The sequence below is a fragment of the Lepisosteus platostomus genome, chromosome 1, assembly GCF_059453375.1.
Source record: "Lepisosteus platostomus isolate fLepPlt1 chromosome 1, fLepPlt1.hap1, whole genome shotgun sequence".
Lineage (NCBI taxonomy): Eukaryota > Metazoa > Chordata > Actinopteri > Semionotiformes > Lepisosteidae > Lepisosteus > Lepisosteus platostomus.
Window position 1 is genome coordinate 24,680,871 of NC_142611.1, and position 60,096 is coordinate 24,740,966.

The 60,096-nt window shown below is 37.0% G+C and overlaps 1 protein-coding gene across 4 annotated transcripts; it reads left to right on the forward strand.

Annotated features, from left to right (window-relative positions):
- Positions 1-6,939: 6,939 nt before the first annotated feature.
- guf1 (GTP binding elongation factor GUF1) lies at positions 6,940-49,748 on the forward strand. 4 transcript variants are annotated; one of them, XM_088627481.1, is made up of 17 exons: positions 6,940-7,302; positions 7,517-7,628; positions 8,446-8,594; positions 10,003-10,083; positions 11,501-11,578; positions 12,073-12,156; positions 12,638-12,702; positions 13,815-14,018; positions 14,719-14,858; positions 16,007-16,130; positions 21,769-21,901; positions 23,065-23,208; positions 23,476-23,609; positions 38,860-38,961; positions 40,914-41,033; positions 47,606-47,642; positions 47,739-49,748. In XM_088627481.1, the coding sequence occupies exons 1-17, from the start codon at positions 7,108-7,110 to the stop codon at positions 47,871-47,873; spliced, it is 2,037 nt and encodes a 678-aa protein (XP_088483607.1). In that variant the 5' UTR covers positions 6,940-7,107; the 3' UTR covers positions 47,874-49,748. The 4 variants fall into 4 exon arrangements, with proteins under 4 accessions (XP_088483607.1, XP_088483618.1, XP_088483629.1 ...); XM_088627492.1 differs by lacking the exon at positions 40,914-41,033; XM_088627503.1 differs by lacking the exons at positions 38,860-38,961; positions 40,914-41,033.
- Positions 49,749-60,096: the final 10,348 nt, after the last annotated feature.

Genomic DNA, 60,096 nt, shown 5'->3' on the forward strand with positions numbered 1-60,096 from the left:
TTTATTTTTTGAACCAATAGCTATTAGTGGAGAACACCCAGAGTCTTTAAACCACTGACATTTTAAAGATTGTGATTTGTGAAAAATTTCACATTTTTTATTTAAACAATATCTATCACCTAATTGTATGCACAATTATACATGGGCTAGAATACAGCAGAGCTGTGGCATAAATGAGTTGACATTGCAAGAATTACTTTTCAATAGGTATGCAAAATACTTGCATATGACATGATACTATATAAACCAAAATATGTCTAGCTCAAAACAATTTATAATTATGTATCTTGTGTATTGGGATCAACATTTCTTTCATTTGTGAAATTTTCATTTTTTCTTTTCATTCAGATGAGGATCAACTAAAAATGCAATACTTTTGACAGAAGGAAATATATTCTGTACTAAGTACCTTTTTAACCATATCACCCATGTTGTTCAAACCAAGTGTTTGACCCAGTACACAGACCCTTTACCTTTCTCTTCTTTGCTTTGTAAACCTAGTCTTTCATATTATATGCATTTTTGACATGCAGTACTCTGGGATATGGAGAGGCTCTTCCACAGTCACAAGATTTTTCACCACAGCAGCCAAGATACTCATACACAGTACAGTTTTACACAGTACACAGGGCCCCCAATCTTTTTACCTTTCACAACTTTGCTTTGATTTGGGAAACTTTTCTATCATTTTTAATGATTTTTCACATAACAGTTTGTAATGCAAAGTTTTCCTTTGCCATTCTGAAAAACAGCATCTTTGAATGTAGCCAAAGAAATTTCAAATTCTCAACCTGGAGGTTCAAAGATAAAGTCAAAGCCAGCATCAACTCCTGTATTAATGAAGGGCAAACATTTTCTTCAGAGAAAATATAGTGTTTATATTAACAAAATTATAAGGAGACATACTGTATATGCGTTCAACACATTGGACAACATGGTCCTGAATTTAGAAAATATCTTTACACTTACTAATGAGGTTTCTGAAGTAGAACACATGCTGTGTCAACTACAGATTTGTATTAATTTTGTTAATTGTATCATTACAAGATCAACTTAGAAGGTTACAATGGTGCAGTAATTGGCTTTTTTAACACTGGTGTTCATTGAAAATTTTTGGTAAGTGTGGCACTGCAATCCATAACACAGCAGTTGTTCAAACATGATTGGATCTTTTGTCCCTGGCATGTTGATGGAGGGTTTATCTCTACTGCATCTATGACCAATACAAGTCATAATAAAAGGGTTGACATTTTTTATAAACCTGACATGAATTTTGGGGAGCCAAGCAATATTGATTTCCTATTAAATTATGTATGCATACAACATTGCAACAAATTGATAGATTATTAATTTAAATAAATTAATACTTTTGTCATGTTTATCAAAGTTCTTCTCTAGGATATGTGCTTCATGTGTGGAGAAGTGTCAGTGGGTCAGATAAACTGGATAGGTATATATATATATGTGTGTGTATGTAATATAAAGGACTTCACACATTTTTTTTGTTCTGCTTACACTAACAATCTTTTTCTCCAGTTAGTGAAACATACAGTATGCTATAAGTACTTGAATCTCCCATTAAAATGAAATAGCTTTACTTATATTATTAAGCCTTTATTGTCTAGATTCAGTGTGTTACTGCCTGTCATACATAGCTAGTGCCTGAAGCGGAGGTCAACCTTGGACAACCAGTGGTTTATTTTGTTTTCTTTGGATTTGTTTCATTTTTTTCCCCTTCATGCCAGATGTTTAAACAGTCACGATATTAATACAGCACACAACACTACATGCAGTTTACTTGTGTCTCAATATTTGTAAAGGTGATCTGTGATCAAGCTATGCATAAAAAATAAACACATACTAATAAATTGAATTAACTGAATTGAATTTAAACATTTCAAAAATCAAAGAATGGCTGTAAAGGTTCAGAGGTACTATGTTTTCTGTAAAACACTTGGTTTGAACATCTTGGGTGCTATGGTGAAAAAATTGAATGACTGTGGAATAGACTCCCCATATCCCAGAATACTGCATGACTAAGAGTGTCATATTCAAAGATTCTAAAAAAATGAAAGAAAAGTATCACAAATGAAAGCTAAGTTGTGAAAGATCAGGGGTACTGTGTATTCTATAAATCACTTGCTTTGTACATCACAGGTGCTGAGTTGAAAAAGCTATTGAATAGGATTCCCCATCCCAGAGTATTGCATGATGTAAAAGGTCAGGAGTATTGTGCACGTGTAAAACACTTGGTATGAGCATCTTGGGTGGTATGGTGAGAAAGCTATTGGCTGTGGAAGAGCCTCCCCCATCCCAAAATATTGCATGTCTAATAGTCTCATATTCAAAAATCATAAAAATGAAAGTTTTACAAATCAAAACAAAGTTATGAACAGTCAAAGGGTACATTCATAGTGTACTTTGCAAAAAAACTCTTGGTTTGAACATCATGTGCAGTCTAGTTAAAAAACTACAGTCTTTAGTAAAGAATATATTTAGTCTTGTCAAAAGTATACTGTAACATTTTCATTGATCCTTATCTGAAAATAAAAAAAATAGTTTAAGAAATTAAAGAAAGTTTTAACCTAGTACTCGCAAAAAGATGCATACTGTTGCTTTATATGGTAATAAGCAGAAGTTACAACTATTGTAAGTGACTATTGAAGTGTCTTTAAGAATTTAGATATAATGGTTAACACCTGGCTATGGTACACATTTGAATTTCTCAGAGCTTCAAAAGGAAAGAGCTATCATGTTTACTTAGTTGTGCTGGATGTGAGATACAGTACATTGATCAATGGAATAGTTGACCTTAATAAAGTCTAGGTTAATGATTAGGTGTCCAGGAACACAGCATAAAAGGGGCAGGTTGAAAGAGAAAGCAAGAGAAAATTTGAGTCAAATATTTGAGACTTGTTAAGACAGCTTACCATTCTAAAACTCTAATTTCCTATGTAAAGAATCCCTCCATTCCAAATGGCCTCTCCTGTTTAGTGAATTCTCAGAATAGGCAGATAGGTTCCCAATCATTTTGTAGTATATGGGAACCTACACTACAAAATGAATGGGAACCTATCTCCCTATGTTGAGAATTGGGTTTACTCTCTGGCTTTATAAAAAGAAAAAATTAACTGTATGTCATATCATGTTATTTAGAATCCAGCTTTACCTTATTTTGGCTTTTCTAGGTGTTACATAAGAGTTGAGTACTTGATAGGACTCTGGGGTTTTTGTAAATGGTCAGCACATAGGCCTCTGGAATGCCTTGTTTATAAGTGTGTACATAGCCCAGCTTGTGTGTTGTATGTTTATGTTGCATGATGTTTAGTGAATTATTATTAGTCTTGTCATTAGTAATACATATTTGTTTAACCCAGTGTGCTGGACATATTACTCTTTTCACCAAAACTGTACCAGAGAACAAAGAACTCAGAGCCTCCAATTATGACAACCATCCAGGTACATTCCTGGCAAAATTATTTACAAATTGGGATTATGATTATTTATTTTAATTATTGATTAATCCGCTTGGTCATTACTGATTTTCACTATGTCCGTAACCCTATTTGAAACAGTATCTATTGAACAGTAATTCTCTCAGTTTGAACTAATGTACATGGCTGTTCCACCACATTCTAGTCCATCTGTAATTGTTCATACACAAAAAGTAAGGTTTCTAAAAATGCAATTAGGTGATATTGTTTAAATAAAAGTTGTAAATTGTTTCACAGATTGTGATCTTAAAAACACTACTGAATCAATGACTGTGTGTTTTCCTATGTTTGATAGGCATATAAATTCTAAAGTAAAGGTTGTAAAAAAAATTACAAACCACTCTAATCAAAATGCAATATGTAAGACATCTCTCAGTGGTTCTGTTAAAATATTTATTATTTTTTGGTATTTATTCCAAAAAATAAAAATCTAGTGAATATCAAACTTTGAGCCTTTGTAGCACTTGCAGTTTAAACACTTTATTGCAGTGTTTATGCTGTATGCTTGTTTATGCTTGTAGGTACATAAGTGCAAAGGTTCATTTTTTTAGTTTTTAAGTGTTAGAATTGCCAATTGTAGTTAAGTGTGAGCCATTAAAAGAGAAAATAGTTAAACTTCACCTCTTTCCCATGCTTCCATTAAATGATGCAAAGAAAAGGTTCAGTATTACAATATTAGAATAATTAGTACCAGAGTTGTAAAATGATGGTGAATCAGGTGTAAATATGTACTTGAAATTATGTTCCAAAAATACTGTACATCTATAGTTATAACTAATTCATATTATAATAATAGAATAAACTAATTCCACTGCTCACTTTAAAACAGATATTGGCATGTATTTCAATTCAGAACCAAATTATATTGTATTGTATTTGCTTCAGATCAACAGATTGCTGTAACAATGGGCAGGTAGGAGGTATGGATCCTGTGCAGGAGAGAGAGCAAGAGAGAGAACACCAATCCAAATCACTAAGCAAAAAGTAGACGCAAGGAGGTCGGGAAACGAGAAAGACAACCAGAGAGCAACAACCCAAAACGCAAGGCAAAGTCGAAAACGAGGGGCAGACTAGAAGATCCAAAACCAAAAGTAAACTAGGAATGATATAACGCACACTTGGCAGCTCTAGGAGAATTCGCAATAGTGAGTGGGGAAGTGAGGAAAGAGGGGAACTAGTACATAGTGATGGGAGTAACGGTGATAAGTGTATTATTTGCGGCGTGAGTGTTTGTTAAACACGGTGCGCTTGGGAATGCGGGATGGGACAGAGACGTGTGAATTGAAGAATTTGATAGGATGAAGCCCAATCTTCAGAAGAACAGCAACATTAATTAGGATGAAGATGAGCAACTAGCTCAGAAGGTCAAAAATCTGTTTGCAGCATAGTTCAATGAAAGGGAAGCAAAGGTTATGCAAAGCTTTATCTTCGAGCAAAACTTCTAAAATAGCTTCAGGTTTGTGATGATAATGGTCTAGATGGATCTAATGGATGGTTAGAGTTTTGGCTACAGCACCAGGTTTTCCCTCAGTTATTTCAACTTTCCCTTGGTTATTTAAAAGGTGCTTGGCATTCCTGCAACAAGTGTACCACCTGCAAGGGTGTTTAGCTTTGGGGGTCTTATAATGCTACCTCACAGAAGCGCTGCACTCACCAAAATGTTAAAATGATGTCCAATTTTATTTTTTTTATACTTCCCACAGGTTCTCTTCATCTCCCAGAATCATCAGTGCATCCACAGAACAGATAAGACAGTTATTATATGCATCATCCCATTTATTTAAGCAGTCTTCCTTTTACAAAGGAGAATTCCCTGTATCACAGGCTTCTTATGACTGCTAACATAATACACAGATTACAAGATGAGGCTTACTCATAGAGTTGTCCAAAAGTATGAGGTCCAGCAGTTGTGTACTGAACAATGTGTCCCTGGTGTTTTCCACCTGCTACCCTGATTGTCACAGATTCCAGTTTTGGTAGAGGGGAGTGCTCTTTCTCTGTTGCTCCCAGTCCCTGGTGTCCGGGGCGAGTCTTCCCAGGTCCAACTGCTGCAGTTTCTTCCACTAACTTTACTTTCTCCAAAGAGGATTTTCTTTTGTTATGTCTGAGCTAAGGCTTTTTAAGCGTTCTAAACATAGGCTTCCAAGGACAAAGGCGTGATGATGCATTGTTAATAATAATTTCTAGAATATATAGGGATTTTCTGGACACTCCACTCAAAGCACTTTACAGGTAATGAGGACTCCTCTCCACCACCAATGTGCAGCATCCACCTGTATGATGTAACAGCAGCCATAGTGTGCCAGTACGCTAACCACACATCAACTATGAGTGGGGAGGAGAACACTGGATCCCAATTCATAGATGGAAATTATTAGGAGGCCATGAATGGAAAAGGTCAAGGGGAAATTTGGCCAGGATGCCGGGGTAACACCCCTATGAGAAATGCCCTTGGATTTTTAATGACTGCACAGAGTCAAGACCTCAGTTTTACATCTCATCCGAAGGATGGGGCCTTTTTACACTATAGTATCCCCGTCACTATGCTGTGTTGAAACTGCATCAACACAAGTGTATTATAGGCATATCATTTTAGTTAACATCCATACAGCCCTCCACACTTGGTGCCCAATACTTATTCTTTTCACTCTGTGACAAAATGTCCCTTGCAGTAGAGTGTATGCAAGTATTATTTTTTAATGCCTAAAATCTGATTGCATTTAGATTTATTGACTAAAAACAATGATTAAACAGCATTTAAGTATTTTAAGTATAGTACTTTAAGTATTTTGTAAAACATTTCTGACTTGGTCATTCTGACTAAAGAGTACTACTTTGTTCTACCTAAAGTAGAAAAACTAAAATCTGTGAAGCAGTTTAAAAATTGTTTAATTAAAAACCATTTTGATAATCTGAACAACTTCTGTTAATTACTGAATTAAGCTTCTGATTATTATTAGATTACAACAGTAGTCAAGATACTTACACTTTGAGATTTGAGACTTGACTTAGACTCCAAAAAAGAGATGTGTTTGCCTATATACAGTACTGTATGTATTTCAGTTTACAGTTGAGTTAATTGCTGTTAATTTGCTGTTAATTTGCAATAGCGCAAAGCAAGCCTTATTTCTTTTTTTTTTTCGAAGTTTGATTATTAAGTTTTTTTTATACAAATGAGTCTATAACGTCTTGGTAGCTTACCAAGATAAATATATTAATTACAGTTGCCTTTTTTGGTCGTTCCGAGATAAAACTATATTTCCCATGATGCATGGTGTTCCTGTAGCCCATTGTTTTTTAGAACAATTATTCACTTTAAGGTGACAAATAAGTTATTCATCTTAAATAATATTTGGTTTCCATTTAAAATATTAAATGTTTTAATAATATACGTTTGTTTACCTTTTTACAAGAATAACCTTTCACCTCAAAATGTCTGCGCCCGTTGATTCTCGTGCTACCCTCGTTAGCAAGGAGACATGAAATACTGGTGCAGAAATATTTTAGCTGATTTTATATTGGTCCTGATAGGCTGAAATTAAATCTAAATCTCTTTTTGAAATATTTGACAAGAAGTGGTATTTGTGCGCTTACGTTTAAAAGTTTTTGCAATATGCAAATGTCTATAAATAACCTTAAAGTATGTGTACTTTTTTCTATTCGTCGATTCCTGGATTTCAGAACCTTCAAAGTAATACAAAGAAAACAAGGCTACAGCACATATACTGTCGTTAGACACCGATGGATGAAAAATGTTTCATTTTTCAATATTTACTGCTCGAAAGACTTCAGTTCTCAGTCAGAAAAGGTAGTATTTGAACATCAAATCTTAAAAAAACGTACATGATATTATGTAAAAAATCGTTGTTGTCTTATTAGTAGCATTGTAACTGATACGATTTATGTTAAAATCACAGGTTCTATTGAATTTTAGAGAGGATTAAATCAAGTGATGAAGTAAGTCTTTTCTTAACAATAAATTATTAAATAATTTAATTTGAGGAAATGTGTTTTGCTTGTAGGTCAATATCGACATGTCGAAATATCCCGTGGAAAACGTCAGAAATTTCAGCATTATTGCCCATATCGATCACGGAAAAAGCACCCTTGCAGACAGACTACTTGAATTAACAGGTACAGTCAATAAACTGTATATTAGAACAAGTATTCGAACACCACGTGCTGTTTTCATTTTTTAACTGGATTGAAAAAACTATAGAAAAAAAGTGCAAATAAAGTAGGCAGAATACTAATAAAAAAGGTAAAAATAATAAAAACAGGATTCATTTGTTTGCACTGCTGATTAAAGTATTACATTTTTATCGCTTTTACCTTTGTACAGAGCATGTTCATATCTATAAATAGTACAGTTTTAGATACCTATGTAATATTACAGATAACCTATAATGTTAAAAATGAGAAGTCTCAGTATAGATATGATACACCTATACCATTGAATCCAGCAGAAAATGGAACATACACGCATTCAAATCTGGTAACATGGCTTTTGTTATCATATAGACCTCATATATACAAAGACTTGTCTTGCAGGCATTGAAATACTGTGGGGAAAATTAGATGGTTCCTACTTATGCAGGATTTTGTATACCAAAATCTAATACAAAAACTATATGCTTTTCCTATCATGGTCTTATAAGTGGTCATGAGTGCATTTCTTCTAGTTAAACTTACCATTAATTATTAATCTTTTAATAATTTAAAGTGTCTTTTTAAAAGGCACATTCTAAAGCTTCACTAAATTCGGCACTTATGATTTGTTTGCCTGGACACATCTGGAACATTAGTATATGTATGTTTTTGTATACACTTAGTAGTCTTGAGAAACATCATTGTTTGAAAATAGAGGTTTAATAACCAATCCAGATAATTTTGCATACAGTAAATTGGTATCTGCAGCTTCCTCATATTTACTAATACATTTGTTTTGTAGGAGCGATTTCCAAAACCGAATGCAATAAGCAAGTCCTGGATAAACTACAGGTGGAGCGCGAGAGAGGAATCACTGTGAAAGCACAGACTGCCTCCTTGTTTTATACACATGAAGGACAGACTTATTTACTCAATCTTATAGATACACCGGTAAGTAATAAATGTAAAGTTTTTGGTCTAAATTTGTTGGGAGACTTTTAAAAACCTAGCAATTATTTAATCATATTTTAAGTTTAATTGCATCGTACAGGTAGAGAGCACAAAAATGGAAATATCTGGGTAAAAGATGGATACCAATATTTTGAAAAAGGGTTTCCACACAGGTGTTTCAGGTATCAATTTGGCAAATAACAACCCAACATGCTTAGTGTCCTGTATAGAAATACTGGACATGTGTATTTGTCTGTAATTATGGTCAGGTTGGCTGAAAGTGGATGTGATTGAGGGGTAAAAAGTGGTTGTAATTAATAGCAGATTGAGATTATTCTGGATAGTTAATTGTAGGTTTTCTTTTTGGTGTGGTAAAGTTGTTTCCTTGTGTTAAGAGACTTCTAATTGTTTGGTTTAGTAAAGGTTTTTTAACTCTTCACCCCTCTGAAGAGGGTAGGAAATGATTATTGTTAGGTAATAGGTTAATTAATTAAAGATGAAAGCTTAATTAGGTGTAAGGACTAGAAGACAACTGGAAGAACTCTACAGTAGCCTGGTGATTCCTGTAGAGTTCCGTTCTTCATCTGGGCAGGAGTAAATAATGAGTGTTGATACGGAGCTTCCTGGTAAAGCATATGGTGGAATGGGGATAAAAGGAGGAAGGACCCCATGTGATTTGGTACCTGAAGTTGGGAACCAGTTCATTACTGGAGACCCTAGAGAAGGGGCAAGAAGTGAGTGAAAGGGAGAAATAGTTCTTTAGAAGGAAATTGGGTAGTAGTGAAGTATGTGGAGTCCTTTTTTTAAAAATAGAAAATGGCTGCTCTTGTTAGTGTCTCTTACTGTTGATAATGCTAAATATGAGAGGGGGTCTGTCATTATGGAGAGTTAGAGGAGTGTTGGCTTGTTTGGAAGAAATAAATGCAGGTTATTGCTTCTAAACAAATCATACTATGTGATGATAGCATAAAACAGAATACAAGCTTCTTCCCATGGCTGAATCATCTGATTTGCAATTCAAAAGAGTCAATAATAAGACATAAAATAAAAAAAATAACCAAATCTGTGTAGTATCAAGTTTATTCTCTGTTATTTCTGAAGCTAAGACATTTGCTGACAATTTTTTTGCCATGTATGTTTCTTGTTGTGATAGGGTGAGCAATCATACTGTTAATTATATAGATGACAGTCATGCGTATAACAATAAGATCTAAAGTCTGTTTATTATTTTTTTCATCTTATTGAGTTAGGTATTGTATTTACATGTAAGTAATTTTGAAACCATTAACTTTGCAGTATGAGAAGCATGCCCTTTAACTTACAAAAAACATACAGAGATATATATTCATTACTGTTTGGATAGTCCAATGTTAATCACTTGTTATTATTATTTTTGTCATTCTTTTAGGGCCATGTTGACTTTAGCTATGAGGTTTCAAGGTCAATTTCTGCTTGTCAGGGCGTGCTTCTAGTAGTTGATGCTAATCAGGTAAAATTTGTTTTGTTCTTCTCTTCTTTTCTTCAAAGTGGAATTCACCATGGATGGGCCAGCAGTACATCGCTAGGCACACATACACAAAAACCCCCTTGCCATCCTGCTTGTTTTTTGAACCAAGCACCTTTTGCGTGTTAGGCGAGTTTGATAACTACATTACAGAATTGTTTTTCTCTTTGTCACATCACATCACTTTCAATAACCACTTATCCAATTCAGTGTCACAGTGGCCCAGATCCTCAAGAAGCATTGGGCACATGGCAGGATACACCCTGGATGAGATATCAGTCCGTTGCTGGGATCACACAGACACAGACATGCACACACTCACACCAGAAGCCAGTTAACCTACCAGTTTTGGACTGTGGGAAGAAACCGGAGTACATGCAGAAAACTCAAGCTAACATGGGGAGAACATGCAAACATCACTCAGATAGCACACCAGCAATTGAACCGAGAGACACACAGCTGTGAGGAGGCAACTCAAACCACTGTACCACCCTTCTCTTTGTGTTATCATTCAATATAAAATAGAAGAAATATAAAATTATAAGAAACAAATCTCTAAAACATTCTTACCTTTTCTCTCCTGTTGTACTTAAAATGTATCAGTTGGTTTATACACTTACTCAATTAATTAATTACTCTCTTTGAGTTATTGCTTTTAAATCCAATAATAAGATAGTCAGTCAAAGTTTTATGGTATTCCATAAAATATTCCCAAAACACTTCCATAAAAAGTGTATAATGGAAGTGTAAACAACCTTCAGTGAAACACACAATCATTTAACTTTACATTGATGGAGCTCTCATTAATTAATAAAATGATGACATTGTACTTAATTGGTCTCAACTTAACACCTGTGTATCCACAGATGTTTTCAAGAGTCTGTAAGACACTTTTCAGGAAACCACTCAACTAGTAATTCAAGCTGGTGATTTATTTATTGCAGTAAAGAAAGAAAGACAGATGGAGTTGCAGCCTCTTGCTCACTTTTCTATGGTCAAAAACAGGCTTTTATTTTTGAAGATGAGTACAATTTTCAGGCAGAAATATACATTTATGATTGGATAGTAACAGTTTGTTACCATATAAAGTGCAAACAAGGTCACAGAGGTAGCCAGTTAGATCAACCTTAACTCATAACAGGCAAAGGTTCCTTCAAGTCCCAGAAATTTTTACAGTCTCTTGCATTTATGATTGTTACAGTCAGAAAGGCTAAGCATCTGACAGAAATAGATATTATATTTTCATGTTGCAAATACATCTAGCTTTATTCATTATGAACAACTATAATTTTCATATTGCTTATTTTTTTGTTGATGAAGAGCTCAACCAGTTGAGATGCTTAATCTATGTGTGATCATGAATTTTGAGTGAAAATCTTTTTTTTATCCTGTTGTTTTTAAGGGAATTCAGGCACAGACAATTGCAAACTTCTTTCTGGCTTTTGAGGCACAACTAACAATTATTCCAGTCATAAACAAGGTAAAAAAAAAGTTCATAGGTGTTATAAATTCACTTTTTTATATGGGCTCTTACATTAGTATTTTTTGTTTATAGGGTTACGTTAAACACTTATATTTTAAATTGTAAATACATATGACAGTATTTTAGAAGCCTAGCAGTAGAAAATGGTTCCTCTCCTAGTTTCAGTAAAAGTTTAATCTGCAAATTGCAGTTTGCCAACATAACCATTGATTGATTTCAAATTATGAAGAGCCTTCTTCCTAATGTTAATCTTTGACCTTCTCTGAATAAACAAGTCAAAATGTTTTTAGATTGGACCTTGAAGTATTACAAACTAGGTTTATACAAATTATTGTACATTCTTTCTTTTTTACTCATTCTTAGCACTCAAATTATAGATGGCAATTTTTAGATGAAGTCTAAATCTAAATTTAGAGTTAAAAGACATAAAATGTCATAAATGGGTTATATAATTACTGCAGAAATTCATACATATCTCATGTTTATTTTAGATTGATTTGAAAAATGCAGACCCTGAAAGGGTTGAAACACAGATTGAAAAGGTATTTGATATTCCAAAAGAAGAATGTATAAAGGTAAATAATAAAAGTTTGCTTTAATTGAACTCAGTTATTTTTTTTGTTTTACTTTTAAGATTTTTTAATTTTTTGTGACATACTGAAATTTTCCTTTTCATTTTAAGATCTTTCTACTCATGTTAATGAATAAAGTAATGCATTTTTACAGACTGACAAATCATTTCACTTAATTCATTGTTACAGTGCTAATTTGTATTATTTCATTTATTGATTTTAATAATGTGCAAAAAGCTGCTCTTTAGGGAAAATATTGTAGTTCTTTGGTGATGGCATGTCATTGTTCCCTGTGTCCCAATGTTATGTCATACTAACTTGAACAATATGAGGAAAAGGCTGGTTTACTTCTAACTGACTTCTAACTGCATTTGTGACAAATGATACCAATGTTACTTCATGACATTTTTAACTTTTTGTATTAAAGGTTGAATTTAAGAAATGATCAATTCCTATTAACTGAAACAACATATTCTGATTTCAGATATCTGCTAAATTGGGAACTAATGTTGATAAAGTTCTCCAGGAAGTAGTCAGGAGAATCCCACCGTAAGTTTTTGGTGATTTCAGGGCATCCACATACTGTAGTGGAATAATTGATAGGCTTACCTGTGGTGCTAAATGTAAGATTTGATGAAAAGACTTTTCACATTTTCTAATTTAAAATAGAGTATTGTCTTTAACAGACAAGGCATTTTTACTGTATTTCAAGATATTTATGTTAGAGCTGATATTATTTTAAAGTACCATACATTACACAGAATCTTATATGGAAAGAACAGTATAATTAATTCTTCACATAATATTTTTTCTATAATATGTTCTAAAGCTTGAGTGTCCCTTGATCTGAATTCCACACTTTTTGTAACTTTTTGTTAATTCTTTATGTAGTAGTGATGTGAAAATTGAAGACCCATTTCATGTACATATGAAATTGTGCATTCAGCAACTCAAAGTCATTAACTTTTTGTTTTTTAAACCCATGTTCACTATCTCTTCAATACCACTTTTTCTAAGTATCATTATGATTTACACTATTTTGTTCACAAAACTCTCGAGCAGTAACAGAAGTATGACGGACTTGTACTAATATTCTGCAGTCTTAGTAAAGCCTAGGTGTGAGATCAGCCTCCTATGCCCTCTTTTTACAGTGAAAGCTTCAGTATATTACTTATTGCAAGCTTGTAATGCTGTCTTCTCAAGTATTTAAAGTATCAAAATGAATATCTAATCTTGTATGATTTATTAACCATACACATCATCCCCAGTTTTACAGCATTCATTATATCAGAAAGGATAATTTGTATATTTATGTAATACATTTTTAAGAGGAGGCATTTTTCTGTTCTTAGGTGTAAATTTATCCGTAATCCAGAGAAAGAACGATGAAGAACCAACAATATTGTCCCCAGTCTCTGCACAATTCTGTATGAAAGAGTATAACAACTCTGTATAACAGTTGAACAGTGATGTACTGAATATATTTGATTTTACATGTCTAGGTGTGCCCAGTCATTTTTTCTAAAAGTGTTATTGACTAAATCTGTCTTTGTGCAGTTTCTTTATAGTTACTGCATTAAAAATGTGAAACCTTTATTAACCTGTGTATATTTTGGTGTTCAGATATCAGAAAACTTTCTTCTCTTTTTTTTCTTTTGAAGGCCAAATGTTAATGTAGAGGACCCATTTAAAGCCCTGGTATTTGATTCTACTTTTGACCATTATAGAGGAGTCATTGCCAATATTGCCCTGTTTGGAGGACAGGTTCATAAAGGAGACAGAATAGTCTCAGCACACTTGGGAAAAACATATGACGTCAATGAAATTGGAATCCTCAGGCCTGAAGAACATCCAACAGAGAACTTGTAAGGAATATCTATTTTTACTTTGATATTTGAAGTCTTTGTGATTTTGGATAGTCGTTCAACAGTGAAACAAGTAAAGGTCAATTCTGTGCTAAAAAGTAGAAAGATATCCTACTACTTTAATATTATGATATCTTCTACCCTTTGAATAGTTTATTCAGCTTACCCTTTATGACTCTTGTTCCAACCTAAGAGGGGTGTGAATTCTGAACATTTTCTTCCAAAGCAACCTCAGAGACATCTGTGAGATGTAAACATCTCTGTGAATACCCCGGCTGACTACAGCCCAGACAATTGTGTGCTTATGTAGCTTAGTCCAAGACAGCTGATGTCAGAGCACAGAAAGGGATCCTTAACAGGAGACACACAGGTGCCTTTGAAATGTACTAATTTCAAATAATTCAGAAATATTAAGTTGCTGGTAATGAGGATGGATGACATGAAATACTTTATTTTTAAAGGGATACGTACAGAAAATATGTACTGATCAGTAGATTTATCTACATACACAAAGATAAATTTGTGGTTTACAGTTGTGATACAGATTGTGGTTCTGTTTGAAATTTTAAACACTTCTTTCTTCACACATCTTAGAAACTGAATATTTTAAGTAAATAATGAATCCTATGAAGAAAAATGCTTTATTATTATTATTATTATTATTATTATTATTATTATTATTATTATTATTATTATTCAGGTATGCAGGACAGGTGGGGTATATCATAGCTGGGATGAAAGAAGTTAAGGAGGCGCAGATTGGAGACACACTTTTCTTACAGAAACATCCAGTTGAGCCCATGCCAGGATTCAGATCTGCTAAGCCAATGGTTTTTGCTGGTAATAATAAAGACCTTTTTTATATATTTATAAATATTATGAAATATTGTGATTTTTCATAAAACAATATGTATACCAATTTGTTTAGTAGATGCCAATATTTATTTACAGTATTTGGCAGTTCAAATTCAATTTGAATCCCACTACTAATTAATCATATCAGTATATGTTACGTCTATAATTACATTAAGCAATGATATATGGAAACTTAGTACTACTGCGACCCATTCTTGATTGATGTAAAGCTGTAATGAATTGGTTATGAATCCATTTTATGTAAAAAAAAATTGCAATATTATTTCTAAGGGAACTGAAGAGCACTCATTCAGAAAATAAATAAAAAATCCTATATTAAGTGGTAGTATTTTTAGTTGTGATTATGCAGGAAAATGCTGCAGATGTAATATCCCAATAAAATGTATAATTATATTATTATATTAAATTTGGTGGGTTATCCTTGTCATTGTAAGTGAATTTGTTTTGGAACTATATTTCTATAACTAAAAACACTATATTAGAATGAAGTGCAAAACAGACTAAAGCAGTTTCATTAGTATGGAGACACTCTGTGTTTTTAATCAGATAAAAATTAGTCTTTAACTGTTATCTGTGATACAAATACGTAAAAGGAAAATGTTTAGCTGACCTACTGATTTGCTATTGGAACTTAATCTTTTCTTCACTCTACATTGTAGGACATTTAGGTAGAAGTATACAAGAACTAAAAGCTAAGCTCTGCATCCACTGTTTTTTATCTGGATTTTATATAACAGGCTTAATTTTAATTTCTATGTGAGATTTTATTGTAGAGGTTGTTCATTCTAGATTTGGATGTGTCACGTTTTTGAAGGCCCGTAATGGTCTCTTTTCTCGGATTATTAAATTTTAATAATCTGCCTAGTTAGATATGTTACCAATTTCTTTCTTCCTTTCATTACTTTTTTCAAGAGAAAAGTTTTGACAAGTTACTGTGCTTAAAGATATCTCTTCTAATAAGCCCCAATAAGCTATTGAGCATAGTCATATTTCCTGTACAGCATGCTGTGCATTCTCAGTTAAGTAAAAGGCAACATGTAGTAATCGAGTATATGAGAAAAAAAAAGATTTCTCCTGAATACGTACTTTTAATATGAGGTTGGTCTTTACAGGGATGTATCCAGTAGACCAATCGGAGTACAGCAGTCTAAAGAGTGCAGTGGAGAAGCTGACATTGAATGACTCTAGTGTGACTGTGCACAGGGACAGCAGTCCAGCCTTAGGGGCTGGCTGGAGGTGAGGTTTGGAAAAGACATGTGTTTCATTTTAACACTGTTTTGATATTCCCAGTGTATAAATCACCTGTTGAGATTATAACAAAGTCCTTCTGTCAGCAAATAGTGCATTGCTTTTATAACAGGTTTATATTTGACCAAATGACCTTCTGTCATTTTTAACTGCAAATGTGTTATGTTCTCAGATTTCAATTCAAATTGTATTGTCCCCTAGGGGAATTTTTTTTACGGCACAGTCAAACACAACACAATGACAATGCATGTTATCAAAAGGGAAGAGAATACAGAAGTGTTACAGGAGAAAAGAAACAAGAAACAAGAGACGATGTAGTTACTTTGCATTGTTTAAGAGTGTAACTGTAGTGGGAATGAATCACTTTAATGCTGTGTTGATGTATTTTCAGTAATAGCTTCTTTCTTCCCCTCCTGCCATTCAGGCCAGATCTTTTGAGTGTTTGGTCTATTGTTGTCACATGCACACTTTCCCTAGTTTTGGCCATAAAAGCCTGTAGGGCTTACTAACTTGTCATTGTCCTCTTGGTGGCCTTTCTGATCAGTCTTTTTCTTGCTTGATCATACAGTTTGGATCATGATCATGAGTAGGCAGAGTCTTGCTGGTGCTATATTCCTTCCACATCTTTTTATATCTATGACTCTATACTTTGAAATGCCCAACCCAGCAGAGGAGACCTACAGGAAAAGCATATTTTATTGTGAAGATAATCGGAATCACTATAGTTGAACACAGGTGGAGGGTACTTAGGTTGTTGTGTGATTTGGAAAGCAATTGGTTACACCACAGATAATTTAAATTTGCCATTACTAAGGGGTGTGTATACTTTAGAATGTTTGAGTATTTGATTTTTCTCTTGGAGGTTGTCTGTTAAAATGTGTAAATAGAGGTAAAATAACTTCTGATTTAATGTGTCTTGATTTCAGTCTGCAAGGCCATAGAATGTGTTACTTTGGAAAGGGTGTATAGACTTTCTATAAGCACTGTATATCAACACAGTAGGTGTCGCTCCTCACTAGTAATCTGTGAAAGTCACTTATATTTGTTTTCACTTCCTTTGTATGTTTCTGTACTGAGTTTTGAGATCCATCGTATTGTAGTGTGCTCTCACAAGGCACCAATTCTGTAGGGGTTTGGGCATTTACTGGGACAATTATTAATTGTAGCAGTAAGTCACAAAATGATTCTTTTAATGGCCTTAGAATCCAACCATGCGGTATAACTCAAACAACGCACAGACACAGGTACTAATACACTAAAATACATTTATTAATACATAAAATATGCACATTAACCTAATAGATCTTATCGTGAGGGTTATCAGAATACAAAATGTATATATTCATTCAGTTACGAAGAGTTACACATACTGTACCAAGAGGACATACGTTTGGTATATCATTCATTTAGACCGTTTCATAATTGAACTTGGTTACAACTTCTACATTAGATACTCACAACAAGTACATAACTCTTAGGAATTAAATTGATATCAACTGGTTGGGATAACAATTTAATTCTCGAGCTGTAATGCAGTGAATACTCATCCAATCTTTGGGGATTCAGATCTCCTGCGGGCACAAAGAAACAGTTGCAGGCTTGTTCCTGTCCAATCCGTGCTCTCTGGCTCGGTGCCAAGCTGTGCTGTGCGGCTTGAGAGAAGTTCCTGCGATTCGCTGCTCTCTGAAGACTGGCTAGTTAGTGTTGGCTTTAACTAACAAAGTTGTGCACAGGAGAAAAGTGACTGTGGGTCCCAGCAGGTCAGGAAGAGGACCGGTTCGTTACTGATGAAGCGCTAGTTCTTAATACTGATTCAGCTGTCCACAGTTCCGACCTGTTCACGAGGCTTGCTGCTGATGCTAACCTCGTGTGGATCCTTTGGTTACTCGTGGCAACCTCCACTCTCGACTCTTAGAACACAGGAAAGTTCTGGCATTTGGACACACTGGCCGTTACGTGTTGGTCCGGGCTGAGTCTCAGGATGGTCAGGAGACGCGCTGCGAGAATGTCCTGCGCTTCCCAACTGTTCTGGCCTGTGGGCCGTCCTGCCCTGGAATTGTCTCGCACCCTTGGAATTCTTCTTTTTGGAATAGTTCTCTGGGAGCTCTGTGTTGCCTGTTTTTACCTGGAGGAACTTCAGCTCGTTCATTGGCTGAAAGTTTCATGGGCATCAGAGACCCACGTGGGTTACTCGGCCCTACCAGTTCCTGATTGGCTGATGATGAGTAACCATGCCCTCTGACCTTGGGGTTGTAAACCACTTGGATGAGGCTCTCCCTTGGAATCTTGCAGACTTTTAGGTGCCAATGGATGACCATTGATCATGATAGCCAGGCTAAGCTAAGTGCATCGCCATTTGGGAGCTGTCCCTTATCAAAAGAAAACATCTTTAAATCAGCCTGCATGAATAGCTTCTCTGTGTCTGCACCACAGAGATGAAGAGAGAAATGGGGCCTTTCTGGCAAGGGAGCAGAAAACTTAATTCCTGTATTTTAATAAGCCTTGCCGCTACATATCCCCCCTTTTTGAAGGTCACGAGGTCCTGAGACGTTGTTGCCTTCAAACCAAAACAGAGTTAAGTGATGTCCCTTGTCATTAGAACATTAACCTTAAATGTCCACATTACTCCTCGAGAATTCATACAGGAACAAACATGATGAATAACATCCGGAGTATGTATAAACAAGGTAGGAGACATCATCTCAGTCTAGGAATTACACATCAGGAAGTTCACTGTCAATATCTGATACCTCTGTAGTAGGCAGATATTTGGGAAGAAGTAACTTCCTTTCTTTTGACATCCTACCTTTGACTCATTCGTGCTACCCGGAGTATTTAAGAGTACAGCATTCAGAGTGCACTGTCAGTCATGATCCAGCTACCCAGCAGCAATGTTACAATAACACCGGTTCCTGTTCCCAGCCCCCCTGATGAACCACAACATCTGTGTTGGGCACCTGCCAGGGTGGTTTGGAGGTTTGTTCCATTAAAGCAAACTAACTACCTGTACCCCTTCAGGGCTTACTGTTTCTTGGATTTCTATCCAATTCAATAGTGTGGCACCTGAAGGCACCCACGACCTCAAGTTTGGTCTTGTATTGTCTGGTTCCAGACCGTACAGTGTTAAGTCACCAAGCTGTACTATGGCCTCCTCGGGAACTTACGGGAAAACTGATTGGTTAGGTAGCTGCATTGTGGTACCTGTATCATGCCTGTAACAAATGACATGGTGACAGTTAAATGTGATGTGCTGACCAGCCATTTACTTCCCACCTGCTCTTCATGGGGTTTATTAACCTCCCTCTGCTCGTTAGTAGCTTTACACCCTTCATTGGTGGATCGTTTAGACACAGCCAATGGATAGCTTTGGTAACCATACCCATCTCAAGATTTGGAACCAAATTCAATCTTGGATTGCCTTCTGGGTGAGCTATGAGCGATGGGGTTGTTAATGTCACATACTCCTCTACTGAGAAGAGTGGAATCAAGTTGGTTGGGAATTGTGCCATGGGTAGACTGGCTACAGTGGCACTAAGCTCCCTTAACAGGTCTTGTGTCAACATTCTGGCCTGTTGCATACAAGCATAAACCCACTGTATAACACCAACAATCATGTCCACTGGTTGGGGAATAAGGTTTAACCCTGTTGCATAGGAAGTTGCCTGTAGGGTTTTCCCTAAACTTTCCAACTTTTGCTGCTGTTGATACAGTCTGTCACTACCCTCTGGCATCTTTGACACCTGCCTTCTTAGGGCAGTCAGGGTAAGAGTGCCAGTAGCAAACAAACCTACCAAAAATAGCAAATGCACAACAGTGGCGGCAGCAACCAGTCCTCCCAAAAGTCTTTTAGGGTGGCTGATCCCAGTCATCTCCTTCTGAGTGACTGTTGCCTTTCTAAGCTGGCGCAGCATGTACATGGTGTCTTTCTCAGTATGCCATGTGGTATCTTGGGCACCAACATCCTGGAAATCTGGGGAGATCTGACGCAGCTGCTGATGCTCCTCCTCCGTTTCCAGGGCATCTGATTTTTCTATTTGTTCATGCCTGTGCTCTAGGAACCCTGCAGGGGGTGGTGCAGCGGTGGAGGATGCCTGACCCTCGGCTGAGTGGTCATCTGGAGAACCTGAGTGATCTGGGATTGTTACCCCATTCTCACTGTTCAGGTCCACGCTGCACACTTCCTGATTGAGGAATCCCTCTATCGGCATGTTTACAATCTTTGGCTGGGGGTAGGTGTAGGACACCTGCTCGCTCCCCCCTTCCCTCTCTAGGGGCTCTGGGAGCTGCCCCAGCACTGGGATAGCTAGTTCACTGTCTTTGAACTCACTATCACCCACCAGGCTCATGTCAGTGCGGGCGGTGATTCTGACACCCCCCTTTGCCGTGTTCTGCACTAACAGGCGGGTGGCTTGACCAAGCTTCATTCTTTTATTGCTCTTGGCACTGTACACTATCCATATAAATGAATAAAAGTATAGTGCCTCTGAACAGAATTTAACTTGGGAACCCTGAGCTGTGAAGCAGCGATACTTGCCTCCATACCATTGCCCCTTCTCCTACTATGGTGAATATCTGCAGCTAGCTACAGTAGTGTTGCCAGTACTTACTGATGCTTTCAGCATCATTTGAAACCAGTCTTTGCAAAACATCTACTTTAAGTACCTAGTAGTGTGAGCATCTAAAACATTAGATTTTTATAATAATACATTTGCATTAATTCATAAAAAATTTGTTGGTGATATATATATTTTTTATAGTTTCCACAGTTTACTATTATTTCTGAGGAGGAACACACTGTTGCATATACACAATCTGTTTGCATTGTCACAGTGTATGTGTTAAGTCACAAAATACATTAATATTTGGTACAGAAAATTAAGTATGTGCCACCAAATTAATATTAAATGCAAAAAATAAGCATTTTGTGAACGAATCATATTGTTCTTAAAATTGAAAAGAAAACTTTGCTTTTAGTGGGAGAAATCTTATTTTTGGCCACAAAATAACTAAGAGTAGAGTTAGAAGTGTTCTTCATATGGTGAAAAAGACTGAATTTAGTCCCTTGGATGGATGAATGATAAAGGTATTAATATTTTTGTAGACAAATGAAAACTGTTATTCCTTAATGAAATTAATAAATAGATATAGCTAGTTTTTATGCTGAACATTATTATATTACATTTCAAATAGCAAACACTGTGTATATTTCTCAAACTTTTTTCAAATAATTTTACCGGTTGTCATTTTGTGGACAAAAAAATCATGAAATAAGTGACACCCTGTTTTTCATATTTTATTTCCAAGTTTTGTACAAAAATTGTTCTATGTAATAAGATTTTATTTTTGTTAAAAGAAGGAATGTACTATGGCCTTTGAAAACTGTACCAAGTACCACTTAATGCTGTTTATTATAAAACAATACCATGTTTTGTTTGTTTCATTTCTCCTAAAGTATATTAAGAATAACTCCATTCTAGAATAACTCCAATCCTAAATAGAATATAGAGGGTATGTAATACAAAAGGTCATGTAAGTTCTACACATTGTACTCAAGGAACTATAAAGTCTTCAAATATACTGTAATGTTTATGTATGAAATTAAATTATACATCAATTTTCACTTCAGGCTTGGATTTTTGGGTCTTCTCCACTTGGATGTCTTTAACCAGCGGCTAGAGCAAGAGTACGATGCCTCTGTAATTGTAACAGCCCCAACTGTGCCTTACAAGGCTCTTCTTTCGTCAACAAAATCTATAAAGGTGGGTTACCTTTTTAGCTGCTTTGAATTTATTTAGTTTTAAAATACATGTTATCACTAATTCAATTGCTAAGAATGTATGTGTATATTTTTACAAATTTAGAGGCCTTCTGTGGGAGTATTGCATTCGGTTGTCTTTTATAATAAATAGGTGATGGAACCGAATTAAAACCAATGTTAAAAATTCATTTAATGTAAAAGCCATACTGCAGACAAAAAAAAAACACTCTAAGCTGATGCTAAACTGGATGGAAAAATACCAAATAAGTGCATCATAATAAAACAAAGAGATAATTATCTTGTCTGGTGGTCAAACAAAAAACTAAACAAAATTCCAATATGTATATGGATATATCCTAATTTTCCTGAGTTTTAATTTGATGTCTTTAAATCTCAATTACTTGGTAAGTTTCTGTCTTTCAAGGAACAGGAAATCCACTCTGTAAATCATGGCTCCTACTCACATAGATGCTGCTTTTATTGTCTGAGGTAGAAAGAGGGAAAATTATAATGGCTTACCCTCTTACAAACAGAGCTGGTTTCCTAGACCTAACATTTAACAATTGTATTCCTATATTTGCACATCTTTTACACATGTCCCTGCTTTTTTGTACCCATTTAAAAGAAGACTTAGACTTAGTATAGGTTGGATAACTATTATATTACTAGTATAAAATTATAAATCAACTATAATATAATATTGGTTGACCTAATTATTATGTTATAATTATGTCTAAATTTAATTTACTGGTGCTTTAGTGTCTATACAGTAATCCAAAAATACCCTTTAATACACTTGTGATGTGTAACGGAATATATGTTATCAGGTGACGTGCACACTCACTCTTAGATTTTGAAGTACAGGTTTAGATTGTAAAAATATCTGATACATCAACAAACACATTGGCTTTGTAAAAGGTGTTTCTTTCACTTCTTATTGTTAATCTGTGAACTGAAGCGGTATTCACTTTGATACATTTCCTGTCTGTGTCCTGAAGAAACTAATTTGTAGCACTTAAAACCAGATCTGTTAACATAACAAACCTACTTCCCTAGTATATTCTCTCCATCAGCTGATGAATCTTTGAATTTGTATAAATTCTGTAATGCCTCTTTTTATGTGGAGAAATAATGTACAGTGTTTCATAATTATTTGTTTTGCAGGAGTATGGTTCAGAGGATATTACCATTGTCAATCCATCTCACTTCCCTGATAGGTCCCAAGTTTTAAATTATTTTGAACCTGTGGTTATTGGTACCATAATTACACCAGATGACTACATTGGCACGATTATAACTTTGTGTCTGGTATGTTTTTTTTGTAATATGATAAAATATTTGCATTGAATTACTCATGATGTAACATATTATAATATACTTATCATTCATATTAATCACATAATTGTAAATTTAAATGTTTTGACTCTAAGGGAAAAATATAAGTTTTGGGGGGAACTGTCGTTCTCTGATGTCTTATTATTTGTTTTAAATTTGATTTTCTAAACATCTTGTTCTTGACCCTAGATATATTTAGTGGAATTAAAAAGGAGCATATTTAATCTCTTCCTTGTACAGAATCGTAGAGCTGTACAAAAGAACTTGGTTTACATTGATGACCACCGTGTTATGATGAAATACCTCTTTCCTCTGAATGAAATTGTGGTTGACTTCTATGACCAATTAAAATCTTTGTCATCTGGATATGCCAGGTAGGACCTGATTTTACAATAACTGTCAAAATTATCATATTTACATTGAGAAAGTAAAATGCTTCATGCTACAGATGCAGCCATTCAAAATGGGAGGGGTATTTCGCGGTATACCCCGGTGGGCGTGTCGCATCAAAACGCAGCATCATGCAGTGTATCACGCAGTCTATCGCGTCATTTGACGTCATACCGGAAAGTATCCAGAATCACCTTGTAAAACCGCCAGGAGGAGCCAATAAAGCTTAACCTCTCATGTACAGCATTTGAGCTTTTAAATTTAAACTGTGTATTGCAGCATGTTAATCATCAGTCATTAAAAAGTTGGTATATTTTATGAAAGCAAGATTGCTCAGTTGGGCAAAAGTACACAACCTACCTTTATCATAAATATTTTAATTATGCAGAAATATTTTATTTCCGAAGATATTACTCATATTATTAATAATGAATGACCTTGGACAAGCTGTAAACTCAGTATTACGCTGGTCCACATTATTTCTAACCGTCATTGTAAATTAAAATACTTTATTTTTTCATCGACAAAAAGTAACAACACAGCATTCCACTGATCTAACTAACAAGGACGGGACATTAGCTAGCCAATATGATAAAGGAATAAATTACTTTTTTGTTTATTTCTTTAACATATTTATTTGAACATTTCCATCGATTGTACAAGCACTGAAAAACTGTCTAATCCCTAGTTCGTCGGGCATTTTCTTTTAGTATAACAGACACAAAAACTCCCTTGCTTTTAACAGAGCTTTCATAATTTCTTTGTAAACACGTTTTGTTAACACCGGAATCGCAGGTGGATTCTGTTTTTTGGTCTGTTATGGTCTGTAGCTCAAATCCTGTTTAACTAAAAATTAGACGCGAGAAGAGTATTATTGGACAATGTTGTGAGGCTCTGGTGGAATTTCTATGTAAACTGAACAGTTATAGAGGAGACAGGTTGTGTATCGCTTCTTTTGACACTTGTAAAAAAAACATTCCAATGTTAATGCGACACAGAAGATAATGTGGTGTATTGATCGTTAGTGAAAAGATTTAATCATTTAATCTCTTTACTGTGCACATTTTAATCCGCTTAGTATTGAATATTTATATGGAATTTTACCACTAAAGGGAAATTTTAGTGGCTAAGCATAAAACGCAGAGGAGCATAACGAAGGTCATAAAGGTCATATTCGATATTAATTTAGGAACATAAACATATTATGTTAACTGTATGTTGCTGTTATTGGTATTTTAAAGAGAAAATACACACCAATACTCAATTTCTCCTAAAGTATATTGACATTTTTATTTATATTTCAAAATAACACGTTCGTACTGTATGTACAGTACACAGCGGTACCGCAGGTTGAACTGTAGGGCGCAAATCCACCCGAACCCAAAAGCCCAACATATTAATGTGCATTTGCCTGACGCTACGCGGTTTTCATAACTCTCTGCGGGAGTAGTTTTTAATTCAGTTTGAATTATAACTTTATGTACTGTCTTCGTATTTGGCCAGGGCTTTAAAGAGAGGGCACGCCAAAATGTTTCGGTGCTGTCGTCTGCGCTTTAAAGGTACCCCTGTCACGGAAGACTTTGACCTCGGAACGTTCACCCAGCGTAATTATTGTTTCATTGCACTTTGACATATTGTCTTTAAATCAGTTGTTGTCAGAATATCCCCACCTCCAAACAAGAACAAAATTGCAACGATTTTATTAACTGGCTGTTTCAGTAACCTAAAGTATATATCTAAAGTAATAATTTAACAATATATGTAAATGTTTTAAGATATGTTTATGTTGTGAATGTCTGTAGATTGCATCTTAATTTTAGTTTTTGTTTTGTTTCAAATGGCCTTGCAGATCAGATACTGTATCAAGGAACAAAACAATTATCGCGCCTGGCTCCTCAAGGGAATCGCTTTAACATGCTAATGCATTGGTGTAACACTCTGTGTCTACAGTACATTGTGAACAAACCGGTTTCACAGGTATTTTCAACCCCCAACCAATGTTGTTTCATCGGTTGTTATCCTGTAAAGCGCTTTGAGAAGCCACCTTTAAAGGCGCTTTATAAAATAAAGTTTATTATTATTATTAATATTGATCGTATTTTTCCTCCCAGAACTTGTAAATTGCTGTTGTTATTGTTGTTGTTATCCTGTAAAGCGCTTTGAGAAGTATACTGTCCAGCTTGTCAGGTGCATTCTTTTGTAAAATAATAAGTAGAGCTTTGGGCTTATTAGTGCTCCACTTACAGCAACCCAATGTTAAAACATTTTGTCTCCAAATCCACCACCACTTGTATGAATCATAGCCCTTCCAAATGATGCAAATTCCGCTGCAATGGTTGTGTGCAGGAATTATTCAGTTTGGCATCTCCATGTTCAAGTATACACTGCTCTGTGTGCAAATGCAAATGCATTTAAAAAAAGATTTTTTTCTAAAAAGCCACCTTTAAAGGCGTAATATAAAATAACGTTTATTATTATTATTAATATTGATGATATATTCTTCCTCCCAGGACTTGTTGTTGTTATTGCTGTTATCCTGTAGAGCACTTTGAGAAGCATACTGTCCAGCATATTAGTGGCTGTGTTTCTGCGTTGGGTAGCAACGGGTGACTACAGTATGTTCTCAATGACCAACATGAGCGTGCGTGCACACACACTCACACATACATATAATAAATATTATAATAATAAACTTAATTTGATATAACGCCTTTAAAGGTGGCTTCTCAAAGTGTTTTACAGAAAAAAAAAAACATTAACAACAACTAATAAAAAAGCACCATTTCAGTGAGAGGGGTGAGCATGTTTAGTCGAGCAAAGCAGATGTGAATTAATTTTTCGAGCCTTGATACAATTCACAACAGAGTCTAACAGATTTTAAATCGTCAGGCATTTTCTTGACGGCAAAGGTCTCGCGGTGGATGTTGTAATGCATCCATTAATTTCTGGAGCAACCTCTCTAATTCGTGCAACTACACCGTTATGTCGGCTTGTCATTGTTATGTCGGCTCTAGCACCGTCTGTACAAACTCAGACGCATTTTATCCAGTCGAGGCCATTCTCTTCGATAAATTCATTCAGAAGCTGAAATATGTGCGCTCCTGTAGTTCCTGTTGGTAGCAGTTTACAGAACAGAAAGTCGTCATGGGACATGCCCTCAAACTCGTATCTAACGTAAACGAGCAAATTGGCCAAATCGACTACAGACTCAGTGTACTTTTGATATAATCCTTCATTTCAATAATTCTATGAATGACTGTCTTTCAGGGGGAGGGGGGCAGCAGGTCGAGCTGTTTAGCAGCTTTTCCTCCACACATAATACGTGTCAGCTCTTTTGCCAACGGTAAATAAGGTTCTTCAGAAATAGTGTACTGTAGCTTACCTGCTTTAGCAATCCGCAAGCTTGCATTTTTCCGCGTTTCCGTTTTCATTTCTGTATTTATTTAAAGTTTTTATTTCATGCGCATGGGAGCGAAACACAGAGACGCTCGGTGTATTTTTCTCAAATTAGAACAGTTCTTAAATATTTTTCTGTTATCACGCTTTCGTGTGCTCACAAGATTACCTGCGTTTGTAGCACGTATTTCTATGCATTCCTGTGTTTACAACGTTGGCATTGTTCCAAAATTAGCACATTCTCCTTTCTCCCTATTTGCTGGAGATACAGTAGCTTTTTTTAAATACAATTGGTCATTTGCATCCGTAGCACGCATTCCTATAGAGTGGTATAAAATTACAGAGTATCTCTTGTGTCCACTGAACTATTAGCGCGCACTGTATCGTAGTACGTAGGCTGCGTATTCGACACATATTAAAATAAAAAATATGAAAACCCGTCCCGATTTTTCAGCGCACACGACACAGTTCCAGGGTCATTTGGCGTACCACTTGGCGGCACTCCACGTACCACTGCCGGTACGCGTACCACAGTTTGAGAACCACTGGTATAGAATATCAGAACATTGGACCGTGTCTTTCATGTGCAAGGTGGTGATAAACAGTGCCTTGCAAAAGTGTTCAGACCTTTCCTTTGGTTTACCTATTGTAAAATTACAAAATGATACATATTTTGATATTGTATTTAAAACTTAAATTTTCACATTAAAGACTTCAAGGGGCGGTATAAGTTACAGTAAATATCTGCAAAAATAAAAACTGAAAAAAAATGAAATGTTGATTATATTTGGATTCAAACCCATGAACTCAATATTTTTGGAAACAAAATTGGAACAAAAACAACTATAAATCTAGTGATTTACAAATGACTTTAACTATTAGAAAACATTCACTTTAAATTTTAGAGTGTAAAAATCTGTTTTGGGTACTTTTTATTTTGTAAAATGCACACTCAAATTTGGATTTTGATTTTTCATTTTTTTCTTCTGATGAACTCAGTGGTCACATTGGCACATTGGTTTCTGTTATTGTCATACAACATGGTAAAGTGCCTCCTACTAATTATATAGATAGATACTTTATTGATCCCGTGAGGGAAATTGCAGTGCAACAGCAGCTTAACACAGACAACACAGCCATAGTGTAACGAATGATATAATAATAGTACAATACATACAATCCAATCAGTACAGTGAGGGGTGCACTAAAAGAGTTACTCACAGTCCGGACACACAAAGAACAAACTAGAACAGAACAGTACACAGAAAAATCGTATCACACATATGAATATAAATATAGATGTAAATATAGATATAGATATCAATATAGATATAAATGTATTGCACGGGTCCCTGGCATATATTGCACAAAAAACGGTTGTAAACGGGAAAAGAAAAGAAAGAGAACAGATGTAGCAGTAGATGCGTTCAGTCCAGAAACAGGTCACTGTCAATGTTGCCTCTGCCCAGACGCAAGGTGGATGCGTTGTACAGTCTTATGGCAGAAGGCAAGAATAACCTCCTGTAGCGCTCCCTGTCGCACCGTGGATGAATCAGTCTATTGCTGAACGTGCTCTTCATTTCAGCAAGCCTGTCATAGAGGGGATGGGAGATGTTGTCCATGATGGCCTCTAGTTTGGACATCATTCTCCTCTCAGCCACTACCTCCAAGGGGTCCAGGTCAGACCCAATGACAGAGCTTTTTCTCCTGATGAGCTTGTTCAGCCTTTTAGAATCCACTGCTCTAATCCCAGGGCCCCAGCATACCACTGGGTAGAAAATGGTGCTCGCTACCACCGACTGATAGAACAGATGAAGTATCTTACTATATACATTGAAGGACCTGAGCCTCCTCAAGAAGTAAAGTCGGCTCTGTCCCTTCTTATTGATGGCCTCGATGTTCTTAGACCATTCCAGTCTATCGTCGATGTGCACTCCCAAGTACTTGTACGAGTCCACCATCTCCACGCCACTCCCATGGATGTAGACAGGAGTAGGTTTTACCTTTTTCCTCCTGAAATCTACCACCAGTTCCTTTGTCTTTGTTACATTCAGTTCCAAGTGGTTCACCCCACCCCACACCACTCCACAAAGCTGCTGACCAGTCCTCTGTACTCCTCCTCCTGCTCACCCTTGATACATCCCACAATTGCAGAGTCATCTGAGAACTTCTGCAGTTGGCATGACTTTGAGTTGTACTTAAAGTTCGAAATATAGAGGGTGAAGAGGAATGGAGAAAGAACTGTCCCTTGAGGTGCCCCTGTGTTACTCACTACCTGTTCAGACACACAGTTCTGAAGTCTCCCAGACTGTGGTCTGCCTGTCAGGTAGTCAGTGATCCACGAGGTCATGGAGGCATCGACTTGCATCTCCTCAAGCTTCCTCCTTAGAAGTAAGGCTGGATGGTATTGAAGGCACTGGAGAAGTCGAAAAACATGATCCTTACAGTGTTGCCAGCCCTGTCCAGGTGTGAGTAGGCCCTTTGCAGCATGTAGATGATCGCATCCTCCACACCAACACTGGGCTGGTAGGCAAACTGTAGGGTGTCCAGTGATGAGCTGACCAGGGGTCTCAGGTGGGATAAGACCAGCCTCTCCAGTGTCTTCATGACGTGAGAAGTCAGTGCAACTGGTCTGTAGTCGTTGAGGACAGAGGGACGCCCTTTCTTTGGTACTGGGACCAGGCATGATGTCTTCCAGAGCACCGGGACTCTCTCCAAGCGCAGGCTCAGGTTGAACAGTCGCTGGAGCACTCCGCTCAGCTGATCAGCACAGGCCCTCAGAACTCTGGGACAGATGTTATCTGGTCCTGTGGCCTTACCCTGGTGCAGCCTCTTCAGCTCCTTCTTCACCTGGTCAGCCGTGATGGTCAGCCTGGCCTGGGGGATGGTGCTCATAGTGCTTTCAGTGCTGCAGGTGTTAATGGCAGAGGTGTTGGAGAGTGGCAGCTGTGGGGGATGGGTGGGTGAGTACATACACAGAACATAAGTGGACAAAATGTTTCTGTGATCTTATTCCACAGAGGATCATTCTTCTTCTTCCATTTTTAGTTACATCATCAATAAAGACAAGTATGCCACTAACAGTGGCCATTATTTACCCCCATCATGCTTCAGGGATGAGTTGGTGTTCATTGGCACATCTCTAGTTCCTTTCCTTCTAACTTTAACCTTTCCATCACTTTGGCAGTTCTTCATCTTTGGTCTTAACTTTTGTATGTGTGAGTCAATTTCAGTTGAGCTTTTCTTTTTTTGTGGTAATGAGAGGTTTAGAGGTTGAGGTATAGCCTTTGTAATTAGGAATACTCCGTCTTTTATGAACTGTGGATTGTAATAGTTTCACCCCTGAATTCTGGAGGTTGTTCGTAAATTCATTGATATAATGTACTTCGTGAAAAGGCTGTCTTAGGGTTTTTCTCAACAGTTCTGATGTTTTTTTCTTGATTGAGCCAGATTTGACTAGTAATTATAGTTGTAATAAGTACAATAGTAGTATCTAGTAAAAAATTATAGAAGAGATAAAATTTAGTACTGGGCAAACGCCAGACAGATGAATTTTAGTGTAGACAATGCATCCAGGCAGTAAAAATATATGTAGGCTACTTATGAAAAAGACTTATGTGTTTATTGTGACAAAGTGTATATACAGTGCCTTGCGAAAGTATTCGGCCCCCTTGAACTTTTCAACCTTTTGCCACATTTCAGGCTTCAAACATAAAGATATAAATTTTTTATTTTATGTGAAGAATCACCAACAAGTGGGACACAATTGTGAAGTGGAACGAAATCTATTGGATTTTTGAAACTTTTTTAACTAATAAAAAAATGAAAAGTGGGGCGTGCAAAATTATTCGGCCCCTTTACTTTCAGTGCAGCAAACTCACTCCAGAAGTTCAGCGAGGATCTCTGAATGATCCAATGTTGTCCTAAATGACTGATGGTGATAAATAGAATCCACCTGTGTGTAATCAAGTCTCTGTATAAATGCACCTGCTCTGTGATAGTCTCAAGGTTCTGTTGAAAGCGCAGAGAGCATCATGAAGACCAAGGAACACACCAGGCAGGTCCGTAATACTGTTGTGGAGAAGTTTAAAGCCGGATTTGGATACAAAAAGATTTCCCAAGCTTCAAACATCCCAAGGAGCACTGTGCAAGCGATCATCTTGAAATGGAAGGAGTATCAGACCACTGCAAATCTACCAAGACCTGGCCGTCCCTCTAAACTTTCAGCTCAGACAAGGAGAAGACTGATCAGAGATGCAGCCAAGAGGCCCATGATCACTCTGGATGAACTGCAGAGAACTACAGGGAGGTGGGAGAGTCTGTCCATAGGACAACAATCAGTCTTACACTGCACAAATCTGGCCTTTATGGAAGAGTGGCAAGAAGAAAGCCATTTCTCAAAGATATCCATAAAAAGTCTCGTCTAAAGTTTGCCACAAGCCACCTGGGAGACACCCCAAACATGTGGAAGAAGGTGCTCTGGTCAGATGAAACCAAAATCGAACTTTTTGGCCACAATGCAAAACGATATGTTTGGCGTAAAAGCAACACAGCTCATCACCCTCAACACACCATCCCCACTGTCAAACATGGTGGTGGCAGCATCATGGTTTGGGCCTGCTTTTCTTCAGCAGGGACAGGGAAGATGGTTAAAATTGAGGGGAAGATGGATGCAGCCAAATACAGGACCATTCTGGATGAAAACCTGTTGGAGTCTGCAAAAGACCTGAAACTGGGACGGAGATTTATCTTCCAACAAGACAATGATCCCAAACATACAGCAAAATCTACAAAGGAATGGTTCACAAATAAACTTATCCAGGTGTTTGAATGGCCAAGTCAAAGTCCAGACCTGAATCCAATCGAGAATCTGTGGAAAGAGCTGAAAACTGCTGTTCACAAACGCTCTCCATCCAACCTCACTGAGCTCGAGCTGTTTTGCAAGGAAGAATGGGCAAGAATTTCAGTCTCTCGATGTGCAAAACTGATAGAGACATACCCCAAGCGACTTGCAGCTGTAATCGCAGCAAAAGGTGGCTCTACAAAGTATTAACGCAAGGGGGCCGAATAATTTTGCACGCCCCACTTTTCATTTTTTTATTAGTCAAAAAAGTTTCAAAAATCCAATAGATTTCGTTCCACTTCACAATTGTGTCCCACTTGTTGGTGATTCTTCACATAAAATAAAAAATTTATATCTTTATGTTTGAAGCCTGAAATGTGGCAAAAGGTTGAAAAGTTCAAGGGGGCCGAATACTTTCGCAAGGCACTGTACATGTTCTAGTCAATGGGGGGGACACAGTTAAAATATATATTGCTAGATGTTTGTATTTGAATTAAAGGATGTCTTGTTAAACATCTATAGCTCACTAGTAAAGCCTCATTTACAGTATTGTATACAATTTTTATTCACCACAGCATAGAAAAGATATTGCTGCTCTATAATTAGTCCAGAAAGAGCAGCTAGATAGGGTGCTTAAGGGAAAATACTATACTGACAGACTTAAGGAACTGGACCTTTGTAGTCTTGAACAGAGAAGACTATGAGGCAAGGTGATGCAATTATTCAAAATTTACAAAGTTTATCACAGTGTAATCTCTAGCCAAGTCTGGATCAGAGTAACTATTTTGTCCTTTATTTGTGTCTGTAATTCTAACCATGGCAGGGTAATACACAAATTTTACTTTAATTTTAAAGTTGTCTGAAGTAAAATACGAAGCAAAATAACACTAAGAGAAAAGCATACCTTTATGACTTAAAAAATTAAATAGAACTTGACGTTCAACTCACAAGCCAAGTCTTTGCCAATTACCTCTACCTGACGGGTAACTGTTCTGCGTGATAAACTTATTTTCTTAAATTTGTGCTTGCTCTTTGGACAAAGAATATCTACAGTTTCTATCATACACTCCTTCAAAAGCTCCTCTTTAGAGAGCTGCTTGCTTTGTTTAGCAATTTTATATGCAGGCAGGTAGCTTGCCTTTGTGCTGGCCTCTACTCTTGGATAGTAGAAGGGCAGAAAAATACATTTTTGAGCCAGTAAACTAGTGGCTAGTTTGGAAGCTCTATTAGACCACTTCTCACATGTTTGGTAGAAAAATGCCAACTGAGATTGTATTCTTTGAACACTGTGACACTTACAAATTAAACATATAGCCTTTGTTCCAACCTCTGTGAAAAGTATTTTGTAGTCCACACTCTGCATTCACTGTCAATGTTCTGCTTCTTCAATCCACTCATTTTGGCACAGGTTCCCTCACAGTATGATGGACCCACTCTAACTGGTGAATCAAATTCATAAGGCAGGGTTTCCCAAACTTTTTGGATTTGTGCCTCCCTTGACCTGTTAAATTGTCCACATGCCTCCCCTGTGTCAAAAATAAGTTCTATGGCAGTGAGATATTTTACAAAAGATTATAAATTTGAAAAAGAAATGATGGGTCAAAATAAAAACAAAGTTGGTCCAATGTTAATTATTTTTAATCATTTTCAAAACCAATAGGCTTGATCAAAATACTAAAAATACTTGACAACACATTTTATTAAAAATTATTTGAATGTGCAATTAAAAAAAAAAAATAGTCAACATCTTTGTAAAATGCAAATAAAATGACTAAAAATGTAAAAATCTAACATCAATGTTTTTTTTAAAAGGGGGAGAAATACAATGTATTTTTGTTTGTACCGCTTAATGGGTAGGTGGGCTTGTTTAATAAATTGTTAACATAATTCACCAAAAATACTGGGTTGTTTTTTTTAAATGACAATGTGCACCTCCTTTTCAACATTGACTCTTGATCTAAACTTGGATTTGATAACTACAAGTGCTGAACTCTGCTTCACAAAGGCAGGATATTGCAAGGGAAGCAGAATTCATAGAGCTCTGTTGCTTATTCCTTGGTACTCCAATAGTATGAGTTTTTTTGCATTGGGCTACTCGGTATGCTACTTTGTATGATGAAAAAAGAACTTTGCTGGGGACTGTAATTTGGTTAGAAAAAGCAGCTTTCTGTTCATTCATTAAACTTGTGCGAAAAATACTTACGAGGTTTGTTTATCAAACTACTGTGAACAGTTTCCAAATTACGTTTCAATTTATTGGGGAGCATGCTCTCAGCAGCCAACACTTTAAGGCAGACAACACACTGAGGACATTCTTCAGTGTCCACAATTGTGCATGTGAAACCGAAATTCAAGAAACTGTCGTCATACTTTCTGTATTTGCGTTTCCATTTCTCTTTAGAACTAGGCTCCATGCCCTTCACGTTTTTTACTTAAATTTAAAAACCTTTCAATTGCGATCGTGTAACAAAAATCTCACAAAATGACCATTCATAGAAACATGAAAAACCGAAGCCGTGGTCAACTGATATGCTGCTTTACAAACTGCTGTCTCTCTTGCCTAGTGTCATGTGACACAATCTAGCTAGGTAGTGAGTACATTACTACAGATGCAGCCATTCAAAATGCGCGGTACAAACCCGGGGTACGGTAAACTACCCACAAGCCACCGCGGGGCTCCGCAGGGCACCGCGGTAAGTGATTGGCTGGCCAAAATGACCGACAGGGGCACTCATGGTGCATTGGTTGGTAGTGAAAAGATTTAATCATTTAATGTCTTTACTGTGCACATTTTAATCCGCTTAGTTTTTAATATTTATATGGAATTTTACCACTAAAGGGAAATTTTAGTAGCTGAGCATAAAAAGAAGAGGAGCATAACGCATCTGAAGGTCATTAACGATATTAAATTAGGAACATAAACATTACTGTATGTACGTAAACTGTACTGTGTATGGCTGGTCTTGGTAGTTTAAAGAAAAAATACACACCAGTCTTCCATTTCTCCATAAACATTTTAAGCATGAAAGTTTTATGAAACTGTACCCAAATATGCGATTGCTGTATAGAATTAATTTTAATTTCTACCGGACTGTTACACCAAAGCATTAGCATGTTAAAGCGATTTCATTGAGGAGCCGAGCTTTCTTAACTAGTAAGTACTGTACTTCCTTGGTTTTGGATGGGGGAGGTGTCTTTTTGCTGGAAATCTCGCCCCCTTCTACTTTGAAAATACCTCTGAAACCGGTTTAATTCGTCACGGCCAGCACTCCCGCAGAGAGGAGGGTTGTACTCGTTAATGTCTTAGCCGTATTACATCATTATATGTCATTTTGTATTTCTATAAAAAAATCGTTTGCCCAGCCTAACACTATTGTTGTTATTGTTTTTATCCTGTAAAGCGCTTTGAGGAGCACAGCTTTCTCACCATTTAGATTACTTTTTGATACCATCCTTACACAAAGCAGAAACTTCTTGTATTTTCCGATGACATACAAGTCTTTTTTCTGAACCAGGGAAAATCTGATCATGTTTCTCTATAACAATAAAAAACTTTATTTTACATATCATCTTTAAAAGTGGCATCTCAAAGCAATACAGTAGATGTTAACCACAGATTACAAAATAAATACCCAGACAAACGCAAACGTGTTTTTAATAAAATGTTTTTATTCATTCAGCAGAGAGAGAGCGTAAAACCTGGGCGTAACAGCTGTTCCTTTTTCTGATCACTCGCTCTCTGGATAAACGTCTCACCTGTCCTGTTCTTTGTTTTCCTAATTTGCTGATTATGCCTTCTGCGATCCACTCCTGCCCTCACACCTAAAGAAGACTATTTTAAATTTCTTTGCGCGGTCCATTGTGCAATTAACCCTTGTATGTGCTGTCCTTAAGGTGATATCACATAAAGGTGATATTTAAAATAATGTTTTTTATTATTGTTTTAGAGAAGCATGATCAGATTTTCCCCAGTTCAGAAAAAAAGATCTAAAGTATACTAGTTTGTCACTCTTCTCATCCCCTCTTTGCTAAATGGCTTTTGAATAGAGTCACATGAAGAGAGAGGTGAAACAGCCCTACACAGCCCTGTCGCAGTACACGAATATAATTAGATCGTATTAATTTCTTTAGATACGCGATTCTTTTAATACAGTCTTTGCTGTGCTCTTGAGGATCCTTGTGATATTTCGAGCTCTGGTTGAATGATAAGTGTCGCAGTTTAAATAATTTTCGTAGTTAGAAATTATGAAACGCTCTGTTAAAAGCAAGGGAGTTTTTATGTCCATTGCAGTAAAAGAACATGCCTGACAAAGTAGGGCTTGGACAGATTCCAAGTGCATTTTTGCAATTTACGTGGCATTGTGCATTGTGCTGCTGTAATAGTTTAAAATAATTAAAACTCTAAACAGTATCAACTTTATTTATGGGTTGCAATTTAGAAAAAGTCAAAAACCGCACTCAAAATGCAATTTAGAGCTTTCTGGCAAGAGGAGACACCCAAATTAATAATGTAACATGCCACTGTTTGTGCATGAACAAGGTTATACTGCTATTTCCTTAGATACGCAATTAAAAAAAAATTTTTTTTGAATCCCCGGCGGAACACATTCCATAAGAATCGGCGCTTTTATATATCGCCTTTAAAGGTGGCTTCTCAAAACGCTTTACAGGATAAAAACAACAATAACAGCAACAACAACAATATTGTATTTCATTGCACTTTGAAAACCAAGTAATAACTTAACTATATGTGCAAACGTTTTATGATATGTCACTGTTGTGAATGTCTGTGGAGTGTATCTTATTTGCCTGTCTGTCCTGGCTCTCTCGCTCGCCCTCCCACCCTCTCTTCCTCAATTCAATTCAAGGTGCTTTATTAGCATGACAGATGGGTACAATCAGTGTTGGATATTTACTTTGCTTTGAGATTCCACTTTTAAAGGTGATATATAAAATCAAGGCTTTAACTCCGCAAGTCTGAGTTCTTGTGTCTGTCCTATCCGAACCCGAAAGTATTACAATATGTATCTTTATAGCAGGTGGTGTACAACTTTTTAGCATAGATTACACTTTTATAAAATGTATTTAAAAAATAAAAACGATTACAATCTAATCTTTCCACGTTTGATCCCAAGATCCCAAGAAAAATAAATCTAAACGGGGAGAAAGTTATGCTGAAAGTTTATTAAGATACTTAGAAGACAAAGATATCAATTTATGTTGCATTTGTCTGATTGTGAATAAAAAAAACACATATAGTTAAACACGCGTTTACGATTTAAATCAAAACGCGATTTAAATCAATATAAATGTATATATTGTAACGCAAAGGTGACTATTCATTGTTATTAAAAAGACTTAAATTCAATCACGTTGTGATATTTAGAAATATAAATTTGTTTGGTGCGAGTGAGGTTTTATTTAATCTCTGACCAAGGGAAACGTTTCATTTTTTCAAAGAAATGTTTGTTAAAAAAAAAGTCGTGGCTCCAGTGGGATTCGATCACAGACCGTGTGACGTGGGAGTCAGGAACCTAACCCACAGCGCCACCGGCAAGGTCACATTCAGAGTGCTGAAAAAGCACTACAGAAACATTATCAACAGACAATGTACAGCGTGAACTATTCTTGTGTTGCGGTACATGAATATAATTATATCGTTATTAATTTCTTTAGATACGCGATTCCATATTATATTCCCTTTTAATCAAATTCTAAAAGTATGCTTGTTGACTCTGGTATCACGTTAGTTAAAGACTTCGGTGATTAAAATGTTTAGGCAGAAATGGAATACTGGTGTGTATTTTTTCTTTAAAGTACCAAGACCAGCCATATACTGTATGTTTATGTTCCAAAATTAATATCGTTTATTGTTTACAGTACAGTTTGCATACAGTAATATGTTTATGTTCCTAAATCAATCTCTTTTACGAGCATGTGAATGGCATGGTGAATCGATTCTCAAAAATTACTGTACTTTGCATGATTGGAAATAAATGCGTGATTGCGAAATGCTGTGGTGTTACTTTTACAAAGACGGTCAATGAAAAAAAGAATGTGGACCAGGGCAATACTTTGAGTTTACAGCTTGTCCAAGGTCATTCATTAGTAATACTATTAGTAATATCTTCGTTAAAGACTTTGATGGCGACAGCTCAAACATGAGAGGTTGAGCTTTATTACCTCCACCTTGCGGAAATTCCGGATACTATTATTTTACTTGCGTTATTATAGGAGAATTTACGGTAACTCGCGGTAGACTGCATAAAGCGCACCACAAAATAATGCAGTATCGCCCGCGCATTTTGAATGGCTGCATCTGTTGGTAGCGTACTAGGTAGCGACTTTGGCATTTGCTCAGATATCCCTTATTATTTGAGGTTTAATGCAGTAAGTTATGTTTTGAGCACAACCATGTGACTTATTAATTTAATATTAACAGAATGGTAAAGTATGGTGTTCATTGTACATAGACTATACATATGGATGATTTTTAGGTATGGTTGCACAGTTCATTGAAACTGAAGCTGAACAAAAATCCTTTCTTGCATTCCTTGCTAAGCAGTGGCCCCAAATTTATGACCTTATCTCTTCTTCTTTTGACTTAAGAATCACCAGGTCTATTTTGTTAATATTTTTGGTAGTGTTTGTGCAACTCGTATCTCTCCTTGAAAGAGAGGTTCATAGTTCATAGTTCTTATATCCTTTGTGACTCCACAAGGAATGCACGCGCCCTGTTATTCAGGCATGTTCCAAGTGGGGATGCATGCAGACTTACTGTACTTGTTAGCAAAAAATGAGTATACATGATGGATTAATATCAAAATAGTATGCTTTGCAGACCCTCCATACTTCTCCAGTGACTGTCAACTTTGAAATACCACTCTGCTTGAAAGCACCCAACTGAAAGTACAGCAAATGTTAGTCTGTTTATATATTTTCTAGCTGTTCCTCTTAATATTTTTAAGATGCATATAATCTTTGTGCATTTTTAGCTTTGACTATGAGGATGCAGGATACCAACCAGCTGACCTAATAAAGATGGACATTTTGCTAAATGGGAAGCCTGTGGAGGAGCTTGCAACTATTGCGCATAAGTAAGTTACTTTGCAGTTCCTTTACTACTGTAAACATACACTGTGGATTCTAGATTTTAATCTCTTTTCTTATTTTGTTTGTGAAATACTTCTTAATGTTTCAAGACTGTCAATTCAAATTCAGAATTAATGTTGTTTTTTGGACATGATGAGGGGATCTGTTCACTCTAAACTGATTATGCAGCCTCAGTGAATGAACCACCATTGGTCTCACTGAAATTGTACCTAGTGTTTTTCTTATATTGAAATAATGAAAAATAATGAAACTTCTTAGAAGTGAATGGAAAGCTCACATGTATGATTTGTTCAACAGGTAGATGCTAGTAAATAGTGATAGAAATATTTGTAGAAGTCAATTTTTTACTATTTCCAAATCGCTAATACTTGGCAATAAATTGTTTTGTATTTTGGTTTTATTTTACTTATTTTACTGATTTTACTTATCCCTTTTATTCCAGTTAACAATACTACTTCTAACACTAATTCTACTAATTGCAAACAAGCTACTTTTCACTAATCAGTCCCTCAAGCATAGTTTACAGATGATTCTGACCACTAATCCCAGAGCTCACATAACTCACATTTCAGTCCTGTAGTTTATCAGTTGATGTGTGTATACACCCATTCCTCAGTTTATGAATCTAATTTGTTCCTCAAAAACTGCATGGAATACCAGATGTTTCAGAAAGGTAATTCAAGTTCCATTCCATCCATGTAATCACTAATCACTTGCTTTTAAGGTCTAGAACATTATCTGATATTACTCATTTTTACCTTAAGATAACTGAATTATAAAAGTAATAACACTGTTGCATGTTTATGATTTTTAGTCCCTTTAACTTACAGTACAGTGGTTAACAAGTCAAAATATATAAAATTGTAAACAGCTTAGATAATGGTAATGCACAAGTATTTTGACCACTCAACTTTTTCAGTCCTTTCTACCACTTCAAGGTTTATAGACAGGGGGAATGCTTTCCTTATTTTTATTGCTTTTGTAACACCTAACAAACATTAAAATATAAACTTTGTTGCAGCAAAAAAATGTAAAATTGAGCATTCATATATTGAGAGATAGGTGTATATAAAGTGTGGTTCATTTATTCGAGTACTGAAAGAGATGTCCTGACAATATTCTTTTCAAGAACAAGAATTTATGTACTGTACATCCATCTGTCTAATTTGTAGCTGCTTTTTCCAAAACAGATTTGCAGGGGAGCAAATACACCTTGGACGGAATTCCAGTCCATTGTATAGCAAACATTATAACAAACATTGCAGACACACATACACTAGGGGCAATTACCGTAGAAGACAATTATCTTACCAGTATGTCTATGGACTTTGGGGGAAAGAAATTGAGCATCTGGAGCAAAAACATATGAACACAGGGAAAACGTATAAACTCCCCACAGCTGCATGCCAGGAATTGAACCAGGGCTCCAGTGCTGCAAAGTAGAACTGCTAATCAGCACAGTGCTACCATGCCACACCATGTAGTGTACAATAAAGATTAAAACTACAGTATTTCAAATAATTACTGTTAATAATGCTAAATATCCAGGACTCGGTACAGCATATTTCAGTTTTTGTATTTTTTCTTATTTTCTAACATAAAACAATGTCACATTAAAATAATGAATTTTAAGTTTCACTGCTTAGAAATAAAAATATCACAGAGAACTAAATTTCAATTTAGGATTTGTAATTCAGTAAAATGAGAGAATTGGTCAAGGGTCTGAATACTTTTGCAAGGCACTGTATATAATGGTTGTGCCTAGTGGACAATTTATTGTATGGATGGCCTGATTGAAGTATATTAGGTTTGTCCTGCCATAGCATTTGAGTTTTCATACACTTATCCAGTATTTAATGAGTTGTCTTTGGTCTTAAAATCTCTGTGGGGTTTTAGACCATTTATGAAAGCAACTTTTTTAAATAACTGTTTTCAGGCAAAAAGCATATACTGTGGGCAAGACAATGTGTGAACGACTGAAGAACTCCATACCTAGACAGCTTTTCGAAATCGCTATTCAGGCAGCAATTGGCAACAAAGTTATTGCCAGAGAGACGTAAGTGCATTTCTTTTATATATATATATAGGCATATACATTGTATGCGTTTTAGCGGGCCTATTTAATAACAATATCTCACACTATAAGTGAATACCCTGAATGTTTCAAGTCATAATAATGCATTGCATTACGTTATTTTTGATTAATCTTCTTCATCCTAATTTTCCTGTGCCAGGGGAAGTGTTCTTACATTTCCAAAGGTTGTCCAATAGTGTGACTGGATGTGTGATGTATTAGAAAAATAACAATTGCATATGTAATAGTGTTTTTAATAATTATTTTTTTATGAAAAGCCTCTTCATATAATAGAATAGTACATACTACAAAAGTAACAGATTACTATCCAAATACTTTATTAATGACAATTTTGAGACCATTCTATTTCTATTATGTCTATTAGAATCTGCTTAATAGGGAATATAATATGGAATGGCATATCTAAAGAAATTAATATTATTAATTTAAGGATCTAAATATATTTATGTACAGTGGATATAAAAAGTCTACACACCCTTATTGAAATTTCAGGTTTTTGTGATGTAAAGCCAGAAATCAAGATAAATCATGTCAGACAATTTTCCATCTTTAATGTGAAAAATAATTTAAATTAAAAAACCTACAACATCCTGGTTGTTTAAGTGTGCAAACACCCCCAGCTACTACTTTGTGGAAGCACATTTTGTATTTATTACAGCAGTAAGTCTTTGTGAATCAACCTTGCACACCTGGACTTTGCAATTTTATCCCACTCTTCCTTGCAAAAAAGTTCAGGCTCCTTCATATTGCCAGAGGATCTCCTGTACACAGCCCTTTTTAGGTCATTCCACAGGTTTTCTATGTGATTGAGGTCTGGGTTCTGACTGAGCCATTCCAAGACTTTGATCTTCCTTTTCCTAAGCCATACCTTGGTTGATTTGGATGTGTGCTTTGGGTCGTTATCGTGTTGGAAAGTGAAATTCCTCTTCATCTTCAACTTTCTGACAGAGGCCAGCAGGTTTTTTGCCAAAGTATCTTGATATTTGGAGTTAGTCATTATCCCATCTATCCTGACTAGAGCCCCTGTCCCAGCTGAAGAGAAGCAGCCCCAAAGCTCCAATGCTTCACAGTAGTTATGATGTTCTTTAGATGATGAGCTGTGTTGTCTTTGCACCAAACATATCTTTTAGAATTAAGGCCAAAAAGTTCACCCTTTGTCTCATCAGACCACAAGACATTTTCCCACGTTTTAGGGTGATTGTATTTTTTTGCAAAATTTAGATAGGTTTGGATGTTCTTTTTTGTGAGAAATGACTTCCGTCTTGCCACCCTACCCCATAGTCCAGGTGTGTGCAGAATACGGGAGATTGTTGTCACATGCAAACAGTGACCAATACCTGCAAGAAATTCCTGCAGCTCCTTTAATGTTGCTGTAGGCCTCTAGTTTTCTCCCTGTCCTGTCATCAACTTTGGAGGGTTGTCCTGATGTCAATGTCCCTGTGGTGCCACATGTTCTCCACTTATTCATGATGGTCTTCACAGTGCTCCATGGTACATCCAATGCCTTTCTTATTCTTTCATACCCCTCTCCTGATCGGTACCTTTCAACAATAAGATCCCATAGATGTTTTGTCAGCTCCTTGCGGACCATGGCTATCTCGTAGGATGCAACCACAAAGGTTCCAAGGAAATCCTACAGGAACAGCTGATTTTTATTTGGGTTTAATCAGAATCACTTTCATTGATGGCAGGTGTATGCTACTTACCTATTGACATGATTTTGAATGTGATTGGTTAGCCCTGAACACAGCTACAGCTCCCATTATAAAAGGGTGTGCACACTTATGTAACCAGGGTTTTGCAGGTTTTTTCATTTCAATTATTTTTCCTAATAATTATCTATTTGTTTTTCTCTAGAATTTTGTTGGTTGCAAGGTCACATTAAAGAAGGAAAAATGTCTGACATGATTTATCTTGATTTCTGGCTTTACATCACAAAAACCTGCAATTTCAATAAGGGTGTGTAGACTTCTTGTATCCACTGTAGCTCAAAGTATTACCGTAGTCCACTTCCTTTGTAAACATCTGCATCAATATGATGCATTGACTTGTGATTACTTGGAAACATTTTGCCTGCATTTTCAGCTATAGCCTAAGCTGCTGAGCAGTTTGTTGGCATAGTGGCTTCAGTGCATGACTCGCATTCTGGAATTTGTGGTTTGAATCCTGCTCACCGCATGAGTTCTCCTTTAGCAAATACTAAAAAAGGAAATATTATGGACAAAATATTGAATTGTTTGGAATTTCTACATATCGCAACATGTTCAAAGTTAAATTAGATAAACAATATAAATGGACAAACATGTATACTGTCAACAATGGGAGTAATAAACAGTTCAACTGGTTTAGTCAAGTCAATTCAAAATACCTTATTCATTCAAGTGGAGCATTTAAATACAAGCCTTTACAACAAGCCTTAAACCAAAATCGTATATATTATAATTATAACAGAGAATAACAAAAGGGTATTAAAAAGACTGCTGAAACTGAACTATAATAATGTATCTGATATTTATTAACAATATGAATTTATTAATAACTAATAATTTCAGACTGCTTCTAGTTTGAAATTGTATTTTGTTCGGGGTGATTTGTCACTCTTTTCACAACCTTCGCTGGTTAAAAAGCCTATTTTTGAGACGGGGTGTTCCAGACCTCTGTTTAATTTGTGAAGCTCAATCTGTATTTCATGTTTTCACACAGATAAACTACATACACAAGTCTTTCCGAAGTTCGAAGGTGGAAAGATGCTGTGTGCTCAATAGCTCTTTCTCCACAGTACGCATTATGTTACATTTTTAAGCATCAGTCGAAGCATTCTGAAAGTCTGTCAGAATCGTAAAAAATAACCAAATAGTGTAGGTGAGACTGCTATCTGTCCTAGTGGATTTACACTTTCCAATTTTAATGCGTTACGGCAGATATTATTAATAATATTAATAATAAATTACCTTGAACAATCTGTAAATGAAGAATTATAGAGAAGACACGTTGAGTCTTTTCTTTTCAGTTTGGAATTAACTTTTACTTATTCCATTGCAGCCACTTTATGTAACGCAGCTCGGTACGTTGTTAACAGATGGTTGTCACAAAGGCTAAGAGTGTTACACCCCGTTGTGTTTCTGTAGAACAGACAGTTCTTGGGGGTGGGGATGGATTTTCAGTAGCATGCCCTCTGTTGTGTTTGTCACTCTTTAACATAAGCCAATTAGCAATCAAATGTCCTGTTGTTTCTAAACACTCATTTTTCCAAACTGTAGTTTTGAAACTTCGAACAAAGACGTGCCACATGCATACAGTGCGATGCTGTATGGTTTTAAACCCACTACAGTACAGCTTGTGGGAAATACATTTATTTGTACTGTATCAAAGTCTATCTCATTCACAGCACCCAACATTACAAACTCTGGGCGTTTCATTACCTATTGCAACAGTATCGACAGCAATGAAGTTAAAAGGAACATGTCAAAATGTTTCCAAAATAACCACAAGTGAATGAGTTTTGATAATATTAGACAAATTATAATCATAATCCCGAGTTGTTTCATAAAATAATGAAATGATTTAGAAGTCGGCGATTCAAAGCTCGAAGCCCAGTGGGTGCAGCAGCAGCAACAACAATAATAAATATTGTGTATTCTTATAATTATAACCGAGAATAACAAAACGGTATTAAAAAGACCCCGGGAAAATGAAAAAAGATTGAATCAGTTTGAAAGTATTAGCTGTTATTAATAAATTGATATTGTTAATAATTATCTGATACGTTATTATAGTTCAGAGTCATTTGTTCGCTTATTAAAATGCCTATTTATGAGACCACAATTTTTCAGATGTCAGTAACCTAGCAAAAAATGACACTGTGCCTTCAAACCACAGGCATTTAAAAGATCGCAATTTGTGAAAATTGCCACAGCTTTTATTTGAACAATATCCAGTACCTGGTTACATTTTTAGAAACCGCTTGAATAAAGTGGATCCCAGGTGTAAGCGACTTCATAACACGAGAACACATTTATACTACATTTTTTATGCATCAGTTGAAACCTTCTGAAGTCTCTCATAAAACATAGAAATGTAAAATAATTGTATATGTAATTTCTGTGACTTGAGTGCCAAAGAGGAATGGCTTTAAAAGTCTTTAAGCTGAAGAGAGACGAAAAATACAGAGCTGAAAAAGTTGGGTGCTGGTTCTCTGCTTTAAAGGTACCTTCCTTGTGCAAGAATTTTCACTTCGAACGTTTGCACACCAACTAACACGCAGACACAAACTGAATAACAATACAAAATGTATTTGCAAGAATAGCGATTACAAGCGTTTAAAAAATGTACTTGCAAGATCTCAGTAATACACTGTTATATCTAAACTAACACTCTGTGGGCACTACACTGCGACTTCACGGGGGCAACGTCACATATCTAAATTACATCTGGATACAATTTTACTTGCCTCATGAAACAAAAAATGCAGACATATCAACATTTAGGGCACACCAGTGGCAATGTGGCTAAGGCTGGAAGGTTGCCGGTTCAAATCCTGTGGCCGGCAGAGGAATCCTACTCCAATGGGCCCCTGAACAAGGCCCTTAACCCCAACTGCTTCAGGGGCGCTGTACAATGGCTGACGCTGCGCTCTGACCCCAAGCTCCTCTCCCTTTCTGTGTGTCTGTGTTGTAGGCATCCTCTCACGAGGCACCAGTAAATGTAGGGGTTTGTGCCTTTACTGGGACAATTATTAATTGTAGCAGTAAGTCACAAAATGATTCTTTTGATGGCTATTAAAATCAACCTTGTGGGATAACTCAAACAACACACACACACGGATACTAATACACGAGAATACATTTATTAATGCATAAAATGTGCATATAAACATAACAGATCTTATAGTGAGGGTTAGCAGAATACAAAAGGTATATATTCAATCACAAAGAGTTACAAATACCAAAAGGGATATACGTTCAGTAGATCATTCATTTATACCGTTTCGTAAATGAACTTGGATTACAGCTTCTACACTAGATACTCAAAAGCAAGTACATCACTCATAGGAATTAAATTGATATCAACTCAGGTTGAGGTAATAATTGAATTCTCGAGCTGTAATGCAGAATGTTGAATACTCTTCCAATCTCTGAGGATTCTGCGGCGCTCTCTGGCTCAGTGCCAGGCAGTGCTGTCGCGGCTTGCGACGTGGTGGGAGAGATTCCTGCTGCGATGCTAACCTCGGGTGGATCCTTTGGTTGCGCGCTGGCAACCTCCGTTCTCGACTCTTCAAAGGAAAGTCCTGCACTCGGACACACTGGCCGTTACGTGGTGGTCTGGGCTGAGTCGGAGGATGTTCAGGAGGACTCTGGGTCTGAGAATCCAGGAGGCGCTCCGGAGGGGCGCTGTGCTGCCTGTTTTACCTGGAGGAACCACGGTCGTTCATTGGTTGAAAGTTTCATGGGCATCAGAGACCCACGTGGGGTTATCCTGCCCTACCAGTTCCTGATTGGCTAATGATGAGTAACAATGCACTCTGACCTTAGAGTTGTAAACAACTTGGGTTGAGACTCCCTTGGAATTTCCCAGACTTGAAGGTGCCAGAGATGACCATTTATTAGGATTGCTGGAGAATCTCAGCACTGGGAGTTGTTCCTTATCAGGACACTCTATCAGCTAGAAAAACACCTTAATTGTGAACCAAATGGAATGGCTTCTCTGTATCAAGCACCACTGAGATGAAGGAGAGAGGGACTGCCAGGGAGCAGCAAACTTAATTCCTGTCCTTTAATAAGCCTTGCTGCTACAGTGTCTCATGGAGAGCAAGCTGGGATATGTGAAAAGACAAATTCCTAATGCAAGAAATTGTATATGGCTAATAAAGTGATCTTATCTTATATTTACTAAAATTATCCATCTCGGTAATCTCACAGTGCACCCTGTGTGCTTACTCAATGTTCACACTCCCATTATAATATAAAAAAAGAGCAAGGTGACTTTCTGCTCAATTAAAAAATAAAACTACAGAACAGACATATGTTTAATTCTTCAAACAAAATTAGCTGTTTGTACAGTACTGTTATTTACCTTTGGATTTTCTCTATGTGGATGTAAATGTGAAAGTGGCACATCACATTCACAAGTTTCAGTATAACAGTTTAAAATTAATAAAAGTCTAAACAGTGTACAATTTAAATTCCATAATTGAAAAAAGATTGTTCCTCAACATTGACCGGGATTCGAAACCGGGTGTTTTCTGGTGACAGCCCAATTGCTCCACGTGCCACGATCAGCTTTCACAGCTCCACCTGGTGGTTTTACAAAGTAGCGCACTCACTACTGAAAATTACTAATATGCTACGGTCTCGTGCAGCCACTAAGACTTCGAACTACTGCAGCATCCCTCGCACATTCTGAATGGCTGGATCTGTATGTGTTGGGCGCATATTTAACATACATTTTATTTTAGGTCTTTGGCATAACAAATTAATCACTAAGATCATCCATTTTTTTAATAAATAAATATTACCTCCTTTTTCTTTTTTTAGGATTAAAGCTTATAGGAAGAACGTGCTTGCAAAATGTGTAAGTATGAAATAACTTTTGTTGTTTGAAATGTAAATACTGGTAATGTGTAACATTGGTCTAATTTTGCCTTTTAAAACCTTTCTGTTCTTTTAGTATGGAGGTGATATAACACGCAAAATGAAACTGCTGAAAAAGCAAGCAGAAGGCAAAAAGAAGATGAGAAAAATTGGTAATGTGGAAGTTCCAAAGGATGCATTCATTAATGTTTTGAAGAGAAATGACAAATAAATATACTGGATATTGTTTAATTTCCTAGGAAAAAAGTAATTGTATCAATGAGAAATATAGAACAATGTACATTAAATGCAAATTTGTGTCAAATTATACAGTGGTGTGAAAAAGTGTTTGCCCCCTTCCTTATTTTTTATTTTTTACGTTTGTCACACTGAAATGTTTCAGATCATCAAACAAATTGAAATATTAGACAAAGATAACACAAGTAAACACAAAATGCAGTTTTTAAATGAAGGTTTTTATTATTAAGGGAAAAAAAAAAATCCAAACCTACATGGCCCTGTGTGAAAAAGTGATTGCCCCCTAAACCTAATAACTGGTTGGGCCACCCTTAGCAGCGACAACTGCAATCAAGTGTTTGCGATAACTGGCAATGAGTCTTTTACAGCGCTGTGGAGGAATTTTACTCATCTTTGCAGAGTTGTTGTAATTCAGCCACATTGGAGGGTTTTCGAGCCTTAACTGCTTTTTTAAGGTCATGCCACAACATCTCAATCGGATTCAGGTCAGGACTTTGACTAGGCCACTCCAAAGTCTTCATTGTTTTTCTTAAGCCATTCAGAAGTGGACTTGCTGGTGTGTTTTGGATCATTGTCCTGCTGCAGAACCCAAGTGCGCTTCAGCTTGAGGTCACGAACAGATGGCCGGACATTCTCCTTCAGGATTTTTTGGTAGACAGCAGAATTCATGAGTCCATTTACCACAGCAAGTCTTTCAGGTCCTGAAGCAGCAAAACAGCCCCAGACCATCACACTACCACCACCATATTTTACTGTTGGTATGATGTTCCTTTTCTGAAATGCTGTGTTACTTTTACGCCAGATGTAATGGGACACACACCTTCCAAAAAGTTCAACTTTTGTCTCATCAGTCCACAGAGTATTTTCCCAAAAGTCTTGGGGATCATCAAGATGTTTTCTGGCAAAACTGAGACGAGCCTTTATGTTTTTTTTGCTCAGCAGTGGTTTTCATCTTGGAACTCTGCCATGCAGGCCATTTTTGCCCAGTCTCTTTCTTATGGTAGAGTCATGAACACTGACCTTAACTGAGGCAAGTGAAGCCTGCAGTTCTTTGGATGTTGTTTTGGGGTTTTTTCTGACCTCTTGGATGAGTCGTCGCTGCGCTCTTGGGGTAATTTTGGTCAGCCGGCCACTCCTGGGAAGGTTCACCACTGTTCCATGTTTTTGCCATTTGTGGATAATGGCTCTCACTGTGGTTCACTAGAGTCCCAAAGCTTTAGGAATGGCTTTATAACCTTTTCCAGACTGATAAATCTCAATTACTCTGTTTCTCATTTGTTCCTGAATTTCTTTGGATCGCAGCATGATGTCTAGCTTTTGAGGATCTTTTGGTCTACTTCACTTTGTCAGGCAGGTCCTATTTAAGTGATTTCTTGATTGAGAACAGGTGTGGCAGTAATCAAGCCTGGGTGTGGCTAGAAAAATTGAACTCAGCTTTCCAAAGATGTGATAAACCACAGTTGATTTATGTTTTAACAGGGGGGGACAATCACTTTTTCACACAGGGCCATGTAGGTTTGGATTTTTTTTTCCCTTAATAATAAAAACCTTCATTTAAAAACTGCATTTTGTGTTTACTTGTGTTATCTTTGTCTAATATTTCAATTTGTTTGATGATCCGAAACATTTCAGTGTGACAAACGTAAAAAAATAAGAAATTAGGAAGGGGGCAAACACTTTTTCACACCACTGTATGTACAATTGAAGTGTTTTTTAGAACAAGAACAATCTCTATAACAGTTAATTTTATAATATTTAAGTTTCATATTTTACACTTACAGTACACATGACAGACTGTAAATCCTGTTTCTTCAATATATATTGCAGACATAAACTATCGAGACAAAAATTATGCCTCCTTGTCTATGACTACGAAAAACATCACATTTATTCACAAAAAATTTTTGATTGGTCATTTTGATTTCTGTTTTTGATCTTCAAATATAATTTTTGGTTGCTGTGCAATCTCAGCTGAACGCATTTAGGAAGCTGTTGTCTCTGATTTCCCTGTAGTCAAGATATTTTCCTGCAGTCCAGATACCCTTTCCCAATATTCTTTTGCTTTATGAAACATCCATCAACATGCTGCTTCTATAAACTTAAAAATAACTTTTATTTTTTTTCTGTGAAAACTTTATTATATATTTCTACAAAGCCAGATCCAACTATCTAAAGCTAGGTCATGAAATTACAGGAATGTTTTATCCTGTGCATCTCCTATATGAAAATGAACACAAATCTGCTGACATTTCATATTAATTACATGTGTTGTGTCTTGATGAATAGGTAACATGAAGTATTTCGACATCCATCTTGTATGGGGAATGTGTTGGTGAAAAATAAAAAGTCATCTTTTACATGAAAATACAAATACAGTTGTATAAGCATGTATAAAATATGCAACAATACAAATAATTCTGTTTCACACTGTATTATAAAATGATATACATAAACAATTTATATATTTTATAATAGAGCAAGTATAACTACAAAATAGTACTTGTTAATCATAAATTAAATCATGATTATTTAATAACCATTAAATAATTAATAATCATAAATTATTAGTTGCAGCTATAAATACTGTTGTACCTTCACTGCTTTTTTACAGAATATTGCCTTTGGAACTATTTTATCTATGTTTAGCCCATTACCCTGGAATGAATGCTATTTCTGTGGACTGATTTATAAATGCATTTTAAAAATATCCTTATATTGTATGAACTTAAAGAATAATAAAATTATAACATAAGGCTAGAAAATTGTACAATCCGGGCTGTGGTTAAACAAAGGTGTTCAATTTGCTTGTTATTTTTTAAAAATCCATAAAGATTATATACAAGTAAATGAAGCATAAACAGGCTGTAGAAAGACTAATTTGGAAATTCAAAAATGCTTGACTAATCACTAAAGAACTAGTATTTATTTAGCAGCATCAGAAATGTGAATGATCAAAAAATACATCAATAACTGACTCTGAACCTGACTTGTTTTAGGATGGGTGGTTTGAACTTACAGTCAATCATGTTTATATTAATGAGAACAGAACTGTAACATTAGACAATGTTGCATTAAAACACAAGTTTGATGTAGAAGTTAAAACCAACTGGAACATAAAGACTGAGGTAAGACGTAGGCCCTGAGATCTAGTAAGAATTACCACGTAACAGTGTCCTAAGGGGAGCAGGATTTAAAAACTGACTATAATTGTACACATACATAACATTGGCTTAGAACTACAAATTTTGCCCAGCGTAAAGCTTTCAAAGCCTTCTCAACACATGGCATTGGAAAGCCATCCCCCATGGTGTTTGAGTTCAACTGCTAGTAGTTGATGCATCAACAGAGAGCATAAACCCCTCTTTCTGTGCCACAACCACTGGGGAGGCATATGGACTTTTGCTTGGTCGTATGGCTCTAGTTGCTTCTATGTCCTGAAGATGCTTGTGGGTCTCTTGCTACTGGGCAGGGGGGATCCAGTGGCTTAGTATTAATAAAGTGGGTTTTTGTGTTAAATAGTAGAAGTGTACTCACGATCCAGGTCATTTCTACAGAACACATCTGCGTGACAACGAAGGAGCTCTTCCAACTCTCTTCTCTGCTACTCATCTTGCATTGCTATTTCAGTCAGATCCACATTTGGCAGGTGTTAACAGCAATTTATAGGATCTGGCCTGGGGACTTCCACCTCCACTACCTGTTCTGGGATTGAAATTCCATGCCCTGGCCACACACTGTTCCACCAGTGGTAGGTTGAGAACATGTCTTCTTGCCCTACCCCCAGGTGACAAACTATGGTAAAGAACCGCAGGCGTACTGGAGTGCTGGAAGTCTCTAATAGGTGCTGTATATCTTTAATCCAGTCCTCCACATGAAGATGATGGTCTAGTCCTCCACTAAGAATGGGAACCCCCTTAACTTGGTGGATGGTTGGTGAGCTTCCATGGGTAGCCCCACGTGGGAAATGGCAATACAATACCCTCTGGAGGTGAGTAAAGGATGAGATCTAGTGGTTTTAGTGGCAGCAGTTCCTGGGTGGTGTCCCCCTCCAGGGGTTGGTGGAGAATCTGAATTGATGGGGTAATCTGCCCTTGGCTGGATGGGGGGTGCTGGTAGTCTACTATGTTCACTTATAATAATACATAATTATATAATGTAATAATTATATATTACATACTGTATAAATATAATGATTATAATAATTATATAACGGCAACAATTATTATTTTCTACTATTATTAAAGTAAATACTGATACAGTATAAAACTCTCTGTGGTAAGCTCAACAATATTCAGAAATATACGCTCTAAATATTAATGGTCATTGAATTCATTAAAGAAACACTTATAAACCCAAAGTATATGAACCATAACATTCTCTCTAATTAGTGTCCACTATTAAAAAAATACAATCTTGTTATCCTTCTTTAATGTTGAGATAAGCCAGTTTCCAGGTGAAGGAACCAAGTGAAAAAATGTAACTCTTAAGGGGAACCAGTGGTTATGATGGTTATGATTGCTCCCAGACATAGCACTAGGACAGCAGTAGGCAAATGTTTTTGTCCCAAGGGCCACAAGCCAAGTCTTCACCGATTACCTCGACCCGATGGGTAACTGTTCTGTGTGATACATTTATTTTCTCAAAATTGTTCTTGCTCTCTGGACACAGAATATCTACAGTTTCTATCATACACTCCTTCAAAGGCTCCTCTTCAGAAAGCGGCTTGCTTTGTTTAGCAATTTTTTATGCAGGCAGGTAGCTTGCTGTTGTGCTGACCTTGTCTCCTGGATAGAAGAGGGGCGGAACAATACATTTTGCTGAACCTGTAAACTAGCGGCTTGTTTGGAACCTCTATTAGCCCACTTCCCACAAGACAGATTGCTAGAATAGTTAGCATGTTTGGTAGAAAATGCCAACTGAGATTGTATTCTTTGAACACTGCGACACTTTCCATACAAATTAAACATAGCTTTTGTTCCAACCTCTTTGAAAAGTATTTTGCAGTCCATTCTTTGTTGAACACTCTGCATTCACTGTCAACGTTCTGCTTCTTCAATCCACTCATTTTGGCAGAGGTTCCCTCACAGTACGATGGACCCACTCTAACTGGTGAATCAAATTGGTAAAGCAGAGTTTCCCAAACTTTTTGGGTCCGTGCCTCCCTTGACCTGTCAAATTGTCCACATGCCTCCCCTGTGTCAAAAATATGTTCTATGGCAGTGTGATATTTTACTAAAGATTATAAATTTGAAAAGGAAATGATGGGTCAACGTTGATCCAATTTTGTTTTTATTTGATCAAAATACAAAAAATACTTCACAACATTTTATTAAAAGTATTTGAATGTGCAAACATTTTGAAAAAAAAATAGTCAACATCTTTGTAAAATGCAAATAACATAGTAAAAATGACATAGTAAAAATGTAAAAATCTAACATCAATGTTTTTTTTAAAAGGTGGAGAAATACAATGTATTTTTGTTTGTGCCACTTAATTGGTAGGTGGGCTTGTTTGATAAATTATGTTAACATACTGTAGTTCACCAAAAATATTGGGTAGTATTTTTGATATGGCAACATGCATCTCCTTTTCAACATTGACTCTTGATCTGAACTTGGATTTGATAACCGCAAGTGCTGAAAACCCGTGCTTCACAAAGGCAGGATATTGCAAAGGGAAGCAGAATTCATAGAGCTTTTTTGCTTATTCCTTGGTACTCCAATAGTATGCATTTTTTTTGCCTTGTGCTACTCGGTATGCTACTTTGTATGATGAAAAAACTTTGCTGGGGACTGTAGTTTGGTTAGAAAAAGAAGCTTTCTGTTCATTCATTACACTTGTGTGAAAAATACTCATGAGGTTTACTTATCAAACTACTGTGAACAGTTTCCAAATTACGTTTCAGTTTATAGGGGAGCATGCTCTCAGCAGCCAACACTTTAAGGCAGACAACACACTGAGGACATTCTTCAGTGTCCACAATTGTGCATGCGAAACCAAAATTCAAGAAACTGTCGTCATACTTTCTGTGTTTGCGTTTCCATTTCTCTTTAGAACTAGGCTCCATGACCTTCACGGTTTTTACTCATATTTAAAAACCTCTCAATTGGGATTGTGTAACAAAAATCTCACAAAATGACCACTCATAGAAACATGAAACACCAAAGCCGCGGTCAACTGATATGCTGCTTTACAGACTGCCGACTCTCTTGCCTAGTGTCATGTGACACAATCTAGCTTGGTAGTGCGCGACTCGTACATTCTTTGTGCACGAACAGCGGGTTTTGCTCGTAATAAAGTTTTTGACTGGCTATACCTGAGAATCCCCTGACCGACAATGGCACCTCCCCTAGGTGGCGCGATGCACAGTTTGTAATCACTGTGGTAAAACATTCGTGTGACATCTAACGGCATGAATAATGAAATGTAAGAAAAAACGGCACCATACAAAGTGGAATATGGCGAATATTGACTAATTTATTTTTTACCTCAAGGGCCAGTTAAAACTGGCAGGCTTAGTTTGCTGAAAGGTGCTCTAGGACAGTGGTTCTCAAACTTTTTGGACCAAGTACCACCCCTGATAAAACCAAAGCATCCAAGTACTACCTAAGTCATCTTCTCATAGGACCCCCAGAAATTCTCAAATACTAACATGAGCGCGCGTGCGCCCACGCACTCACATACACATATAATAAATATTATAATAAACTTTATTTGATATAGCACCTTAAAGGTGGCTTCTCAAAGCGCTTTACAGAAAAAAACCAGGAACAACATCAATTAAAAATAAACAATAAAAAGCACCATTTCAGTGAGAGGGGTGAGCCTGTTCAGTCGAGCAAAGCAGATGTAAATTCATTTTTTGAATCTTAATACAATTCACAACAGAGTCTAACAGATTTTAAATCGTGTAGTTCTTGTTGGTAGCAGCTTACAGAAAGTCCTCATGGGACATACCCTCTAACTTGTATCTAACGTAAACGAGCAAATTGGCCAAATCAACGGCATCTACAGACTCGTCTAATTGCAGTGCTCATCTTAACGTGCTCTATCAGCGTACTTTTGATACCATCCGCCATATTAATAATTCTGTGAGTGGCTGTGTCTTTCAGAGGGGTCAGCAGGTTGAGCTGTTTAGCAGCTTTTTCTCCACAGACAATACGTGTCAACTCTTTTCCCAGCGGTAAATGAGGTTCTTTAAAAATAGTGTGGGGCTTACCTGCTTTAGCAAGCTTGGATTTTTCCCCGTTTCCGTTTCAGGAGTCTGTCTCAGAAGTTAAAAGAAGTTTTTGTTTCATGCGCATGGGAGCAAAACTCTGAGACGCTCAGTGTATTTTTCTCAAATTAACATATTTTTCCGTTATCTATCACGCTTTCCTGTGCTCACATGATTGCCAGTGTTTATAGCACACATTTCTATGCTTTCCTGTGCTTATAACATTGGTATTGTTCCAAAATCACACACATTCTCCTACATCCCTATTTGCTGGAGATAACATTTTTTAAATATAATTGGTCACTTAAGTTTGTAGCACGCATTCCTATATAATGGTATAGCATTACATACTATTTCTTGTGTTGTATCGTAGTACGTAGGCTGCAAATTCAACACGTATTAAAATAGAAAATATGAAAATCCGTACTGATTTTTCAGTGCACACAACAAAGTTCCAGGGTCATATGGCGTACCACCTGGCGGCGCTCCGTGTACCAAGAGTACCATAGTTTGAGAACCACTGCTCTAGGAGATTTCCTGACAGCATCCATGTCACAATCCCTATGCCGCCTGGCGTGAATGAGGAATTTGGACAGGATTAATTTTTTTTTTTGAAAAAAAAAAAACTTGTGAGGGCTTCCAGAGATATTTGATAGAAGTCAGGAGTACTGTAAACTAGTACTGAGGATCTAACTACCTGTCTTATACATATTATTTTCTCCTGTTTAATCCCATTACTATACCCCAATACATTCAAACACGACGCATTCTATTACGATACATTTAACTCACAACACACGGACACTTTTAACCTAGCGGCTTAACACATTTGGATAATGGAGTCCTGTATTCATCTCTGACAAAAGCATCCCCCAACTACGCTTTTTATATCCTTAAACAAGTACTGTATAAACACTTAAACCTTAAACAACAAAACAGTGGCACTGTTAAACATAAAACTACAAACATTTCTTTAAAAAACCTTATTAGCCTTATTACTTCAGGTTTACAGGTGTTAGCTAAAAAAATAGAAAAAACAATGTGAGAGTTTGCAGATACTTAAGATGGGAATATTGCAAGCTGGTAGCGAGGGTCTAACTACCCAACTGCGTGAGGCGTTATTCCCGAATCCTGTGCCCCCACCATGTCACCCCACCATGTCAACATGGTGAAACCAATTAACAATTAATGTTGATATGTGTTGGTCACATGAAAAACATACAGTTTACGTCATATTAACGATTTATGTCATAAAAATATTAGTCACTAAAATCATGCATTTGACAGTATAATATGAATGATAATTCAAAACATTCATACCAACTAAGTTAGTGATGATCTCCATGAATCCAAGTCAAGATTTTCATTTTATTAAAATTTGTTTATTAGGGATAATAAATTACTAACAAAATAGTTTTTTAAATGGTTAAAAAGATTAGAAAAGTACGAATTACAGCTGTGAGATGAGGTGTAACTCATAAAAGAAATACGCAAATAAGTACATTTTATATTTTAGAATTATAAAATATCATCACAGCATTTTGGTCATTTGCTTTTGCTCTAGGACCTCAGACCCAAGAAACTAGGTGATTAAATATTAAAAACTTAAATTTAAATTAAAGGTGCAGAGCATTACAATAATTAACATTAAATAAAATTAGTATAACAGTATCAAGCACACAGTACAAGATAAATGCAAATTACATATACATTTAGAATGTGTGCAAAATAGTGGGGAGGTCGGCATTAAGTGCTTCTTATAGACTTCTTCGGAGTGGTGCAGGGTGAACTAGGAATGTGTTCTGATTCGGTAATTTTCAGGGCACACGCAGATCAAGTGATGATTGGAGTGGATGGGTTGTGTGGAAGACTGAGTGAAAAGGTCAAGACAGTTACTATGCGCGGGAAGGGTTTTCTGTTCGAACCTAAGACTTCTGTCTTTCTTCAATTTAAAGCCTGTGATTCTTCGCACCCATTCAACCAGAGAGAAATGAAACAGATTGCAGAATGACAAATGGCATCTTCCTGTCCTGTTTGTTTGACTTCTGACACTGCCCCTTTCCCTGTATTTTCCTTTGATATCTTAAAGTCTTGCCTACTTTTAATGTATAAAAAGGAAAGTGTAATTTAAGTCCAGTGAGCATGTCTTGAGTGCTAGAGGAAACTCTGTAGGTCTGTCGTTATGTTTCTATTTATTTGTACTTAGCTGTGTGAGAGAGCACTCTGTCAGTTTGTCTCTTCCGTGTTGCTGTCCGACTTCCGGGTATGGTGGTCTCATTGGTCCAAACCCGATACCCATTTTCAGCTTGGCTTTGTAGTGTCAACGCTGAGTGGTGCATGCACACATCTTCCGGTAAAGGAAATACCATTTTTACAGGTGGTTAAAAATAAGTAAAATGTATTCAGGATTGGTATTTTTTTGTACATTCTGTATACACTATTGTTTAAAAGAATGAAGGAATTGCCATGTTGGGAAATTAGTTTATCTTGGGTGAAATGCAGCTCCATAATTATGTAACAGTGGTACAGTCTGAGGGGGCAGGGCTATACGGTACCTATTTAGGAGGGGGGGGGAGATCTAAAAGGCTTAGTCTCGCTATAGCTGCAGTGGGGAGCTGATAGGACCTAACTGTGGTAGGACTCCTGGTCTCTATTTCTTAGATAAAGGGTTTGTTTGTTTTTCTGTGTGTGTACTAGTTCCATTTTGTTGTTTTTTTTGTTGCTATATATAATTGTGGGGAGCACTGTCCTAAGAAACCATCACTTTTGCACCTAAGTGCAATTGTGGCTGAGCCATCATTCTGGTTTAAAAGGACTCACTTGGGTACCCCTCCAGCCCTCCCGGTGACATTTGGTAGCAGCAGTGAGATGGCTGCAAGACAATGCGTCCCTGGAGAAAACGGGCAGGCCTTCATTCACAAGGAAAGGCACTGCCACAGCTCAAAGCAGATGAACCTTGGGACACGGTGGCCTCATCAGAGAAAGAAGAATGCTGTGAAGAGCTGGGAGCTCGACCTAGAGTCACCTCTCAACAAGTAACAGGTGTAAGACATGCATCCAAGACAGAACCTCAAGGGGACGTGGTGAGCCTGCTCCGAGACTTTCTGTCTGGCCAACAAAAGAGAGAGGAGGGATTGTTTGAAGAATTATGTGGATTTAAAACCTCCCTTCAGGAGACCTTAATTGTACCCAGGATTGTACTGGCATCGCAGGCTCAGGGAGCAACACCTGGACGCATGGAGACAGCAGAAAGTCCATGGCTTGCTCTTCCTACACCGGCACCACACTACAGTGACATCGGGTCAGGACCAGGGTCCACCAAGTTCAACACCCATGTCTGCTACATGTGCTTCAGCAGAGAGCATGTTCTGGAAAGAGCCTAAGATCCCCCCCTACCAGCAAGGTGAGCACATTGAAAACTATCTCCTGCGATTTGAGCATATGGCCAGATCCTGGAAGTGGCCAGAGGAGGAGTGGGCTGTCGGCTAGTGCCTCTGCTTACAGGGAAGGCCTTGGAGGTTTACAGTGCCATGGATGAGGACCGATCTAACATATACAGTGACATGAAGGAGGCGCTGCTTACTAAATTTGACATATCCCCGGAAACATACAGACAGCGCTTCAGGGTGACCAGTTTCTCCAGGAGAAATGCCTACGGAAACTTACTACCGCCTGAGGGGTCTGTACAGAAGATGGATTCACCCAGAATAGTGTTCCAGAGAGGAGATTGGCGAGGCCATTATTTTGGAGCAGCTGCTACGTGTCCTCCCCTATGACACCAGGACTTGGGTGAAAGAGCATGAGCCAGCCGATTGGGCGACAATCAACTCCACAAGCAGCTTGGCATCACTGCTATCAAGACCAGTCCCTGTCACCCATAGACAGATGGCCTGGTTGAGTGCTTTAACCAAACCATCAAAAATATGCTGAGGAAGTTTGTCTCTGACACGGGTAAGGACTGGGACAAGTGGTTGCCATTCCTTCTCTTTGCTTATAGAGAAGTGCCACAGTCCTCTACTGGGTTCTCCCCCTTTGAGCTATTGTATGGGTGGACTGTTCAAGGACCTCTGGATGTTCTGCAGAAGACCTGGGAAGCCACTCCTGTTATAACTTCGGAGAAAGGTATTGTGCAGTATGTGTTGCGATGAGAGACCGCCTTGAGAAGTATCGGGAAGAGGCTCAAGAGAACCTAAAAGAAGCCCAACAGGCCCAGAAGCGTTTGTATGACTAAAATGCACGCCACAGGGAGTACCAGCCAGGACAGAAGGTATTGCTCCTGCTTCTCTCTGCAAACAGTAACCTGCTGGCCAAGTGGCAATGGCCTTACACCATCCTTCGTAAGGTAGGGCTGGTTACATATGAAGTGCACCACTCAGACAAGGGGAAGGAAAAGCAGACGTACCATATTAACTTCATTAAGGAGTGGAAAGAACGGGAGTCTGCGACCTCACTTATGGTGTGTAAGGTGGAGGAGTTTGCCAGCTTAGAGGCATGGAAGCAGCAGACAGAAATGAACCTAAAACACCTGACTGGGGGCCAGGTAGCAGAGTTGCAGCAACTGTTTGAAGAGTTTCCTGTCCTGTTTGCTCAGAAACCTGGGAAAACCAGCATCCTTGCTATTCGCCTCAAGAATCCTACATTAATTCAACAGAGACCACATCGCGTGCTTGAGAGGTTAGCTGGAGCACTGAAAGACCAGTGAATGGAGTAGCCCCATAGTCATTGTGCCCAAGAAGGATGAGTCACTAAGAGTTTGATTGGATTTCCATAAGCTCAACATTGCCTCCCAGTTTGATGCTTACCCAGTGCCCCGTATTGCTGACCTCCATGAGAAGATAGTGGCCGCCAGTTTCATTACCACCTTGGGTCTCTGTAAGGGGTTTTGGCAGGTGCTGTTGGATGAAGCATCCAGACCTTACACCGCATTCCGAACACCATTCGGATTATACCATTTTACTGTGATGCCTTTTGGACTACATGG

Bases quoted from the DNA above. Each gene is read 5' to 3' on its own strand.
- guf1 (XM_088627481.1), top strand. From the start codon at position 7,108: ATGCAAATGTCTATAAATAACCTTAAAGTATGTGTACTTTTTTCTATT. The intron at 7,303-7,516 runs GTAGTATTTGAA...TTTTGCTTGTAG, and splicing joins TCAGTTCTCAGTCAGAAAAG to GTCAATATCGACATGTCGAA. The intron at 23,610-38,859 runs GTAGGACCTGAT...GTGCATTTTTAG, and splicing joins TTGTCATCTGGATATGCCAG to CTTTGACTATGAGGATGCAG.